At 45.3% G+C, this 72,089-nt stretch overlaps 1 pseudogene across 1 annotated transcript; it reads right to left on the bottom strand.

Moving 5' to 3' along the window:
• Positions 1–43,815: 43,815 nt before the first annotated feature.
• On the bottom strand, positions 43,816–71,486 carry LOC146194783 (uncharacterized; annotated as a pseudogene). The gene is made up of 7 exons (XR_014705690.1): positions 71,267–71,486; positions 66,535–66,709; positions 65,312–65,502; positions 60,223–60,439; positions 55,400–55,520; positions 47,513–47,940; positions 43,816–44,293 (listed from the first exon to the last, which is right to left on the bottom strand). The product of XR_014705690.1 is annotated as an uncharacterized LOC146194783 (transcript).
• Positions 71,487–72,089: the final 603 nt, after the last annotated feature.

Below are 72,089 nucleotides of genomic sequence, written 5' to 3'. Positions count from 1 at the left end.
CCATAGTTAGTTCTGCACTTTGGTAATGCAAACCTACTCTGCAGTCTGATGTCGTATGATGAGTGGCGACATGTAATAGGAACAATTTCAGAAAAAAAATGAATCACCCTTTTTTATCGTTGATTTATAGAGACATGTAAATCTGTAGTCAAATAATTTGTTGAAAGGTACAATATTATAATGTAGGTAAATGTGTTTAGTAGGCGAATCATACGTCCCGTTGACAATTGCGCGAAGCATTTTCTTTTGTAATGTTTGCAGTTTAATGACATTGGATACCGTTGTATGGCCCCAGACAAGGAGGCAATAGCTAAGGTGCGAATAAAAAAATGCATAATATAAAGTAATTTTAGTTTTGATAGGTAGAATATGCCTGTTACGTGAAGTAATTCCGACAAGTCTAGAAAGCGTTAACACAATATTATTAACATGGGCATCCCATGTCATCGTACTGCTAAACGTTACACCTAATGATTTGAATGTGTCCATGTACTCGATTTCACTGCCATTGAGGTATAACGAGGGGTGGTAAAGTACTTGTTTTCCTTTAGGAAGGAAGAGTACTGCTTTAGTTTTTTCTTTGTTTATCTTTAATGAGTTGGCTGATGACCATGTGGCAAGCAATAAGAGCGTGCGATTCGCGATGTCTGCTAAGCTTTGCACGTCTTTGGAAGAAAAAAATAGGCTGGTGTCATCTGCATATATAATGTATTTTGCGTGGTTACTGATATTAGGGATGTCATTTATATATATATTAAACAGGAGTGGCCCTATAATGCTGCCTTGAGGGACGCCATTCGAAATTCCTAGAATCTGTGAAGAAGAATGATTAATCACCACATACTGAGACCGTGAATTCAGATAAGATTTGATTAGGCTGAGAGCATGTCCGCGTATGCCATAGTTCTCTAGTTTTGCAAAAAGAATATCGTGATTTCGGCAATCGAAGGCTTTACTGAAATCAACGAAAACACCGAGAGTTAGAAGCTGTGACTCAAAATTATTTAAAATGTATCCTTTTGGACGAGTAGCGCATGCTCCGTGGACCTATTTTGTGTAAAGCCATACTGACAGTCGGTTATTACGGAATGTTTCTGCAGACAATGTTGCAAACGGATGCGAATCATTTGTTCTAAACCCTTAGAAAAGTACGGAAGTACAAACACTGGCCTATAGTTTCCCAACTTGTTCGCATCGCCTTTTTTATATATCACGGCTACCCTGGCTAGCTGCATGTCAGTAGGGAAATGAGCTGTAATAAGTGCGATGTTGTATATATAGGTTAGGCATGGCGTAATTATGTCAAGAATGTACTTAACCGGTCGGCTCTGTATATTATGTGCATCAAGACTGCAAGTGTCTTTTAATTTTCGGCATATTGCAAAAACTTCACTTTCGTCCGTTGGTCTTAAGAAGAGAGATGCCTCTATCTTGTCACTCAAGAAATTCGCGATTCCGGCATTGAATTGGCTATAACCTACTTCGGAAAAGAATTTATTAAATGCATTTGCAAAGCATGAACCTGAGGTCTCTTTACCATCGATTATTAAGCTCGTTATGTTCCTGCTGTTTGTGTTTCTATTTAAAACTAAGTTTAAGCGCCTCCATTTTTCTTTGGGATTTCTAGAAAGCTGGATATCAAACAAGTTGTTATAGTAAGGGGCTCTAGCTATCCTAATTTCTTTATTCAGCTGATTGCGCAATGATTTAAATCTCGCTAGTACGTCCGCATCTCTCGTTTTAATGAACTGTGCAAACATCTTGTGTTTCTTTTTCACGAGTCGCGTGAGGCGATGGTTCATCCACGGCTTACGAGCATTTTTACATGGCGTTATGTCAACAACAGGGAAGCAGTCATTGTACAATAAGAGAAAAATTTGCACAAATTTGCGGTAAGCGCCCTCGGCTGTATTTTCTCGGTATACGGGATCCCAGTTCACTAAAGCAATGCGTCTCCTAAATTGCTCAAGCCTTTCTTGAGAAATAAGTTGCCGTCGAGCCTGTGAGTTTGCCTTCGTACGGATTTGTTTGTCTAGGCGCAAGAAAATAGGTAAATGATCACTGATATCTATTGCGATCCGATCCGGCCCGAAAAGAGTGTACTGGGTTTGTTACTATAAGGTCTAGCGCCGAAGAACAGGTAGCAGTGATGCGTGTGGGACTACTGATAGCGTTGTGGAATCCAGTCGCGCCGAGAAGCGCAGAAAGCTTTTGCTGTGCAGGACTTACTCTGTTAATATCTATGCTGAAGTCTCCCGCTATACAGGAAATAAAGGTTTCTGTGTTAAAAAAGAATAATTCGCGCTCAAAGCGGTCAAAAAACGTGGCTAAGTTTCCCTGGGGGGGCCGGTAAAGAACAGAAAACGTTTGGCGGGCGGACTTATCATACAGTGGCTGCACAGCAACCATAGTTTTGCATGAAGAAAGTAACAAAATTCCCATAAAGAAAGGTGTTAGGCAAGGAGACACAATCTCCCCAGTACTATTCATACCTTGCTTAGAGGAGGTATTCAGAGACTTGGAATGAGAGCAGTTAGGGATAAGGGTAGATGGAGAATACCTCAGTAATCTGCGATTTGCTGATGACATTGCCTTGCTAAGCAACTCGGGAGATGAACTACAAATAATAATTGATGACCTAGACAGGTAAAGTAGAAAGGTGGGCTTGAAAATCAATATGCAGAGCACTAAGGTAATGTTCAACAGCCTCGGGAAGGAAGAGCAGTTTACATTAGGTAGCGAAGTACTGGAAGTAGTAGGCGAATATGTCTACTTAGGACAGGTAGTAACCGCAGATCCGGACCATGAAAAGGAAATAACAAGAAGAATAAGATTGAGATGGAGCGCATTTGGCAAGCACTCGCAGATTATGTCTAGCAGCTTACCGGTATCGTTAAAGAGGAAAATATATAACAGTTGCATCTTGCCTGTACTCACCTATGGCGCTGAAACGTGGAGGCTAACCAAGAGAGTTCTACTTAAGTTGAGGACAACCCAGAGGTCTATGGAACGAAAAATGGTAGGGGTAACATTAAGATATAGGAAGCGTGCAGAGTGGGTCAGAGAAATAACTCAAGTTACCGATATTCTAGTGGAAATTAAGAAGAAATGGACATGGGCAGGACATGTAGTGCGAAGAGAGGATAACCGATGGTCGCTTAGGGTAACAAACTGGATTCCAAGGGAAGGAAAGCGTAGCAGGGGGCGGAAGAAAGTTAGGTGGGCGGATGAGAATAAGAAGTTCGCAGGGGTCAAGAACCGGGTTAAGTGGAGAAATATGGGAGAGGCCTTCGCCCTGCAGTGGGTATAGTCAGGCTGATGCTGATGATTAAATTGTGCGTGGATGACTCTCTGAGACGCCTTATAACGTATTTCTTTTAATTCCTAATACCTTCCATATCAGCAAATAAACTTCGAGTTTACGGATTAATCAGGCCATTACTCACCCACGGTTTCTGCGCGATTTTGTGCACGGTATAGCCGGGGTTTGGTTTCAGGTCCCGAGCTGGTACCAACGGATTAATCAAGGTAGATATAAGGTTATTCAGAAACACTTAAATAACAGGCGGGTCACAGATACTATTTGGATATTAATAATATAAATTTATTTTGGAAATCCATCGTTACATGAACATTACATGAACAGATAAACGAGTAAACGGACACTGAACAAAATTATTACCACAAAATAAAAGGTGACAGTAATCAAAGTGAAATTGTCTCGTACAGTTTTTGAGCGATAAAAATCTCGGGAAAGATCGACTCAAGACAGCTTTCTCTACCCCCTTCTTAGTCTTGAATTTCCGCATCTCGCTGGGAGTTTGTTATATATCGCGGGGCCTAAAAACAGCTCTCGGTTAAGCCTTACTTTGTTCTGAGCATAGGTAGTGCATAAAGGCTGGAGGTACGTAATGATGGAAGGAAGTTTATTTACCTTCAACTTGTAGGTCCAAATATTTCTGACAACAGCATATTGTTAAAAGACTGCGTCAAATTTTGGAAATCAGAAATACTGGAGCAAGTCACCTCCTTTTACCAAGGAAGTATTGTACGCTGCACTATTTGAGGTGCTCTTTGACAGATTATTAGGGCTCGATTTTCTAAATTCAGTACAATTGAATAAATAGCATATGCCGCTCTGCCGCATAAAAAAGCATAAAAATGAAGCAGCGTCCTTTTAACAGATACAGGCTTATATTATTTACATTAAAAATACACACCATACACTTCTCAGCTGTTCACATTTATAAAAAAAGATGAGATCCCCAATTGAGATCCCGGTACAGACATAATGACGATATATTTAATCATACAACACAGCGAAGATGCGAGGAATTACAAGAAATGCAATTTCATTATCCAGATTTGAATTAGCATCAATTCTTAAGAACTTACGTTGTTTTCTTAAATATAGTGATCAAATTTGAATCATATCCGTCTGTTGATGCAGTGGCCCCTTTTGAAAGTGTATCTACAAAACACAATACTACATGGCGGGAGGTGAAAAGTGCATCATCAGCCTATTGGTACAGTTTACTGGAGGTAATGCTGGACGACAAGCCATTGACAAAACACTTCAACAACAAGGCTAATGTAATAGATTGCTACGGAACACCATAATTTGATGCAGGGGCAAGCAATAAATCTATACGGTCAGTAGTATTTACGCAAGGTTTGCCGCAGCTAACCCGCTCGGTGCTTGTGGGTGGGCCGGCAGAAGCAGTAGCCACCATGCACCGGAACACGCAACGTCCACAGATAATACAAGTTTGGTGCTAAATAAACTCTATCGAGTAAAAAAGAAACGAGACACAAAAAACTAGCATAGTCATCTCAAAAAGTGATCGCAGATTTATGTTACGCATATTCTGCTGTTGATATTCCGATGCTCTAGAGATAAGGTCTAAACAACTTTGGCACATACAACTTTCAAGTTATCTTCCTGTAATTGGTATAAACTTGTTGCATCACAAATCTTCGCTATGGTCTAAGTGTACTTCCTTTGTTGATGGGTTCTTTAAAACTTGTGTCAAACTAATTGTTTTGCAAAATAACTTACTGATAAGATATCTTAACTCTCGTAAAAATTATCTTCTGGTTGTGCGTCAGTCAGCTGCGTACCATACGCAATTTTTTTGGACAGTTTGCTGGGCAATTTATTACCATATTTTGCCTACTAACAGAGCAGCTGCCGTAGATAGTTTTTTCTTTATTTCTTTTTTTTTTCTACAGAAAGGGGCAGCCGAGGCAAAAGGTTGAAAAACCTGACGAAGCCTCGGCCCCCAAGCAAAGTTTGACAGGCCAGTGAAATAATACATTATCAAACTAGGCATATACAACCTATCACAATTATTAAACGCATATGCCACAAAAAGATAGTTTCACACGTGAAACCACAGCCGCAAAAAAAGAGCACAACAAAAACAAAATAAACCGTGTTACAGATATACACATTATAACCATAATTGGACATTGAGTCATAAGCTGCTAACTAGTAGGCGATTGATTCATATGCTCCAACTAAGAAAATTAAAGCAAAGTGTTAGCATGAACGTACAGATATCTTGAAATGTTAGATTGGAGAAAATTCTATATTGTTTGCAATTAGGTATGCTTTAATGTTACGGTGAAGTGTGATGATGTTAACAAAAAAGCCACCATTAAGATTGGGCCTCTTAAGAACAGTGGGAACTTGATAGATTAGTGTTTGTTTGCCGTAGTTTGTTCGAACTTTAGAGGTAAGTTTCTTGTGGGTTCGAAGTTCATATCTCACTGGGCTATGATCTGGCATTGATGCATGTAGCCTGTGCAGATGGATATGTTCTGTCAAATGAAAATAATAAATCTGATTGGCTTTTAGCATATCATGTTAGAGGAATAACGGTTTAGTAGGCAAATGGCAAATGTTGCGGTCTACCATAATACCCTTCAATCGCTCTTAGAACCCTCATTTGAACGGCGATGTAGGATGCTTTTGCCTAAAACAAACTATAACGCGGTTTTATAACGGTTCCCTCCGTTGACTTCTATATATATTGCCACAGCTTGCCTTAACCTTTTTGAAATGTTAATAATATTATAAAGAGCTTTATTTTAGGGCAAGCTCGCTTGCTAGGGCTAGTTACAGGTAGGCGCTTCTAGATCCCGGCTCGAAAAGATGATGCTCGCGCCTCAGGTCGGAGCGCTGACGCCACGTCAGCTTCTTTACAATCACCCCCCCCCCCCCCCCCCCCCCAGAAAAAGAGGGAGCTATCCTGGCGACTTAATGGGAAAACAACGCGCCTGGGTCGTAGTAGGGCTTTAATTTAGAGACATGGGTGGTCTCACGCCCGCGTGGTCGAAGGGATGGCGAAGGCTTGACGGGCTCAACAATGTAGTTAACGGGTGAGGTGCGCTCAAGGACTGGGTATGGTCCTTGGTATTTCGGCAGTAGTTAGGAGGAGAGGCCAGGTGATGTACAAGGCACACGTAGGCAAACATGGGCTTGCGAAAGAAACCTGTCGGCTACGTGAGCGACGTCATAACGATTTTTTGTCGGCCCTGGTCCGAAGACATTAACGAACGGGTGAGCTTCCAGCCCTCCTGCGTATCTACAGGCTTCGCACACGGTGGTGGCTTCAGAAGAATCGGGCCGGTACGAAAGTATGATGTCGATTAGTGAAGATGGCTCACGTCCATATAATAGGAAAAATAACAAGAATCCTGTAGTGGTCTGCGTAGAGGTGGTGTATGCATACGTGACGAAAGGTAGCAACGTGTCCCAGATGAAATTGTCGGCAGCCACGTACATTGATGACATGTCGCCTAGGGTTTGGCTGAATCTTTCAGTCGGACAATAATTATGTGGGTTGTAGGCCGTAATAGTGCGATGATTGATCATACATTTCTGAAGAGGAATGAAACCACTTCAGATAAAAATACACGACTACGGTCGCTCAGCAGTTCCCGTGGTGCTCCGTGACGAAGGCTGAAGAGGTGTGAGATGAAGGCAGCGCCTGCATCGACTTTAGGATGGATTCTATTCTATTCGAGTATAATGTCTGTTGCTGTTGTCTGTTTTCGGAGCCAACGCCCAGTCAAGCTTGTCGCTTTTTGCCTGGGCCTCCCCTTTCTTGTAGAAAGAAATAAACTCCAACTCCAATATGGCTAATTGTTTCTGTGGATCTACCACATACTGCACATGTGTCATCTTCACGGTTAAAGTTTTTTATGTAGCTGCGTTTTCTAAGGCACATTGATCTATCTTCAAAACGTAGGCCACTGCCTCTTGAGTTATCGAAGAAAGCTACTCTCCTGATCTGCCTTTTCCACTTTCGGTATAGTTCCACACTCTGTTTCTTCTCTATCGAATTCGTCCAATTTTAACCATCTGTGTTTTTCACCTGTTGCTTAACGCTCTTTATTTCTCCGTCCTTGTCACCAGCATACTTACTGGTTAGTCTCCTAGTTCATTTCCTTCCTTGTGAGTCAACGCTTTTTAGCTACACTGTATTTAAATATTTTAGCTGCCCATCTGTTACTGTCCGATTTCCTCAGGCGTTCATCAAATATTTTACTATGAGCTTCCCGTACTTCGAAAAATGCCCAGCCCATATCTCCCTGTAACGCCTCATTTGTGGTTTTGCCGTGGGCACCCAGTGCTAACCGTGCGACGACTCTGATGTATTTCTAAAGTTGACTGTACCTCTGATTTTAGGCACAAAACCGCATTTCCGAAAGTAAGTCCGGGCACCACAATTCCTTTCCAAATACCCCTCAAAACCTCATGCCTGTTGTATCCCCACAATTCCTTATGATTCATTATGCCGGAATTTCTTCGCTCTTTTGCCTAAAGTGATTGCTTATGCTATTCAATGTATGCCAATACTTCGTTTACCTATACCCCCAGATATTTATATTCTGCTCCTCTGGGTATTTCGTGGCCTTGTATTTTAAGACCCTGATCAGTTGAGCCGTTGAAAATCATCAGACCCGACTTAACTGCGCTAAAACTGAAGCTTAGAGCATCCCTTTCATCTCCGCAATACTTAGCTAGAGTTTGCAATCCTTCCTGACTATATGTCAGCAGCACAATCTGCGTATCTGCCAGCAGCACCGGAGAGGTGCTGCTCTACCGCCTTTCCAACTAATCTATATGCCATGTTAAAAACTAGGTTGCTTTCTTGTATCCTGCGTTTCATATTTATCCTGTAAAGCATCAAGAGCAGCGGTGATAGAGGAAAACCTTGTTGTAATCCTTTTCATACCTTGACAGTTTCCGTACTTCTTATCGCTTTCCATGTATTTTCTACTTTATCATCCCAGTATATTTCCTGTAGGAAATCTCTTATCTCGTGACCGATACCTTCTACTTTTATTATGTTTTTTTTTTTTTTAATGTACTCAACGTAGCGCCCTCTCTCGGCTTGCTGGCAAGTTCGTTCTAATGTTCTCCGCGGCGGCTGGATGGCGGGGGCGCGCCGTCGTATCACCTAAGCTACTTTTAACACCGTGCTCCTTACTGACCCTCCATATCAAGAAGCAAGATACGTCCCACCGCAGTCAATGCAGAGTGCGAATGGGTTTGTTTACTTTGTTATTATATGCTAAAGGCATTACTGCTTTTTGACCCCGAACCATTAAAGCATTTTAGGTTCAGATATTTTGAGCAGTGGTCTACACGTACCAGAATCTCGATGGTTGATTTCTTGCTTTACGATAATGGTAAACCATGCTACCAAAGATATTGGTCCTAACAACTGTTCATGAAAATAACGTGATAAAATGACGCAGTCTTCATAAAGACAAACGTATGTTTATACTAATTAGTGCCTTTTTACATTACATCCGACCCATTGTTGTTCGTTGCACAATAAAGAAAGATAAGCTTATGTCGAACTTCCTGTATCCCCGTAGTCCGCTTTTGATTGCATGCCTGCATCCACACTACTTCTTCTGTGCCTGACCACGCATGCCAATATTTCCGATACTACAAAATGCAAAGTTAAAATCGAAAAGGACACTAGGTACAATGAAATAAAATGAAGCAGCCTAGAATGGCTGCGCACCACTTATAAAATTGACCCAGTATTTTGGCGTCAATGTTTATTTATTTCGTAGTCAAATAAAAAAGGTATTAAAAAAATCAATGAAGAATCAGGGAAGTAGAAGCAGTGTCGCGTACCGTACCAAACGTTTGTTGAAATTACTCCCGATATAAACCTACTGATATTAGATGCTGCTACCGCGAAGCAAACGCAATCTCCAAGGGCGTATATAGACAGCAGCTCTACATGGTTCCCGTTGCCAAAAATAAAAATAATTCTTCGGTGCACTTCATTTTATTGCTCTTACCATTATTATCGCGAAGCTCCGCATTGTATTATTGTGCACTGTCAAACACTCTACAAAAAAGTCATTCTTCGGAGCACTTCATTTTATTGCTGTTAGCGTTATTACCGCGAAGCTCCGCATTGTATTATTGTGCACTGTCAAACACTCTACAAAAAAAGTCATTCTTCGGATCACTTCATTTTATTGCTCTTAGCATTATTACCGCGAAGCTCCGCATTGTATTATTGTGCACTGTCAAACACTCTACAAAAAAAGTCATTCTTCGGAGCACTTCATTTTATTGCTCTTAGCATTATTACCGCGAAGCTGCGCATTGTAATATTGTGCACTGTCGAACACTTTACAAAGCGACCAGATACTTTGACAGAAAACATTCCAACAAATCGGTGGTGTTGTTCGGGTCGATTCTGCATGCATAGTGAGAGATCCAGGTATGCAAGCTCTGCAGGCTTCTTTGGATTACTATGAAGGAGTTACGTTCTTATAGCTACTGCGGCCGCAATCATAGCGCGGTAGGGTCGCTTAAAGAGGCGTCTTAGACGTGTGCCTTTTAAGTGATGTTCAACTACCAGATTGCCATTGTTTCCCTCACATTTACTGTCTTCTTCACCACCGCCAAGCATCGGCCTACGCTTTTGTCTGCAGTAGAGGACGCCGTTTTTGCTCGGCGCGTAGAAGTTCAGTTCGTGTGCGTCAATTCGGAGGTGATCCAGAAAATTCTTCATTTGGAGGCTCGTCGAGTATCTGCAGCATTATCGTGGTGTTCTTCGTGGAACCAGTACGCGGAACTTCTCGACCGGAATTTTCGCCGCCATGTCGAGACCGTAGCGATAATTCCTAGCAACATTTGGAAGCGGGAAATCTCAAAGCTGGCGACAGTCTGGGCAGAAAAATGGGGAAGTATGGTCACGTGGATTATAGTAGACGACGACACCGAGAAACGCAGCAGTAATGAGATTGTTATGAACAGTCCTAATCTAAGTTACTTGATTGCTTCGCTCGCAATGTCGTCCGTTGAGGTACTGCAAATTAGCGAGAGCGCTGCGCGCTTCTTCGAACAGCGTGCATACAAGAGACCATCTCTTTCTACTATCACAGATATTAGTCTGAATATAGGGTGCATAAAGTTTAATGCCACTCTACCTGCATTTGAACGATGTATGTGCTTAGATCGGAACAGCCTGGCACATGCACTTAATGTTTTAAACACAAGTTTCTCTCTGATCGGTTTGCCTTTGAGTAAATGGCAAGGTCACCTACGCAACCATAAAATAGATATCATCGCCAGCGCCTTTGGTCTCACCGAGAGTCGTTACCAGGAGCTATACTTCATAGTCAACAAATTTGGAGAAGCTTCGTATTACGTGCAAAGAAGAAGGCGCACGATCTCCGACTCCTTACTCAGCGTTAAACCCTGGGCATCGCTGCTGCTCTTTTCCCTAGTTACCTGTGTCATTGTGATTGTATTTTCAAGCAGACGCAGTGAATGGCATGACGTTTTGGAGGATGTGCAGGTAACCGTCCTTGGCCTTGTAGCCTGCGCATTTCTCTTCAGTTCGCCACTAGTAACCGAGCGCACCGGCGGTCGACTTGTGCTGGCTGCGTGGATGGCAGCTTGCTTCTCACTCGCAGTTTACACGCAGAGTCTTCTAACTGCGAGCGTCGCAACCGGAGTCGCTTGGGATGCAGACGACACCCTAGACAAGCTCTACCCTAAGCTTAACGCGGGAACCCTCCTGCCTTGCGTAGTGGCCGGGACGTACTTCGACCTTCTACTTCGCGAAGCTGGTCGCAAGGGTCGTCCGTGCAACAGTGCCATAGACGCCATGGCCGCAGCAGCAATGCGCCACCCAGGAAAGCCGTGGGAGAAAGACGTTGCTGCCAGTCACCACGCCATATGCCTTCAAAGGGCTTCTAAGGGGACGCACGTGTACCTCACCCTAGGAACTGATCAATGTCTTTATCGAGGCGACGCCGACCATGTCGCAGAAGGAGAGGAAGTCTTGTGCACCCTGGTCGGAGGTTTCCCCATGAGAAGCGATCATCACCTTAAACGAGAGATTGCGCTGCTAGTACGCATATTGTTTGAGACTGGCTGGGACTCTCGGTTTTGGGAACGCTTACTTTGGAACTGCCCGGGACACTACTCTGGAACACGGGATGCAGAATCTGCTAATCCTTTGGATGTGCGACAGTTTGTGGGCGTCTATTTAGTCTGCTGCTTTATCAGCCTTTTGGCACTGGTGGCGGAAATTCTTTGCAGCTGGATTCCTTGCCCAATGCACAGAGGAATGATTGAACAACGTAGTTAATAAGACTTTCACTAAGGCTAGCAACACTACGCCAGAAAGAGTATTGGCTGTAGATATGTGGCAGGTAAAGTTTAAGGCTAGGCTATCTCCAGGATTACTGAAAAGTGTCTCTGTTCACTTCATTCAGCATCGTTAGTTTCTGAGTGAGTTGGTTGCTCACAGTGTAAGGAAATTCCCGCACGCACGTCAGACAAGAAATTCTCGCACACACGTCAGACAGCGCAACGAAAACGCGGACACACAAACAGCGCCTCTGTGTGTTCACTTTCTTGTCCTGTTTCCTATGGGCGCGAAAATCTATATTCTATTCATTGGGCCCCACCGAGGTAGCGCAGTGGTTACGGCGCTCGACTACTGTGCCCAAGGAAGCGGGATCGACGCCCGACCTCGGCGGCTGCATTTCGATGGAGACGAAACGGAGTAGCGGCCGTGTGCTGTGCGATGTCAGTGCACGTTAAAGAACCGCAAGTTGTCGATATTTCCGGAGTCCTCTACTACTGCGTCTCTCATAGCCTGAGTCGCTTTGGGATGTTAAACCCTACAAATTAAACTAATCTATTCATTGGCTTTCTTATTTTCTGCTACCTGGACTTGTTACGAGCTCTGTGACATAAAATACAATGTGTAAAATGAGGTTAGAAACAGTGTATTTAGCTGCCCATTTTAGCTAATTGAGAATGCACTATCATAAATCTTGTACACAATGCCGGTTCTGTGAGGTTGCATTATGCACCCTCAGTTGCTAATTGTGAGCACATGCCTCTCATCTGCCCGAAAACTTGATTTATCCGAAGTGCGCTTTGACGTCTGACAATGTGATGTCTTAGACTGCTGTTGTTTTTTACTTTATACGGTATTTATAGTTGCGTAAACATATTGTCATTTCCATAAGCGAACAGGATCAAGTTTCCTGAATGCACAACGTAATATCAACCCTGTGGTCAATGCTAGTCAATAATCAAGAGATTTGAAGGATCAGATGCGCATGAACTGCCAACAGTCGGTAAGTGGTGGGTGTAAACATCAACATACAAAAAAAAACTGCAAACCTTACCATACTACCACGACCACGCAAACGTTACCACGACGAAGATGGAATTAAACCAACGGAAATCACTCAGCCAAAATTAAAGTGGGCTGAATCTAGTGAAAAATAGAGAAAGAACAATATTTAAGAACGACTAGATTGTTTGGCTGCTTTCATCGCACCGGGTCTGTTATGGTAACGTTTGTAGCTGCTTTGTATGCTCATGTTTATTCCCGCCAATTTAGTGATTGTTGGCAGTTGACGATAGTCAGATCTATAAAAGTCAATTGTGTTTTCAATGAGTGTTATTTATCAGTGCCGCCCTGTGTTGTCTCCTTTACTCCATCCTGTGGTTTCCGCGGTCACAACTTCACGAGATCCCACCAACTAGCTTAACGCCATGTTATTTTATATTATTTTTCATGTAATGTTAACAAAATATTAGGACTCGCTAAACGAGGTACTAAACAATTGTTTCATAAAAAACTACCTTTTATCTGCCCTCCGCTTATCTTAAATTACATAAAATTCCTTACAGATCGCTCAGTTTCTCACCATTCGCAACAAAATCCCGCTTTTATTTTTCATTAACTTCAATGATCTTATTTTACTTATATTTTTTTATTATTATTTTTACTTCATAGTAACGGCCCAGCCGCGGAGGTGCAGTGGTTAGGGCGCTTGACTGCTGCAACCAAGGATGCGGGATAGAATCCTGGCCGCGGCAGCGTTTAACTTCGAAAAGCGGCCCAGGGTTCGAGAGACGCCGTAGTGGAGAGATCGGGAAACTTCAAAAACCTTCAGTTCATAACGTGTCCTGGCATCCTACAGCACAAGGGCGCCTTGCTTTTCGCCTGCATCGATATGCGGCCGCCGCGGGCACATATCGATGTAGGCAAAAAGCAAGGCGCCCTTCTCCTGTACGATGCCAGGGCACGTTATGAACTGAAGGTTTTTGAAGTTTCCCGATCTCTCCACTACGGCGTCTCTCGCAACCAAAGCCTCCTTTGGAAGTTAAACCTTATTACCAAACCAAACCGAACTTCATAGTAACAGCTCCGCTTCGTTAAAGTGGATGCTGCTTCTTTTTTGCAATTGTTTGACACGTTAATGTTATGTCAATGTTGGCTATGTTTTTTTCTCGCTGCTACCATGTCATCTGCGTCGTCACTTTTATGGTGACGTGTGCAGTAGCTTTATATGCTGTTGTTTGCACCCGCCCACGTATTGACTGTTAACAGCTAACGCGCATGAGATCCATACTGGACAAGTGTGTTTTGAATAAATTTTAATTATCAGTACCGTCCTGTGTTGTCTTCATGCCTCTGTCCTGTCGCTTCTACGGTTTCAGTTTTACCATGTCTCACCAACTGGCCTACAGCCAGGCTTCGTTAAAAAAAATTTCATGTTCGTTGATAATATATTTGGAAGCCTTACAGAGGTACCACATATATATTTGGTCCCAACAAAAGCTTGCTTTTGACTTGCCCTCCGCTTATCTAAAATTGATAAGATTCTTAACAATCGCTCAGTGTCTCGCAGTTAGCAACAACCGTCAGTTTTTGCTTCTCAGTGACTTCAAAACCCTGCTCAGCCCGGTTTGTTTTTATTTCATTGTAAACGTCCCACTTCCTTTCTTAATTTATTTTAAGGCCCTACCGAACAATACTCAAATATTCGCAGTTTCATCGATACCTGTAGTGTTGGTAGCTCACTGACTAACCTTTCGGAGCGCAATTTCTTTGAGGGCGCTAATATTACCATTTAAGAATGTTGCGCAACTTGAATAATGGAAAATAAATCTTCATATATGTAAGCACTTTGTCTTCCATTGCCGCCGGAACCCGATGCATTTCTTAATCGTTCTCGCTAACGAACCTGCACAGTTCTTTCTATCATACATTTACTTGGGCATCACCTTATGTAAGGTGCCGTTGGGCAGTACACACATTCAGCCCCATCTCCTTTGCTAACAAAGCGCTTTACTTTTACACAACCCCTCCTGCCATGCCTCTGAACATGAAAAGTTATTTGTATGCAGACATCGTGTCTGTTAAAAATTAGAATAGGCAGCGCTGATTCCAAGCTGGCAGTGCGTTTACATTATCAGTGCGTTTGAATGGATGCAAAACAGAGAATCTAGATGAATCTTTTTATATGACTACAATATCAGTATATCGGCATTGGAAGCTCCGCTTTATCACACCTGCCAGTTCCACGCTATAGTGCAAGCCCTGCTCGTTTTACAGTAAAGGGTAAATGCATCTTTAATGCTACTTAATGCATCTTTAATATGCAAAATTGTTGTTTGAACCTTGTGTACTGCATCCTATACACTTGTCTCTTGTTGTAGTGGGAGCAAAAAGGGGACAACAATTTAGCTAATTGAATTTGAAATTTTGCCTCTGTCTGGTGTTTGACGAGTGACCGAGGCTACTTGCTTGAGTTGGGTGTTGCCTGTTGTCGGTCGGTTTTGCAAGCAGAAGAAAAGTCTACCATTACCAGTGGCGAGCGGCAAGGGCATCGGAGCGACCCGAGCGAAGTTGATCGGCGTGCCCCGGCAACAAGGCTGTTGGCAGAGATCCTGACCTGGCGAGTGGAACCCGAGGCACGTGAGGCTACCTGGCGCCCGAAAACTGGACGTGAGCTTGGAGGAACCTGGCGAACGAGCGCGCCCGGCATCCGAGCCACATGCGAGCAGCTCGTCTTCCCGGCGCATTGTCTGATGGCGGGGGGGCTGTAGTGCCTGGCCAAAGCCGCCCAGAAATTCAGCCGGACGCCGAACTTCTTCGGCGAACGCCTTCTTCACAAACTCTGGACACTTCTTTGCAAAGCACCAGTGCACTGGAGGCGAGCCGTGCCAAAGGGAGAGAAGCGACGTGTTTCAACCAGAGCTGAGCGTCCAGACAGCACGGCGCCGTGGCCCTGACTGTGAACCCCTTCTCGCCCCGCGGCATATTTGAAGCGAGAGCGCAGCAAGCTCTCCCATTCGCCCTGCGAAAGTGCTGCCGTCGGATTGGACCATTTTGAGCGTCAACGGTTCTCGGCGACGGAGTCTCAGGTGCTTCCGTTCGAGACTCCTAGTGTGAGTTCGTCACTAGCGTCCATCGGGAGCAGTTCGCCCCCTGACAGTGCGGACGCGGCGGAATCTCCCCGGCCGTCGCTGCGCGAGAACAGTCGCGTACGGCGATGTTAGCTTTCGGCCCCAGAGCCGAACTGGTTGCTTAAATGCCTGTAAATAGTGTATAAAGCTTTTCCTTCATCTCACCAACGCCGACTCGGATTCATCGCTATCGCCCAGGGAGCTGACATCCCTCGTTCACGAAACGGGTGACGAGCGCTGCGTTACCAACTCATTGGCACAACCCTGTTGACGGTGGGCTACTGTGTGATAACCCCACTGGCACAACAGACCACAATACCATAAAGCGTTAATTCAAAAGTTATTCGCAGCACGTCTACATCGCCCCCCCCCCCCCCCCCCTGTAGCATAAGCTGCACGTGTTCTTGTAGGAATGTTTTCTTCTTATCAGTTATTACTTTGGTTTCCTTTTGAATCCTTTTATTTATAACATGATGGGCAGGTACGGTTCGCTCTCATTTCTATTATTCCATTTTCTTTTCAATTGTCCATCTCTACTCCTTCTGAAAGCTCTTGTTAACTATTCCGCTACAGCAGTATTGCTTATCAGGTGTATTAGGAATGCCTGGCCCCTTTCAGATCACGGGGGATCGCCGGTTCCAAACGCATAGACACACATTGCGAAGAAAATACTCTCTCAGTTCGGGCCCTATTTCTTTGTGCCCCATTTCTGGCTATTCTTCTGATGAATCGAAAGCGTATCTCAACCCCGCCAGTGATGGTCGCGCTGTCCAGCAGAAGACAATTTCTATTTGTCGAAACGTCGGCTCAGCTTGCGAAGTGGGGCTCTGCGCATCAACACTTGTTCTGTTCTCTTTCATATTTTGTAGGCATATTTCTTCTATCGTTCTACCCGTAATTAACTTAGCACCATCCTAGCGCAGAGAGCATGGTCAAAGGAATTACGGGAGGGTTATTGCGTTCCATCCGCAAAAAAGATAATCTCCGGAAAAAACTTAGAAAGCAGCCGTTTAACGTCACACTTCTTAACCGCTTCAAAAAGTACTGTCGCACTCTAACAGCTGTGCATAAGACTGCCAAACGAAGTTATTACAATAACAAAATTAGGTATAATGGAAACAATACTCATAAAAACTAATTAAAGAATTCTTAAATATGGCTGCCCGCGAACCTACCATGACTAATTTTAGCGATAGCACCGACATATTCGCAAATGCTACAGATATCGCCAACGCTTTTAATCAAATTTTCAGAGCTGACACAGAAATCGTTAATTCACAGTCATTTGTACACGCACCCCTCATTCCTTTTTCCTATACCCAACTTCTGCTAACGAAGTTCTTCAAACCATTAGGCAAATAAAAAATACTGGTCCCGGGCTAGATGGAATTGCTTCAGCTAAAATGAAACTTGTTGCAGAGGATTTTTCACCTGTTCTGGCTCACTTAACGATATATGTTTAAAGTGGCAGTTTTCCTAATCAGTTGAAACGTGGAAAAGTGGCACCGCTTTTCAAAAAAGGCGACCGCAGTATAATAACCAATTACCGTCCCATTACTATACTGCCATTTTTCAGTAAACTGATATAAAAATTATATGTCATTCGTCTAATAAATTATCTTCTTAAATTCCATCTCTTAACTCCCCACCAGCCCCGCCGGGGTGGTACAGTGGTAAAACGCCCGACTACTGTCCGGAATACCCGGGCTGGAACCCGATCTCGTTGGCTGCGTTTCGATGGAGGCGAAACGGAGAGGCGTCCGTGTGCTGTGCGATGTCAGCGCACGTTAAAGATCCCCAGATGGTCGAAATTACTCCGTAGCCCTCCTATACGGCTTCTCTTTCTCTCTTTCCACTTTCACTCCCACCTTCCTCCCTTCCCTCATGGTGCGGTTCAGATGCCCACAGAACAAATGTGACAGATACTGCGCCTTTTCCTTCCTATAAACCAATTAATATTATTATTAACTCCCCACCAATTTCGATTCAGGTCGAATTACTCCACCGAACTTGCAAGAATAGAATTCACTGACCAAATTAAGCATTTCCTTGATCGTGGTTTCTTTGTTGGCGCACTTTTAATTGATTTACCAAAAGCGTGTGACACATTTACCCCATAACATTATCTTTCAAAAATTGAAATGCCTTGGTGTTTGTGGTCCTGCACTTAGCCTAATTCGTACTTATCTCACTGACAGACTTCAAGTTGTTGAATTTGGTGGCATATTTTCGAACCCAAAGCTAATAACATGCGGTGTCCCACAGGGATCCATTTTAGGCCCTCTCCTGTTCCTTATCTGTATCAACTTGCCAAAATGCCTCAACTACTCTAGTTCAGTTCTTTACGCTGACGATGCTACCATTTTTTTCCACGCTAGTGATATTTCTATACTAACCGCCAATTTGTACACTGACCTTCTGAGTATTCATACCTGGTGCTATAATAATCATCTACAAATTAATCCAAAAAAGACAACCTTTATGGTTTTTCATTCATGCAACAAGGAGGTAGTTCCTACTCCTCAGGTGCATTTAGCCATGGAAGTAATTTACCCGTCAGAATCCACTATATTTTTTCATGTAGTTTTAGATAACCAATTAAAGTTTCATCGGCATACAAAATTCATTAAATCTAAAACAGTATTTGGTATTCACGTCATCATTAAAGCCCGGCATTACCTACACTTCGCATGTTATATTTCTCCTTCGTACATAGCCACCTCTCGTATTGCATATCATCTTGGGGTAACACATACAACACTCACCTTTCATGCGTTCGCCACCTTCAAAATCAAGCACTCCGAATGACTACCTTCAGCCCTTACCGCGCATCCGTTGTCAATTTTAATCGCACACTTAACATACCGCCATTGTCGCTACAGCTTAATTCTAGGTTGGCACCAATTATCTTTAAAACGCGTAATAATCATGTCGTTCTTAGTGGATTTGAGTCCTCCAAGCTCTTTAACAATAATAATACCAGATTTGCTGAACATCATAATCTACTATTACCCAAACTCAGGACCAATTATGGCAAACAAACTGTATACTTCTCAGGCATATCTGTGTGGAATTCACTGCCTTCCGAAATCAAATCACAGCGTACTCTTCATTCATTTCATCATTCTTTAAGGACTTACTTATTTTCTACCTTGTTTTGTTCCTCCGACTAAATATGTTTCCTGGATCATAGGTTACTGTGTTCATATTATTTCATTATTTTTTCAGCAAATTGAATTCTCAGATTTCAGCAGTTAGTGCACTTTTGTTTCCAGTTATTGATTATTTAGAATTTTCTATACTGTTTGTAGTTTGCATTGTATTATTTATTATTGTTAGTATGCTCTCACAAAAGCGGGAATACAGAGGGCACCCCACAGATATCACGGGGTGGCGCGAGCCACAGACGAAACGGCGCAGAGCTGCCGCCGAGGCAGAGTAACAAAGACCAAGCCATTTTGCTCTTCTGTGCCTTATACAGTCCTAATTCATGTGCCAGAACTCTAGAGTGTAAGCTCTGCTCCTCGGGTCCAAATTCCGATTCCGCTTCGCTGCGTCTGAATGACATTGACCTTGCCTCGCTGGGTCCGAAGGATCGAGCTTCACCTAAGAGTAGCTGCCCACCGAAAAGTAAGACATACTGCGTCTTATTTTACCCAAATTCTAATATAAACAAAATGTATGAAAAATTGCGGAATGGGAGGCGCTGCTAAAAAGCCCTTAGAATGCTATTTGCAGCAAATAATGCAAGATATCCATTAAGGTTTTCTTTATGAGTGTTAGAGTTAAATTATAAAGCTTTTAGTGCAGCCAATAATTTTGAAATAATATTTAAGAAGTGCACCTGCGACCGCTCGCAACCTATTTGAGCGACGCATTTCCACGCGCTAACCTCCCATATGACACCAGTGGGGCTGTTGGGCGCGCTCGTTCATTGGCCGCTGCGGAGTTACGCTAGCGGTCCTTCTCCCCTTCTGGAATATTTTAGAACGCAGCTCTTTGGCGTCCGTTCCTGGATTTCGCGTCGTCGTCGTCGTCGGCCTCGTAACCAGCTCCGCCCCCCTTTCTTCCCCCCAGCGCTAGCAGTGACCCACTGATACCGCTGGATGCCGCTGACGCCGCTAGAGAGTCAAGATAACGTGACTGCATGGAACACCGTCGCCGCCATGCAGAAAGAGGAGGGGAGGGTCCCCCCCGCCCCCCTGTTCCTGTGTGGCGGATAGGGTGCTCTTCAGTTGCCGACGCGCCGGTTATTTCACGTAGGCCCCGGCACGTCGACGAATACGTGACCACCTTCCCACGGCTAGACCTGGTTCTTGGCGCTGCGGAAGCGAGGGTATCATATTGTTTGCGTCGACATCGGCGGCGTTGTCCCTGAAACCAACTCCGCAGCTGGGGTTGACTCACTATCGGCGTCAGCAGCATCAGTCAGTCGCTGCTATCTCTTCCCTCCTCCCTTTATCGCTTTGCCCGCTTGCTGCGCGCGCTTCTGCCCCCATCATTTGCCGCTGGGTGTACACGCCGCCCCCCTCCCCCCTCTTCCTGCGAGTCTCCGGTTGTCAAAGCGCCGGCTCGAACTTAATTCCTTTCTTCGCTCCTCCTGCAATGCAACTCTGTGCGGTGGCAATCAGAGAGCCAGATCGGTGGCGGCGGATCTGTATATGTGCACCGCCCGAGCCGAATCTGCCGCTGCCGTTCGCCACTGCGAAATTATCTGCCAGTTCTTTCTGAGTCATGAGCGAGACGACCGGTGGAAGTCCTCCGTCTGCTGCTGCTGCTGCTGCTTCTGCTGCTAAACGAGCTGCCAGAGCAGAGCCCCAGCGCCGTAGCCGCCAGAATCCAGAGCAGTAAGCGAGGCTGAAGCAGAAGCTCATCGCCGCCGTCGAGAAGACCCTGCCGTTCGCACCGCCGAAGCGGAGGCTCATCGCCACCGTCGAGAGCAACCAGGTGTAAGCGAGGCTGAAGCAGAAGCGAGAAGGGAGTCTTTGTTAAAGGAATACGTGTGAAAAATAAAAAAAAAATTCTGTGATAGCGCATACATGTGTTGCTCGATTTCTTTGCCTCAATCTATCGAAAAGGTGAAACAGCTTATTTGCTGCGCTCAAATTTCGCATTAGGAAGTAACGTAACGTAACGATAAATGTTCCCCTACCGCTGTATTCTTTATCAGGACACCTTTGGAATGCCTGCCCCCTTTCACTAAAGGCTTATCAGCATCGAATCTGCTTTAGGCCCTGACTGAATGTTCACATTGCATTGTAGATTTCCTGCTGATCCGCTGTTTATTTTCTTTTTGAGGCCACGCGATCACAGGTTCTAGGCTCAGAAATTCATACCGAAGAAATATTCTTTCACTCCTTGCCCTACCTGTTCCTCTGCAATCCTCCGCCATGATTTTTTTCTTCTAATGAAAATGCGCATATAAACCTCCGCCAGCGATTATCACACTGCTCAGACGAGGACAAGTCTACTTGTCGAAACGTTGGCTCGGATTGCGAACTGAGTCTACTACTAAACCCTCCTTCAATGCTCTTTAATATCATCGTCATCTTCGTCATCATCATCGTTTATTATTTCCCTAAACATCCCTATCAGGGACATTCCATAAAAAGGGGGGGGGGGAGGGGGGAGACAACGGTGAGAAAGGGCCTTACATAAAAACAAAGGAACAGAATATTCAACATTGACAAATTAGGTAGAAAAAAACGTTAAGGGAAAAATAAAGTAAGGCAATCGAGAAAGTGCGCACTAAATACGAATAATCCCGTAGCAAAACATAACAAAATAACGATATGCGGTAAAATGAACTATAGTAAGCAAAGATGGCAAAAAGATACTATGCAGAAAAATAGACGTTGGACACGTAGAAACGTGATCCAGTAGCATAAGTGACCTGTGCACTGCAGCAATAGGCGCCTCCATACAAGCAAGTGGGCGTGTCCGAATCAGACAGACTGAAAGCAAGAGAACCTCCTCTGTACCTCCTCCTCCGAACCTCCTCCTCTGCAGGCGTCGGCAGGATACTCCGAGGAGTACCTCATCACCAGACTCAAGTAAAGGTCTAACGGAAATCCACTGGTGTTTGCAAATGCAAGGATGGGCTGTTGGCTACAGCAGCGTGCACGCCACAACAATAAACAGGTCAAAGATACACCCAAGTAATAATGCAGCCAGAAAAATAAAGAGAGAAATAAAGGAGAGAAGAGAAGAAAAAGCTGAGAAGAAAAACAATGGATTCAAGGAAAATATTAGAGAGAAAAGGAAAGGAAATCAACTAAAATGATTACGTACATAATTGGAACGCATATTTTGAAAAACAAATATGTAAAATGGATTAGGACAGAAATAAAGAGAAAATAAAACAACATAGGTAACCTTTCAGAGGCGATATGGAGAAAAATAAAACCTTCGGCATATAATTTAAGCAACGCGAAATAGCAAGCAAATTGTTCACATAGGAAAAGAATGTCAGCGACAATGGTGAGGTATAGTGCTGCTTATTTGTTGAACCATTTGAATAAAAATTGAGCAAGCAACAGGATTCCGAAGCAGCGTCGGATATTGAGACGTGTTAATATCTGATGAGCAAAAATACTTTAGGCGAGAAACAAAAGGAGCAGTAAGGGAGCAGTATTGGAAGTAGTGACGGACGTCATTACATATCTTGCCACAGGAACAAAGTGAAGAGGAGGATAGACTACTTTTTTAAAATAAAAAGGAAATCTGCCATGCCCTGTAATTAGAGTAGTAATCGCATTACGGGGCGGAAAAATGCGTGGTATATGGAGGGTATCAGGTATCGAATTAAATAATTCTGTGCCGCCATTGTTTTCGTACCAATATGCGCTCACAAAAACAAAGGAAGAACAATGTAAGCGTGAACGGACATAACATCTTGAAAGGGTAGAAGGATGTAAACGGCCGTACTGACCAGCCGTACCAGCTGCTTGGTCGGCCAACTCATTGCCGTCAATGCCGGAGTGGCCCCGGATATGCAATAACATGAATGGAGCGAGAGACGATAAGCGCGGGAGGTTCTTTTTAATGGTAAGAATTCGGGGGTTAAGCGAATTTACTGAAGAGATGGTAGAAAGCAGAGACAGAGAATCTGTATAGAACTGAATAGGAGTAGTGGGACGGTTGTTGAGTGTGTAATCAAATGCGACATTAAAGGCTACAAGTTCCGCTTCATACGTACTGGTGGCTGCAAAGAAAGACGATGAACAAATAATATATATTGGGTTGAGTTAAGCACTACAAAAGCTGCGCCCGCGGAGTGAAGTGTAAAGGACCCATCAGTATAGATACCACCATGCAGGGACAGCATATGTATTCGAGGGGGGAATGACTTGGTGAGAGAGAGAGAGAGAGAGAAAACTTTATATAATGCAAAAAAGCTAAATAATCTAGAGCTCCCGTGGTTGGGTCCTCAGTCCAGGACTCCCGCGGCCTTTGCTGGCCCGTTCAATCAGCCAAAGCTGGTCTTTCGACTCCGAACTGGACAGCGCAGCCTCCCACTGCTCCGGCGTTGCGTTGTGAGTTATCTGTACTGCATCTATTTTCTGGCAGGCACATGTGATATGATAAATTGTCGGTTTCTGTTCACACCAGGGAGACGTGTCCCTCTATACGGTCGTATGTATCTTGCTGTATAAAGACAGGCATGGATAAGAATTTGTTTGTAGCTGCCGCCAAGACACTGACTGCTCCCTCTTTAACAACTTGTGGGGCAGAGGATACCGTCTTCTGGTCCGCCGGTAGTACACCAAAATGTCTGCGTAGGTACGAGTCACTGCCCCGGTCTCTTCGGCCTCTGACCTATCTCGGTTTGCATAACCTCGAGCTATGAGATCAGCCTGGATGCTCCCGGGAATGTCACCGTGCCCCGGAGCTCAAAGTACGAATTGTTTTGTGTCGCTTATCCCGCCGGCCTTCAAGATGGCGGCCGCCTTTTTGCCAATTCTGCCGTTGGTGAATCCTCGGCAAGCGGCTTGCGAATCGGTTATTACTACCAGCGAACGCCCGGACCTATTGCCCTCAGCGACCGCTAGAGAAATAGCGGCCTCCTCGGCGTCAGACACGGTGCAGTTCCGTAGCGAGGCGCTCATTTTCTCCTTTAGCTGAAAACCTACAACCGTCACCACCGCATCGCTTTCGTTAGAATACATCGCCGCGTCTACATAGACTGTGTTCTTGTTCTGATAGGTCTTGGCTAAGGCTTCCGTCCTGGCGCCTACCCTGATGAACGACAGAATGCATGTTCTTCGGAATTGGCGCTACTACAAACGTAGACCGTATCGCGTCCGATATGTCTATCGTCCGTTCAATCTCCAGCATGTGATCATGAATGCCTAGTCTTCGGAGGAGAGCTCGTCCCGTCGTAGTTCATTGTAGCCTCATCTTCTGAGAAACCAGCTTCGCTTCCCTGTGCTCTTCGTTTGTGTTTGTTAAGCCAAGGGCCATCAAATTCGCGTTTGCCGTTCATATTGGCAGCCCCAGCGCTGTCTTGTACGCCTTCCTGAGGATCGATACCACCTGCTCTTTCTCCATTTGGCTCAGGTGTTGATAGGGAAGACTGTACGTGGCTCTGCTTACCACAAGCGCCCACACTAACTTGAGCGTGTCTTCCTCCTTCATCCCCTTTCTTTTATAGGTCACTCGCCTAATCATTCTCGTTATCTGGGCCAGATCCAGACAGCAATCTGATTGTGATAAATTTTACGGAAATGAGAAAGTGAAACGCGAGAGTGTAAATTAAACCAATTACGGAGCTAAGTGGTAGAGGCAAAAATTTTAGTTTGCAAGTGCTTTACATGGGGAATAAAGGCAAGGTACAAATCAAAACAGCGCCTAATAATTTGATAGTTGGCTCGCACTTAAGACTGTGAGATGCAAGACGGATGGTGGGTTTACTCTTATGTAATGCTGGTACTCCATTATGAAATAAAACATAAGAGCATTTTGTGCGTTTAACTGAACACGAATTTCCGTGCACCATTGCTGAACTAAATTTAGAACGCTGGTTGCCCATGTAGATAACTCGCTACTTGTCTTACCAGGTACAAGGATAATGGTGTCGTCGGTATATGCCGGAATGTGAATTGAGGAAGGGAGAGATATATTTAGGAGGTCATAAAGGACAATGTTCCAAAGTAATGGGGAAAGAGGTGAACTTTGTGGACTACCAAGGGAAGAAGGAGCCGAAATAGAACAAGAAGGATATTGATGTGTTAAATGCGGGTCATCTAAGAAGGAAGCTAAAAGGAAAGATATACTTTTCGGGCATCGATGCTGCCTTAGAAAATGCAAAATTAAAGGGCGCCAAACACTATCAAATGCACCTTTAAAGTCCAGAGAAATCAAAACCACAGGGTGCCTTGTAATAATTCATGTAAGTTATATTGGGCCTGGACAGAATCCCGGCCGGGAGTGAAACCATACTGATTCCTGTGATGCAAGTTATTTTTTGATAAAAAGTAGTACAGTCGACCATAAAGCAAGCGCTCGAGTACTTTACCAAATGAAAAATTATTACAAATCGGGCAGTATGAACTCGGAAGGTTCGGTGGTCTGTTGGGCTTATGAATAAAAATAACTCGGCCTATTTTCCATCGTTGAGGAAAGTGACCCACAAACTGAGAAGAGTTGAAAAAGAGGAAAAGAAGAAGGGATGAGCATTAAACAAGGAAACGACAAAACGAGGAGAGATAAGATCAGGGCCAGCACAAGACGTTAAATCCGTTGAATTTATAACAACCTCAATTTCTTCAAAAAGTGAAAGTTGGTCCTGGATTGAGGTATTATAAGACTACTTAATAATATCCCTAAAGGGAGTATGTAAAGGTAGATCTAAAGAAGAATCGTCCACAGCGACATGTGTATTCGGCAGAAGCTTTATAGTGTCTTGAAACGTCTCTGTATGCTGAGATACCGTCAGGGTATCTCAGCATAGGAATTATTGAGGGAGTCCTGAGCTTTCCAAAAGCATACTTATATGGCTTGCCAAAAAGTAATTTTATTTTAGCATTTGAGCAAAGTTCTTTTACATAATTGTCATGTGTGCACCTGATGTTAGCTCTATAGACCGCGAGAGCTTTATAATAAATGGAGCGGTAGTAAATGCTCTGTGTAGGATCAGAAATACGTTGAAAACGACGTTGTAGAGCCCGCACACGTGAGTGCTCCATGCGCTGATCAACCGACCATCATATAGACCCTTCAGAAAATGTAGATTTAACAGAACGTAAGTTTTCGTTGTAGAGTTTGATAAAAAACTGATTAAATTTTGAAAAGACGCTATCAAGGGCAGGCGCTGAATAGATCCGCTGATTGTAAAAATGCTGAAACCAATTCTGAGACTCTAACTGGGAAATTAGGCGACATGAACTGGCTCTAGTAAGCCTCTCAAACAGTGATGAAGGTTGAGAAATTAAAGAAAAAGATATAAATCAGTGCTCAGAAGGGGATGAATCCGGCATAACTTCCCAAAAATAAGCCTCGTTAAGTAAGTTTGGGGAAGCGAATGTGATGTAAATCCAACTTGAAGCGTACGGAGTTTCATATGTTGGCAAGGACTTTGTATTATTAATAACAACCAAGGTATTGGATGCGGCAAATGCTTGAACGTGAGTTCCTCTTAGGTCCGTAACACTTCCACCCCAAAGAATGTTTTTTGCGTTTATGTCGCCACAAATTATATTATCTGTAGGTGAAGTCTCTACACAAGCTGCCAGCAAAGCAATAAATCTTTCGATATCTGCGCGAGGTGGTATATATACTGCTATGAAAAAAAAAACTGATAAGTCAATGTCGAACACAAAATGGCAACAAGCTCAGGAGAAATGAAAGTAGGAAAGACATCAAAATTAGGATTATTGAGCAATACCACGGAGCGGGGATTTTCAGTGCACTAAATTTTATGAAATGAAAGGGGAATTCCTACAAATTCTTTTTTATAGATGATGTGTGGATCTGTGACAGCAGCTGCATTGATGTCATTATCTTGAATGCATTTAAAAACGGAGCAGTCGCACAACGTGTGTGATCCAAATTTACATGTAAGAATTTAACATTGAGCTTGGGAGAAGGGGTTCCCGTGGTCCTAAAAGCCATAGTTGGTTCTTGCCTGTATTCGACCCACTCGATCCTGTAAGATAGTGCAGGAGAGGTCACCAGCAGGATGGGCACAAGGACGGCCTGTTGCACTTTTGGCGCATTTTACGTTTGGGTCCTTGATCGGTCTGGAACACTGCGCAAGGGGGTGCGAACCGGCGCACCGAGTGAAACACGCCTTATCCGTGAACGTTCCTTGTGTACAAGCTCGAAGGGCATGACCATACTGTGCACAAAAGGTACATAAATGCACATGTAGATCCTCCTGGACTTCAACTGAAGTCTAACCGATCGTGATCGTACGTGCGGCGCAAACTCAGGAGAAGGCGGGAGGGTCGACCTCAGTGATGTGCGCCCGCTGCCCGGATCACTGAGTAAAAGGAAGTCTGACCTTGCAAGTTTCGGGATCGAGGCATAATCCAGGGTTTCTACGGTCGACGACCACCACCAAATCATCCTGAAGGATGTCCGGGTCAACAACTGACATGAACGTGCGGGTTCCTCCTCGAGAGAACCCGGACCTTAATTGAGGCGTTGGTGGCCTTAATGCGGGTGATGGCTGCCCTCAAACGCTCATGATTTCCTGAGTCCTTGGAAGTTACTACCAAGGCACGACGCGTGTGCCGGAGGTTCAGAGCGCCAATTGATGCCTTGAGCAGAGTTTCAACTTTCTGTCCCATATGATTTGTAGCGGCCGCAAACGTTAAGACCATCTGGTGAGGATCAACAGTATGATGCTCGTGAGGCTTTATAAAGTCCTGAATATCATCCATGAACCTGGGAACTGCTTCGCGAGGTGCCATGGAATCTGGAGCGGCCCGCAAAGTTGCTGCGAAGGTCCGAGATACATTACGCCCAGTCCTCAGCAGATTAACTTCGCAAGCAGATGTCCTACAAGAAAGCTCCGCGTTATAGACCTTAAGAGCTTCTATTTCCCTGTCGCGAGAAGAAATTTGGTCGCGTAAAGAACGGATACGCTTTCTGACCCGAACCGCACAACCAAAAAAGTGCATTGCCTGTCCATTCAGCGACGAAGCCAGGGAGTCGAGGAAAGCGCGAACTCCAGGGCCAATCTTGCTTTTGCTGGCGTTGATTGTAGATATCAGCTGCTCGTGTGCCCTCAAAATGGCAGCGTCTGAACACAGCGGAAGTTGATCAATATCTGTGGGCGGCTCAATGGCCGCAGGATGCGGGGGAGGCCCGGTAAGCTAGTCAGATGAGTCAAATTCGCCTCTGAAGGCGAATGCGAATCGGAATAAACATTCTCTTCTGGGGTAGAATTCTACAAGAAAGGAGTAACGTCCAGGAGGTCAGCCTCACTGTCCGAAGAGACCGCTGTGGCTGAAGGGTGCGCGGTAGAATCAGCAGGGAGGTGAGCGTTGCCAGCCACAGCAACCGTGTCAGCCATGGTCGTTCGAGAGGATGTGCCGATTGCCTAGAACGTTCTTCAGGTTGAGTGGACCAACAATGTCGATCGTCACCCTCTGAAAAGGGTCCTCAATGAAGGGCACTCGTACCAAAGGCGCTTGTGTGGTGTGAACCTTAGGCGTTGTGCGTTTACATAGATCGCAAGAGGCAACAAATCGCTTAGCGTCAGCCTGCATTGCGGGCGAGAAGAATTCTGTCTGAAGCTTCAGTAGAATGTTCTTCGCGCCTTGGTGGCCTCCCATCAACCCATCATGTGCCAGCTTGAGAATAGCTATCGGTACCTTTGGGGCACAACAACTCGAGTCTACTCCCCGTCGGACTCGGCGACGCATTTCCTTTGAGAACGCCGTTAGCAATGAAAAAATGGTGGCTACCCTTTCCTTTCTTTGCTTGTAGCGGGCCTACGCGATTGAATCACGAGCGTAAGGTCGCGTTATTCGCTTGCTTTTGAACCAACTCTTCGCGGCATCACTAGAGAGGCCTTGCAGGACTTTTAGCTTTTTCAGCGTTTTATCCTTGCCTGCACACTAGTCATTACCGGACAAGCTTCAGTAGTATCTGATATGGGTGCGGTGCTCTCGGTGTCAGGCGCCAACTCTTCAAATTTTACTTCAGTGGACTGCGTAGTCTCGCTTTCTGTTCTTTTGTGCCAGTTTAGATTGGGGTCGTCTGCTGGTCTAACACCTTCCATATTTCCCAGCACCAAATCGTACAAGGGATTCTCCGTACACTTAGCGAGAAGTCGTCCCTTAAAGCACGGGGGTCGACATCGGCGCAAGCTTCTGGGAGCATTAGGGCTGAGCGGTCAAGTAGGTAAACTGGAGACTTCGTATCGGTGATATCTTCCTTTCTTATTAAGTGCTTTCTTACCACCACCGTATTGCAGCATGTGTCTCTCAAGACTCGAACTGTCCGGCCTCCAATCATGCTGGCTACGACAGTTAAGCATTCTCTGACTGCGTATTCTTTACTGGTGAAACCAGCGTTAATGACGTGGATATCTCGCTCCGTCCTTACGTTCTAGGTATCCGTTCTTAATGCTTACTGCAGCGGACACTCAATTTTCTTATCTCTGTTTAGGGGTCCCATTTGCCCAGCATCTCTAGCTCGGATAACCTGGCTTGCCGCATTTGTGGCATTTCTTGGGCGGTCCCGATCCGTCGGTGGTGGCGGCCCGGCAAAGTTCGAGGCGGTGCCCCCATGCGGGAAGAAATAAATCATTTTTGAAATCGCGACTCATCTCGTCCGGCGATTGAAGCAGCGTTCTCGTTCTCTCGGTTGCCTTGGAGATGGTATTTTCTGCCTTATTCTTCGGGGTGCTTCGCGTTCCGAAGTACGACGAGCCGTGGGCCTCCACATACTTTTCGCCTTTGCTACTGTTTCCGCGAAGGATGTATCCTTCGTTTCTTTCAAAAGCATTTGTAGCGGAGGGGCACAGTTAGAAAGGAACTGTTCCTTTAGAATCAGGTCAAAGAGATCTGCGTACTCTTTCTTTGTGTCCGACAGCTCCGTCCATCTGTCTAGGAAGTTCTGTAGACGCGTCACGAATTGATAGCACGTTTCCTCGTTCCGGGATCTAGCAGACCTGAATGTTTCTCTGAAGCCTTCCTCTTCCATACGGAAGCGAATCGTGAGTGCGTGCCGGAGCTTGTCGTAGTACAAGCACTCGGACGCAGACATGCGACTAAAAACGCTGAGCGCTTCGCCACTTGAAGAAGGGCTGTAGCCCACTAATCTCGAGGCCAATTCTGACTCTCAGCGACACACTCAAAACGTATGAGGTAAGCATCAAGATCGTCCCTGCCTTCATTAAAAACCGGCATCAATTTGTGCGGGCCTATGCGTTCGGGCCGAAAAACGATCCTCCCCCGTTTCTGACCTTGTCTCTCTGGTGCTTTTAGCGTCAATTGCCGGATTATTCGGTAGGTCTGGTCGGAACATCCATCTTCGCCATCCGTAACTACATTTCTTTCTCAATCTCCGCTATCCAAAGTTCAGACAGTTCGCGGGCCTACTGCGACTTTAGTTCTGCCACCTCTTTCCGTTGGGCACGTTCATCATTGCATTCCTCTCTGCGACGATCTAGCTCCTGGTCAGCGCATTTTTGCAGCTCTTGACCCTCAAAGCCAAAAGTTCGGCCATACTCAAGTCGTTCTAATTATGCATCAGCTATCTTAGAGGTGAAGCGTTTTTCAGTGCAAGGACACAACATTAAAAAAAAAGTGCGCCTACTCCTCTCTCTTTCTCACCGACACTTGGTTGATCAGTCCTGTTCGCGGACGCCAATTATGTCCCAAACACCCGCCTTTACGGTCAAAAGTGGCGCGGGATCCCCTTTACGGTTACTTGTCGTCCCTCTATGAGGTTTGAGAACATATTTAAAACTTAGGCTGGTCAACCCGTGAAGGTTAACAAAAGCGAAAATAGTGTTCGATTGGGCAACAGTCTGTGGTGAAATGGAATTCTCACGGTTTTCTTGTTAGTTGAGGCATCGAAGGCTCTGTTGCTCGGTAGCGGCGGCCGTACAGGTGAGGAGAACGATGCCACTCTCGCGGCCGTTCCGCCAAAGCGTATTGTGTTTCCTCGGGCCCGCGACCGATGCATCGTTCTTCCTCAACTGTACGGCCGCCGCTACCGATCAACTCAGCCTTCGACGCCTCAACTAAAAGGAAAGCCGTGAGAATTACATTTCGCCGCAGACTGTTGGACGGAGTTTTCGGAAACGGTACTCTACTATCGATCATATCCATACCATCAATCAGGTGATAGAAAAATGCTCCGAATATAACCAGCCCTTATACATAGCATTCATTGATTACGAAAAAGCATTTGACTCAGTTGAAACCTCGGCGGTGATGCAGGCATTGCGAAATCAGGGGGTAGACGAGCCGTACGTGAAAGTGCTGGAAGATATATATAGTGGCTGCACAGCGACCATAGTTCTACATAAAGAAAGCAACAAAATTCCCATAAAGAAAGGTGTTAGGCAAGGAGACACAATCTCCCCAGTACTATTCACAGCTTGCTTAGGGAAGTATTCAGAGACTTGGAATGGGAGCAGTTACGGATAAGGGTAGATGGAGAATACTTCAGTAATCTGCGATTTGCTAATGACATTGCCTTGCTAAGCAACTCAGGGGTTGAACTGCAAATAATGGTTGGTGACCTCGACAGGAAAAGTAGAAAGGTAGGCTTGAAAATCAATATGCAGAGGACTAAGGTAATGTTCAACAGCCTCGGAAGGGAACAGCAGTTTACATTAGGTAGCGAAGTACTGGAAGTAGTAGGCGAATATATCTACTTAGGACAGGTAGTAACCGCCGATCCGGACCATGAGAAGGAAATAACAAGAAGAATAAGATTGGAATGGAGCGCATTTGGCAAGCACTCACAGATTATGACTAGCAGCTTACCGGTATCGCTAAAGAGGAAAGTGTATAACAGTTGTATCTTACCTGTACTCACCTATGGGGCTGAAACATGGAGGTTAACCAAGAGAGTTCTACTTAAGTTGAGGACAACCCAGAGGGCTATGGAATGAAAAATGGTAGGGGTAAAATTAATAGATAGGAAACGTGCAGAGTGGGTCAGAGAAATAACTCAGGTTACCGACATTCTAGTGCAAATTAAGAAGAAGAAATGGGCATGGGCAGGACATGTAGTGCGAAGAGAGGATAATCGATGGTCGCTTAGGGTAACAAACTGGATTCCAAGGGAAGGAAAGCGTAGCAGGGGGCGGCAGAAAGTTAGGTGGGCGGATGAGGTTAAGAAGTTCGCAGGGGTGAAGTGGATGCAGCTAGCACAGAACCGGGTAAAGTGGAGAAATATGGGAGAGGCCTTCGCCCTGCAGTGGGTATAGTGAGGCTGATGATGATGATGAACTGTTTTACTTGGCTTTTGCGCTGTGAAGCGTTTGAATTTGAATTCCATTCTTCGAGACCATTTCAGCGGTATATGGCCTGACGTTCTAGCATAATGTTCAATTTTAATTATGATTGCTAATAAGCAGAAGTTAAGATGATGGTGCAGTGCTGATCAATTTCAAAGGTTAGTACAATCATATTCGACGTAAGCTACACTACGACATAAGACTTGAAAGTACAACATACATTTCAATTCTTAACCAAAATTCACTAAAAAACGGTAAACAATTATGACGTGGCGTACTCCAGTGTATTTGTATTCGGCATAAGCTAATCAAATATGTACAACTGGTAGCTATAATGTAAATTCAAATTTTGTTCACATGTAGATAATTACTGTAATTAATTAGGGCCTAGAATAATGACGCTATGATGTCGCATAAAGTACAAATTTTATAGTAGTTAATTATATCACCTGGTTTATTTAAGACTTGTAATTAGCCCAGTGCTATTATATTTCATATAAGCTACGCAACTATGCAATACCAGCGTTGCTATGGCTGAATTCAAAGGTTTGACGTTGAGGCAGAGCTGCTACTTTTGTGCTGAGTAGAGCTAAAAACGAATGGCACTCAGATATCACTGAGGTCAATAAAAAGCCAGGTCGATCAAATCGATTTGAGTGCGCCCAGAATGGCTCACCTGATAGCCCATGACATTACATACGAAATTAAATATCACTGAGGCACTTGAACCGCACTGGCAAAACCAGCGAACAGCACTCCCAAGCGCTTGGCAGGCCGCTTTTTGCCCCCCCTCCCCCCTCCCTCAATGTGGCTGCCGCAGGCTTCACCCCCGGCCCATTGGAAGGTATATACGACTTCCACTGCAGCAGTTTTTTATAACCTCCTTGGAAGTGCACATGCACGGCTGGGCTGTTGGTTCGTTTTAAAGCATGGAAGGTGCGTGCATGCGCAGAACAGCTTTGCGAAAAAGACGGATTGGTAAGTGATTGAATTGCAGGAAGGTGCACAGCCTTACAGTAGGTTAACAATACCATACAGCATCGAACTCTATTACCTATCAAGAAATATAATACTGGCTTCGCTTTCTAAAGGTTTTCATTGCTGGGCTTGTCTGATAACATGCTGATTATTAGGAGTTAAATAGTCTCCTGTCTTTTACAGCTGTTGCATTACACTGCGAACTTCAAAATTTTGTGGTTTGTAACCACAAAAATTAAAAAGAAGTGAAAATCAGAGGTGCCGCAGGGTCTTCTAACCTAAGTGTCGAAAGACCCTAAGCTAGTTTTTATTGTTCTCGATATTTTAGCAGTTGTTGCGGATTTCTGGAAATAGCGGTAAATAGTTTTCATAAGCCCAGCGCCTATTTATAGTGCTGAAACCTTTAATTAAGTGCATTGCCTGGTCTCGTCGATTAATTGAAATAAAATATCAGCACTCTATATCCCATGCGTGTACTCAGATTTTCTTTAATGTGAGTCGGCCCACAGAAAAAGCGTTGCTTTTATAATTTACATTTCAGTCAGGGGACCCTGATTGAGGGTTTTGTTTAGCATCATAAAAAAATTTAACGTAGCATCATGAACGAGACACCAATGCAGTCGCCTTCTTGGAAGAGGAGTTCTGCGTAGCTTTCTCATGCATTCCATAACAAAAATTCCGAGCAACCGTTAAGGTACATTGAATAGTTGACCTGACCTGGGGTTTGTTTCGAGTATTTTTATTACGCACTTTCAGTGCTGAAAATGTTTATGCATTTAATAATACTGTTTGCCCTTTTTGGGCCGCTACAGAGTGAGAGTTAACGTTGACTGCATCACGTGAACTCGTTGTATGAACACGTTGTATAAAGGACAACATAGTTCACAGTACAACCTAATACCACACTTACATAAAATTTTCCTCGCGAACGATTTTTTTTTCAAAGCATTTTCATATATGGATTAAAAAAATGGATACACAAGAATTCAAAACGCAAGAGCACAGGAATTAAAACAAGAGCAGCAAACGGTAGTGACAGTGTTCTCGACCATACTGCAAGTCAGAGTACTACGCACTTTGTGAAGTGCTTGGTAAGTAGTAGCAAAGGAAAGAAGAAACACATACCTCACAAACTGCCGTTTTAAATGTATTTATTTAATAGCGCCATAGTGGAGTATAGAGTGAACTAGTCGGGTGAATTAGCTTCTGTTATGTCGCGCCATAGGGTTTTCTGATGTTCAATTGTTCTTGGAAAATAAATTATCTGTTTTTTGACTTGTGGTTAAACCTGAAGTTACGCGAGAGCAATCTGCATGGCTACGCTTAGTTTCAGCTTGAAAGTAAAGTAGCACGCATAGTAGTAGCGCATAGTAGTACGCAAAACGTGCGCACAGAGGTTCGCTTCGTGTTTTCAGCTTTATGACTTGACGTATGAGCACTCCTTGCCTTTCGTCGTTAACTATTCTCAATCGGGTGTAGAAGATTTCTAGTCGTACGACATATCTCTGCGTCGAACTTCGGGGCACACCGTCGTCGCAACGTTCGCAACAAACCTTTTGTCCTAGCAACTCGCTGTTACCGTTCGCCTCTACCGACTACAGACTTATCTGTCTTCTTCTTCTCCTTCTGCTTCTTTTTTCCTTTTCCTTCTTTTTTGTTCTTTTCCTTGATCTCCTTTTTCTTCTTCTTTTCATTCTTCTCTTTTGTTTTCTAATTTTTCTTTTTTTTCATTTTTTCTTTTTTTTCTTTTGCTTCTTCCTCTTTTTCTTATTTTCGTGCTTCTTTTCTTCCGACAGGCACGTGCTCTTCGGAAAGGCACGGACAGACAGGGCGAAATGGCGAGACTGTGGTCAATGTAGCTCTCGTCACCAAAAGAAAACTTAACCGTATCCGTCTTTACCCGTAAAGGAAGTAACTGGGCAGGGCGGATTCGGCCTACAGGACGTGATGACCGTTTTTGAAGGTTATTTGCTGGGTAAAAATTGACATTGCTTTCCTCGTTAAATAAAGATACTTCAACCTGGCTATTTGTCTTCGCTGTGATAGTTGGGGTAAACTCAATTTAGCAAATTCTGGGACTGAGCTTATGGATCTGTATTTCGATAGTACAAATCTTGCGGCACGTCTTTGAGCATTCTGAGTTTTATCTAACTGGCCTTTTTTTGAAAAGATCTCATACAACACTTGCATACTCAAGCTTAGGGCGCACGAGGGTCATATAGGTGTACAGCCTATATGACCTGACAGCCCGACATTTGCAGGCGCAAGTCGAAGTTTACGCTTGAAATACCAAAGTTTTCGCTCCGCTGACGAGCATGCGTTTACATGCCGTTTCCAGTTCAGATCGTCAGATATGATGACATCTATATATTTGAAGTGCCTGAACGTTTACCGTCTAGCTCGTAATTTAACGATAAAATATGTTTAGCGTCTATACTTGCAAAAAATGTTTTAGCATGACTTATAGTCGTTTTTCATCTAGGACCCCCTTCTTGTACAGTGTTACAGCCTTCATTTAACAAGACCTGATCTTGGCGACATGAAACAAATGAGTAATGTAAACATTAGTCTGCAAATAAACGAAGTGCATAATTTGGGTTGAGACTTTGAGAAATGTCACTAATATAATTTAAACATAGTGCTGGGCCCAGTACGGATGCCTCGGGAACTTCAGAAGTTACTGGTAATATTTCAGATTTTTAACCCCGCACATCAATAAACTACATTCTATCTGTAAAGTAAGACTGTATCCATAAAATAATTTTTTTTGTAACCCCAAGATGGGCCAGCTTTGTAAGCAGCTCATAATGCCCAACGCGGTCAAATGCTTTTGAGAAATCTAAGGAGATTGCGTCGATTTGACTTTTATTGTCAATAGCATATGCAAATTCATGTGCTTTTTCAGTCAGTTGTGTTAGGTTTGACAAGCATTGTTGGAAGATTGCTGAATTGTATTTAAAACATCAGAATTCTGAAAGTAACAAAGCATTCTTCTTGACAAGATGTGTTCCATTATTTTACAACATATTCAAGCTATTCAAACTGGTTTCTAATTTCAAACATTGTGTTTGCCCCCCTGATTTATAGATAGGAACCACTCTTGCACTGTTGCCCTTAATGAGTCTTCAAGCAAACTGTGCTGTTCTAGAGACTCGTGCAAGATAATAAGCAGGTAATTCGCAATTCAATAAGTAAAGTGCTTTAGAAATTCATTAGGAGTACTATCTAGACCAGCGGACATTTTGTAGTCTAAATGTAGTATAAAAGAAACAATTCCCTCTTCGAACAGGGTAATGTCTTCTACACATCAAAGCTTTTCAGTGTCGTGGTCATTCAAGTTCACATCCGGGGCATGATGTTGATTGTACTCAGACTGAAAAAAATCATTACACTTGTGAGCTATTTCATGGCGATCACTAAGCGCACATCTGTCATTATTAACCTAATCAATCACTTCATTTGACGGAGCAATGTGATGCCCAACCGCTGCGGTGATCGCTTCATAAAATTTGTTATTGCATTTCGAACTCCGCGCTTCAACAAACTGCATTCTACCTGTTAGCTAAGACTGTATCCACAAGATTATAAGTGTTATTTTACTTGTGGTAAGTCAACCCCAACGTTTTAGCTACGGCGGTTGTGATGTCGGACCCAGAAAAGGTACTTAAGACATCGTCTTAACAAGGACGGAAGTTTGATGGTTGCGGTAACATCGTTACCCGCCGCAAAACCGTCTGCTCGCAGTGACAGAAGTGGCTGGAGTGGCTGTAGAGGCTCACGTCCCATACTCGTACAGTGTAAGGTATGGAAAAATTGAGGACATACCTTTAAATTACCCAATCGAAAACCTGTGTGAACATTCCCGTGAGCAATGGGTTGTCTCAGCAAGGTGACTGACTGCTCACATTCTAGAAGGCGATGGTAACATTAAAACGATAGGTCGCCTGACTGTAATCTTAGAATTATTCAGACTCTCCGCTGCCTAAACGGGTTGCACTTGGAATCTGTAGTTACCCTGTAACTGCATGCTCTGATTCAGCAAAACAATGTTTTAAATGCAAAGACATGGTCACTTCTCAAGATATTGCACCGGCCCCGTTTGTTGCGAAGTGTGCATCGGCCCTCACTCACACAACGATTGTACATCGAGAGTGCAGCCGAAATGCGCAAATTGTGACGGCCCATACCCCGCATTATACGGAGGTTGATAAATGAAAAAGCTGCTACGCTTGCATGTACATTGCAACAGGTACAAGTCAAACCTACCAAACGTCGTGAATCGCCAACTAATCCTAAATTTGTTTATTCAACTAAGTAAGACCATTATCAACAAACTCAACAAAACAAGACATCTCAAAATTCCTACGCTGCTGCTGTAAAGAATAAGCGTGACAATCCCTCGGTCTCTGCTCCTATTCTGGCTTTAACCACATCTTCCTCACAAGATGCGACCAATAACACCTTCTGTTCTAAATTTATGCCATCACAACATGACAAGATAAGCTACCAAAGGCAGCAAATTGGCACAGAACAAGAAGTTGCTTGATTACTGATACCTACGCTTTATACAGCCATCAAAGCTCTTGTGTGGGCAAGCCCTGCATAAAGAAATATCCCTCAGGTAGAAACTGTTTAGGAAATGGAGCCTTTGGGGTTAGCATCTTGCAGCCCACAGAACCGCATGTCAACACAGCAGTAATCATGGCTTCTGTAACAACTGTCTCTCATCTTCTACCCACTCATAACATTTTCCGAACATGCACTATATTTCAGTGGAACGCTTGTGATCTACGGTACAAAATTTCAGACTTTCGACAGCTGGTGCGAGCTTATGACTTTCTTTTTATTGGGATATCAGAATCGCGTGTTGGAGATCACTTCCGATTGAACGGCTAATATCGCCTTCATTCGCAGTGACCAAATGAAGTCAGCAGGTTGATGATATGCTTCCGCAAGGGTATACCGGCGTCCTTGAATGAAATCCCGTCTCACATTGATAACGAGTTTACGTTTGAGTCCTGACAGTAATCGGTACGTCTGTATACACTCTCATTGCTCTAAATTTAGAGGCAGGGAAGTCAATAGACATTTCGAGGCTTGAACGCTTAATATCGACAACGCCTTCACCCCATATCATTTGTGGAGATTTTAACGGTCACAATGAAATCTAGCGCAGCTCCCACACATGTGCGCGAGGTGAGATACTTGGCGATCTTATTGCAAAGTATTCAATTGAGCTCTAAATGACGGCAGCATAAACTACCTCCATGGTGTGACGACTGTCAGATTGATGTGACCTTTGTAACGAGTAGCATTGCTCAAAATTTCTCCTGGTGTAGCGACTTTGAAACACGCGGAAGTGATATTTATCCAGTTCCCATATGCGCTGATAATGAGCTGACATCACCAAGGAGGAAACCTAAAAAGTCTATAAATTGGGATACCTATAAGAATGCAGTGATCAGAACTGCAGCTGCAACCAAGAATGCGGAAGTAATCTCCAGATTACCCCACTACTTGGAATTGAGCCCAGATTTCTCAGTCAAAAGTGACAGAAGCCCGTGAAATGACGAATACGAAAGGCTCTGAGCCGATACGCACGCGCACTGAAAAAAATCTTTACGCACGAAAACCATTGAGAATCTTCGGGCCTGCCGGCGGGCGCAAAAACATATTCGACGATACTTACAGAAGCTAAGTCGACAAGGTGGCGAGACTTTTGCTCAACAGTAAATGTACGAAAATCGGCTATGAGAATTTCGCGGTATGCGTGATGCGCATGCCTCCTCATCAGATTCACCCCTTCACCGCGCTATCTCTGCATGAACGGAAGACTCAGAAGAAAACTATGGAAGAATACTGCAGGCTCCTATCAGCAGGTTTATAGCTTTCACCCCCAAACAAATTGTAAATCGAGCCTCCCACAAGCAGCCATACCTTCGATGAAGCAACCATTCACAATAACTGAACTAAACAGTACTATCGCTGAGTCCAACAAGAGAACGCCTCCGAGAAATGATGAGGTGAGCTATAAAGCTCTTGCAAAGCTACTTCAAAACTGCCGGCTTCGAAGATTCGAATATTACAACTCATCATGGCTTACTGGTGAGGTACTAGCAGAGTGGAAGCTGGCTGAAATTATTCCGATTTTAAAACTCGCACAGCAAGCAACTAGCTATACTTATCTTTCCGTCCCATTGCCCTACTGAGCTGCGTGGGTAAACTGATGGAGCGTATGATCCACAAGCGCATAACATAGTTTCTCGAAAGCCGCAATGAGTATCCCTAATAAATGAACGGGTTTCGTCAGCAGAGGTCTGCAGTTGACAATGTTATCGCCTTCATCACATGACATGAAGAAAACCTACATGCTGGTCGCATCCCAAAAGCGGTTTATCTTTATGTTAAGGCTGCTTTTGTTTCTGTCTTCCGCCATGCCTTGGACAGTATTGCACTCGGGGGCAAGCTGTATACGTCGTTCAAAAATTGTCTAAAGGAGCGAAAAATGTTTGAGTGCCCCAGACGGCTCAACACTGTCTCACGCGGTAGAGAAGGGCGTAGCATATGGTGCTGTGCTCAGCCCCCTGTTGTGCAATATCACCATAATACAATTGACACGAAACCCGCCACAAGGAGTACACGTCACGCTTTATGCAGATATTATATGCATCTGGAGCGAATCCAGATTGCGCCACGTTACACATCGACGTGTTCAAAAAGTATTACTAAACATCTCCACTTACTTGGCTACTCGAGGACTTCATCTTTCTCCGGAAAAAAGTGTTGCCATTGCATTCACCAGGAAAACAATCACCAGATATCTACTCCTATTTGGCGCGAAGCCACTACCTTACGTAAGTACACAACGATTCCTCGGTTTTGCCATCGACCGTAACCTTTCTTTGTCACCCCATGTTAAAAACCGCCGTACGAGAATAGCAGTAACATGACAAATATTCAAATTTATGGGTGGAACACGCTGGGGCTGCAATTTTAGCTGTATGGTTTTCCTGCACAGGGTCTACGTTGATAGTCCTTTGCGGAACAGCTTACCAATTTTGCAAAAAATGTTCCCAACAAATAAAAGGATGCTGGAGGCAGCGCGGAACACCTTCCTGCGAATAAGCTTTGGCCTCCAAAATAGCTCATCCCCGTTGAAAACAGTTACGGAAACAGCGTTTTTACCGCTCGAAGTCATCGCCACACAAGAAATTACTTGGATTTATCTACGCCATGTACTTCAAGGAAAGAAGCACTTCCTACATCGAGTGCATATAGCCTACAGCAATTCCGGCTTTGGTCAAGCTGTTCACCTATTGCACCTTCCTACCCTTAGTCAACCACGTAAATTATGGCTCCAACATTTCCTCCTTGGATACGTTCACCTCTTAAAGGGCAACTGTCCACCCTCCGGTCGAAAATATTTTCTTCTCCAGTGACTGTGAGGCTTCGCCCCCAGAACGCAAGGCCGAAAAAATGTTTTTGAAAACAATAATTATTAACGCAGTTACAGCCCGACCACCGCATTCTGTCGTATTTCTCTCCACCCGTTCCCTCGCAAAGCTTTTTCACTCTCCTGCCCTGTCATCTAGCCTCCGCAAACCAAATGCCTATTCCTTCTCCGCGTTTGGCGGGAGGTGGCGCGTGGCACTTCGCGTGCGCGGAAATGAAACGGGTGAGGGAGCGCGTGCCGCTGCATTCCTTGCATTCAGTTCGGGCGTGGCGAGAGAAAAGCACGCACCGAGCGGCGCACATTAGTCGTGTACGTCCATCCTTCACCCGTCAGTCAGCGAGACGGACCAATGAATGTCGCCGCTACTCCGACGTCAGTCTAGCAGCTCGTAGAGAACGGGGAAGCTGGTTTCGCGATGGGGGGGATGAAATGGATTTGATTTGTATTTTTGCTTCTTTGCGGCGCGCATATCACTGTGGCATTTTGCACAGACTATCTCCAGTACCTGATCGAAGCATTGGCCTGCTTTGCCTAAAAAGTCATACCCTGGGCAGTGACCCTTTAAAATCAAAAAGCTCATACCGGGTGTCAATGCAAAGAATGACATGCCGCAGGCTGTGCTTCTAAAAGGTGCTATAACATACTTAGCTGAGAAATATTCCGATGATACACATATTTTCACTGATGGCTCAACTTCTCATGAATCTTCATCATGAGGACTTTATGTGCCCTGCTTAGGTCAAATGCTGTGGTGGCGTCTACAGCGTAGAACATCCTCCATCACAGCAGAGCTATACGGAATAAAAGAAGCTCTCTCCTGATAATATTTTGCGGCATAACTTGGGGCGATGGGTAATTTTCACGGACTCGCAAGGTGCGCTACAAACCATGTCAACCTTATTGAAGAGAACAAATCAATAGTCGATTTTTTATGACATTAGATACCTGCACCACTTGGCTGTTACGGAAGGTCACATTATAATTTTTCAATGGATTCAGTCTCACTGCGCCAGCCTGGCCAACCAGAAAGCAGACGAAGCGGCCCGCAATGGTCAACTACATCACACCTATAACCGTATCTACTTCACAAAATAAGATGCTTCTTAATTGACCAAGCGATATACCAAGGAGGAGAAGAACCGCCTCTGAAACTTTCCAAGTCATCATTATCTCTTTCTCCATTCCATTGACCCACATCTCCGAACAAGACTACCACTCGGATTTTTATAATCTATAATCTATAATTTATAATCGTCTTCGTCTCAGTGCTGCCTTTACGAGTAGTCTACGACACCAATTCAAGCAAGCAGATAGTCAGTTTTGTGACAACTGCGGCTCAATTGTGACTGTAGTCCATATTCTCCAGCTATGTCCAGCGTACGCCAATGAACGTGCGCACTATGAACAATGCATGCAGGCTTTCACCCAAGTGCCGCTCACAGTGGACTCTATATTAGGTCCTTTATGCTGCTACAGATTGCAGCGCCGTGCTATAGCATATTTATTTGCCTATTTAGATGGTATCCGTAGGTTAAACAAACTCTAAATTACCCACCAACTTGATCATCCAGCTACGCAAGCAGACTACATGGATTTCAGTCTTATCCAAAAAGCCATCGACCCACTTTCAAAGATTGCACTCTTTCCTAACCCTTCTTGTATCTTTATTCCCTAATCTCCCTACGCCATGCAGATTAGCTTGTCAGTGAACATTATCGCCTGCTAAATTCTGTTTTCATTAAAGAACCTTCTCTCCCTCCCTATCTTTAGTGCATTACCATAGTAGTTTTCTTTGGAACTGTTTAGTTTCTCCTTCGAATCCCAAACAAGGCCCCTGAGGTTTTATTTTATTTCTCCTCCTACCTACTAATATTCTCTTCGGCTGAATGCCTTCTCTATTTACCCAAGGGTTCCTTCTCCTGTCTTAATTTTCCTTAGGACGAAGTTTTGTACGCTAGAAATAACTATACTCTTCAAATCTGCCCACATAGCCTTGATGTCTACCGCTCCGTCAAAACGATACGCGACATTTCTAAATCATCAAGAAGGCTGACTTTATCAGCCTTTAAGAAATTTTTGACATACACAATTTATCTTTTCGCATCCTTGTGTGATAGGGATTTTGTTTTCAAAGTGATACAAGTTTGTGATCGGACAGTCCTTCAGATACACACAAACGTCATAATTAGGAATCCTACTATCTAAAAATATAAGGTCAAGGAAAGACTGTGCTTGATCCAATTCGAATGGTTTCAATTAGTACTTGGTTTAGATCCCGATTAAATGCAATGCCCAACAATACATCAGCATGCTTAGCATCTCTAGAACCCACATCGTTAATCAACGCAACGAATACTTGGAATATTAAAATCACCTGCGATAATCATATGGATGTTTCGTGAGACTTTGTCGCGAAGAAAAACTTTAATTGTAGGAGCTTCAGCGGGAAAATGGAAGACCTGCACACTGCTCGAAATAAAGGCAACTAAAATAATTATTTGCATTATATGCTTTTATTATGAAGGCTTCATTCCATGACTAAAAGTTATATTTCATCCTTGAAAATAACAGCAACGCCCTTATCGCAGGAGTCACGATGTTATCGTATTACTTTGTAAGTGGGGGAAATTATTTGCAAAACTTGTTTTCCGGGCGCAACCAGGCTTCTGTCACGACCACTATATCGGGATCGTACTGGATCCACAAATGTTCAAGCTTTGTTATTTTGTTTACGAGACTTCGCGCATTGCCTTTGATCACAGTAAATTCCATAGTTTTGTTTTAATTTGTCATACATATCCTTGTCATCTCCAGTTGCTTTTTCCCCAATTTGACGCCACATGCTCTTTCGTCCTTCCAGTAAAATGCTTCGTCACCAATTTTGATCTTATACACCAGCCGCATCTTCATATACCCATCATTTTTTTTATAAGGCAGTGTACGTTCAGAAGGCACGCTTTTCTCTCCTGTTCATTGAAGAATATATGATTTCAACCGTGAAGATTCGGTGGGGAATTAAATCGTACCAGAAATTCCTATGTTGTTTAAAAGTGACAAGATCAGCTCATAAAGAAAAAAAAATACAGAAAGCATCAGTATTGAATTTCGGCGAAAATAAGTTTATCAATCGACATATGTGCCAATTTTCGCACTTAAACATCGAATATTACAAAGCTGTTTTTGAAATATCGTTAATAGCGCCTGCCGCGCATAGGCATAGAAGAAGTGGTGGTTAGCATTGTCGACGGCTCGTTCATACCGTAATCGGGTGACATATCGCCAGACCGCGGATATACAATTCCTGCATCTGAGGAGGACCGAGTATTCGTGAACGGGCCGGCGGCGTAGGGCGCTGGTTCTTCGTAACGCTCTCCATCGTCAGCTCCCAGCGGCGGCAGACGCAGTCCCATAGTCTCGTCGGCATCAGCGTGATAGTAGCTAGGATAAAGCGTCTGCTGCTCTCCCCGTAACTGGTTTTGCGCCCCATCCGCCGGCTGCCCAGGATTGGTGAAGACTTCGCTGAAAGTCCGCCCTTGCCTGCTCCCGCGGCCCTGACTTCTCTGGCTCGTAGTATCGTGCTCGGTTGACATGGTCTTCAGGGAGTCGAAGAAGGCACGCATCTCATCCTTTTCTTGCTGGACCTTTTTGGACTGCGGTTCTGCCAAGGAAAATAAGGCATGTCTCAAGGTGAGAACTTGGAGACCATTCGCGTCTTGTCAACTGTTCGCAGTCAAGCCTTGACGAACGAGGCGACAGAGAAATCTCCAACGCACGGCTTCCAAAAGCACTTGATCGTGACATTAAAGTAAAGCTTCCAAGTTACACAGCATCTCACATTCCAAAACTGTTAATAACAGTCACCTCCATGGGTACTTTCTACAAAGCAAAGTATTTCGTGCAGTTGTGCCTACATGATTTTGTATTGATAGCCCTCCCGCTTTCACCAGGAGTGGCAGATGAGCCGCACGAACGTATTTCGCTCTTTTGAAGGCCACTCTCAAGCAAAACGCCCTTTCAGACGTTCTATACCAGTTCCAGTATATATGCTTTTTATGTGCTTATAATATACCTCTCATGAACTTATGTACTTAGCGTGCTCTTAGTATGTGATACGTTCTGCAATGCACTTATCACTGTACGTAGACAGTGAGGACCAGTGTAGCGATCCCTGAATCTCTAGTTTTACTAATAACTACTTCAACGCTAAAGGCGAGCTTTCTATAAAAAATGTTGATAGTGGACACATTTTTTTCGCCATTATCAATCGGCTTCGTGAGGAAACCATAGTGCGTTGGGAACTCTTTATCGCCTATTGCTTGCATAAGGCTGCACCGTTAAGTATTTGGCAGATGCGCATGGCGGAATCATTTGTGTTCTTTACCTCCCAAATTTGTAATTTGCTGCAGAAAATGAAATGTTCAGTTTGTAAATGGAGCTTTCTCATCAAGAAAATATGTGTTTCTGCCGGAGAACCTCCAACATAGATGAGCAATTGCGTAAGAAACATTTAGACGGGGACAAGGTCCGCCCGCGATGATAACACGATATAGCTATAATGCGGCTTTCAGCGACCTGGGCTATTTAAATGTCAGTTCGCGTACACGACGTTGATATTTATTTCTTGTTTTTAACAACAAAAAAAAATTTAATTCCAAAAGAATAAGTCAACTGAACAGGCTTTACTAAACATTAAAAACGAAATAATACGCAATATTGACTCTACACAGTAGGTATATTTCTGGATCTTCAGAAGGCTTTCGATTCGGTGGACCATGAAATATTATTAATGAAGCTTTACGACTACGGTATACGAGGTGTCGCATTAGATCTAATAAGAAATTATTTGACTAATCGTTCCCAATATGTTACAATAAATAATGCGCATTCATCATTATTAAATGTACTGTACGGCGTACCGCAAGGATCAATTCTAGGACTGATATTGTTCAATTTATACATTAATGACATCTGCAATATACCAAGTTCGCCAAAATTAATTATGTACGCAGATGACACTAATCTTTTCTTCGCAGGCAGATGGCTCATTTCGCTCCAGGACACAGTGAATAACTACCTCAACTCACTATCCCTCTAGCTCGATGTTAATGAATTAAGGTTAAACATACACAAAACCAAATATATAATCTTTGCACCAATAAATAAGCCTCTATGTTGCAAAATCGCCATCAATTTCCGTAATAAGCTGCTAGATCAGGTATCGACACAAAAATTTTTGGGTGTGTGGTTTCAGAATAACTTATCTTGGAATACGCATGTTAGTCGTCTAGCAGGGTACTTAAGTCGAGCTGTTGGGTGTCTGTATAAGATTAAGAACCTCGTTCTACTTTGGCTGAAAAAAATGTTGTATTATACCCTCTTCTACACTCGACTGTCTTACTGCGCACTCGTCTGGGGAACTACGACAGCCAAAAATTATAAGAACTTAATTTTATTGCAGAAGAAAATGCTGAGAATATTAGAAAACTTTTATGGTAAGCCCCATCTTCTCCCAACGCATCCGCTTTTTTCACAACATTTAATAATCAAAGCAAACCAGGTGTACTACTACAAGCTCGTACAGTACATTAACAACAATAAGTTATATAAAGCTTCTGATTCAAACCCAAGTTCACAGTATTCTTTTCGCCGAGTACTCAGAAGGACACCTGCCACAAGAACAAACTACGGCCGGCAACACACAGACTACCAGATACCGCTTCTGTTGAATCGTGTAGATACACTCGTAAACTTGAACAAACCTGTCACCAAAAAGTTTCTTAAAGCCCTATTACTCAAGCATGACATCGCAATTGCATAGTTTAATTTTTTATTTTGTGTTTTTTGTATCAGATGTTACATGTGCTTTTCTTTATTATTTTGCAAGTGTTCTATACTGTATCACTAAGTTCAACAAACGGTTTTATTGATATCGTCTACAGCGGTATGTTTCATCTGTTTCATTAATTGCAGTTGGTTTATTACATAGCAATCCACAATAAAATGCCAATCTTTTGTATTTCTTTTTTCCTATCCATAGTTATTTGGAGTGACTCAGTTTCATGCAATCAAATTACTGTATTTGCGCGTTGTGTTTATGATTCGAAGTGCTCTTTTGTATGTTTTGTATACGTTTTTTTTTTTTCAAACTGCACGCTGAACGTCATCCGGAGCGGAAGCCTCTGTCAGGCTCTGTAGCCTTTAGCTTTCGCTCCGGCTTTCTGTAATAGAAAGAAAGAAAGAAAGAAAGAAATAAAGAAAGAAAGAAAGAAAGACAGAAAGAAAGAAAGGAAGAAAGAAAGAAAGAAAGGAAGAAAGAAAGAGAGAAAGAAAGAAAGAAAGAAAGAAAGAAAGAAAGAAAGAAAGAAAGAAAGAAAGAAAGAAAGAAAGAATGCCTCTCTTTAACCAAATCAAATGCCTAGGGGAGGAGGAGGAGGAGGGGTACTGCGCGTTCTTGCCATCTATGGTCAAAACGTTCGATTCTCATGTAATTGCCGCAATCTTCATTTCAGTGTAGTAAATATACTTTACACTTTTTTATGTCATAATGACAGCCAAGCCTAGCTACGAATTTATAATCACAAATTTTTACCACGTTACGTTCAGTTTCGGTTTATGGTTTACGGGGTTTGACGTCCTGAAGTGACTCTGGATATGAGAGATGCATTTTATACTGATTTTAATTCTCTTTGATGTCACTATCCTCGCGATCAATGCTGACTTCGTCGACGCGGAATACATAACACCGTGTGCTGCGCTTAATGGGACCCTTCACTCTATCTTCTCAAAATAATTGGAATCAGTTGTCCCGTGCCCCTGTTCCAGAGGAGCATTTTCTACAGTTTCAACTAAATCTCAGTGATCCTGTACTGGCACGTACGTTTTTTGCCCTTTGCAGTGGGCTTTTTCGGGGAAGGGCTGGGCTCCTCCTCCTCAAGGGGTTCCAGATCGTCGTAGGGAGTTGTCGTCATGGTGGTTTCGTCGAACAACCCTTCCTCCGAGCCCCGTCGAACTGGATGGACGTGGTGCATGCCGTCCTCCTCGTAGCAGTTCCCCTCGCTGTTCTCGGACTGCTCGGATGGGAAAAGCGGCTCGTGGCCGAACATCCCGCTGGCCGTGTGCGCCGCGCTCTGTTCGCGCACGTTCTCGTTCGCTGCCTTCCGGTCTAGCGTGGGCAGGGGAACACCCCGCTCGTCCACAAGGGGAGCCGCGCGAGACAAAGACGCCTGCTGCAGCTGTTGGTTGTTGAAGAAGACGGGGCCGTTCGTCTGGGGACCATTCCCACGTGTGCTTACCTCTCGAGTCAACCTGCGAAAGGAGAGATACCTTGAAGTTTTTCAGGAAGCTTATCTATCTGTAAGCAATCTTAGGGAGACACCACTTCGACAGAGTACTGCCTGTTGTGCCTCTAGCAATATATATATATATATATATATATATATATATATATATATATATATATATATATATATATATATATATATATATATATATATATATATATATATGTGAAGGAAAGAAGCCAACAGTCGGCGAGGCCAAGGAAAGCGTTGGGTATGGTACTTTTATGTCTTTTTTTTAATGTTTGCTTAGATAATCACAGAAATTAGTAATGTAATCTGTTTAGGGGAAAGATAATTGAACACAAAGTAGCAGAAAAAACAACGTGCCGATGGTGGGATCCGAACCCACGACCTCCGAATATCGCGTCCGGTGCTCTTCCAACTGAGCTACATCGGCCGCTGTCCCCCCTGCTACTTGCTTGGGTATTTATGTTGTCTGTATACGAACCTTGAGAGTGTTCACCAGCGCCACCCTCAGCCATAGCGGCGGACGTAGAACGTCCTTTGTTACCGCCAGCGTCACGTAGAACGTGATCAAGAGCGAGGGCGAAAGCTGTGCTAGAACCCTCTTACGCTACCTATGGCCTCAAGACTGCCAGAACCGAGACCCCCGTAAGATACAAGCAGATCAATTAAGGGGAAATGAGGGTGCTCGTTATAATACATGAAGGAAAGAAGCCAACAGTCGGCGAGGCCAAGGAAAGCGTTGGGTATGGTACTTTTATGTCTTTTTTTTAATGTTTGCTTAGATAATCACAGAAATTAGTAATGTAATCTGTTTAGGGGAAAGATAATTAAACACAAAGTAGCAGAAAAAACAACGTGCCGACGGTGGGATCCGAACCCACGACTTCCGAATATCGCGTCCGGTGCTCTTCCAACTGAGCTACATCGGCCGCTGTCCCCCCTGCTACTTGCTTGGGTATTTATGTTGTCTGTATACGAACCTTGAGAGTGTTCACCAGCGCCACCCTCAGCCATAGCGGCGGATGTAGAACGTCCTTTGTTACCGCCAGCGTCACGTAGAACGTGATCAAAAGCGAGGGCGAAAGCTGTGCTAGAACCCTCTTACGCTACCTATGGCCTCAAGACTGCCAGAACCGAGACCCCCGTAAGATACAAGCAGATCAATTAAGGGGAAATGAGGGTGCTCGTTATAATAAATGAAGGAAAGAAGCCAACAGTTATATATATATATATATATATATATATATATATATATATATATATATATATATATATATATATATATATATATATATATATATATATTGAAATGTGGATTTAATGGTTGGCTGGAACGTCTAGCACTGGCAGTACTTCGGGCACAGCAGGGTCGAATTACCAGCCGCAGGGCACAGCTTCAGCGCGAGCGAGATGGGCGCCGAAGACAAGCGATGGTGATGGCGATGCCGCAGCGTTTTTCTGTTCTTTGTCTTCTTTACATTTCCCCCGCGTGAAGAAGTCGCCATCCTGGCGACTCAGGGAGAAGAGACGACCAGAGGGTTGTAATATGGCTTGAGGCGGCTAACGTGGACAACCTCGCCGCCGCGACGGCGGTGGTCGGAAGAAGGGGTGACTGGCTCGATGACGTAGTTCACAGGGGATGTGCGTTCCAAGACGCGATAAGGTCCGTGGTATTTGTTGTCTAGTTTGTTGGTGGCAGGAACGCATAGCCAAACGAAGCTGTCGGCCAGGAACGTGGGAGCAGGGGTATCGGTATCATGCTGATCTTTGCGATAGCCTTGAGTGTTGGAGGTAAACGTGCGAGCTAGCTGACGGCATTCCTCGGCCTTCTGTGCAATATCTGACAAAGCACTGTACTCAGAGGCATCTGGATGGTATGGCAAAATTGTGTCCAGAGTACAAGATGGTTCACGGCCATATAAGAGAAAGAAGGGCGAAAACCCAGTTGTTGCTTGGTTGGCAGTGTTGTACGCGAACGTTACGAATGGCAGTACCTGGTCCCAGTTGGAGCTTCCCGATTCAGATGTAACATACATTGCGAGCATGTCCCCAAGCGTACGGTTGAAGCGCTCCGTGAGGCCGTTTGTTTGCGGGTGATACGCGGTTGTAGCCCGATGTATCGATTTGCAAGACGACAAGAGCTCTTGAACTACTTCGGAAAGAAAGACACGACCTCTGTCACTCAGTAGCTCGCGAGGGGCGCCGTGTCGAAGAATGAAGTGGTGCAGAAGAAAATGGGCTACCTCTCGGGCTGTCGCCGCGGAAAGTGCAGCAGTCTCGGCGTAACGGGTCAGGTGATCGACTGCGACGATGACCCATCGATTACCAGCGGCAGTGCATGGTAGCGGACCATAAAGGTCGATTCCCACGCGATCAAACGGGCGAGCTGGACAAGGTAAAGGCTGGAGAGGGCCAGCGGGGTGGCGAGGAATCTTGCGTTGTTGACAGGCGGTACAAGAGCGAATGTAGCGCCGTACGAAATTGTACATTTCCCGCCAGTAGTATCTCTGACAAATTCGATCATAGGTTTTGAGGACGCCGGCGTGAGCGCTTTGAGGGTCATTGTGATGGTGGGCACAAACCTCGGAGCGGAGGTGGCGCGGAATGACAAGAAGCCACGTTCTGCCGTCTGAGTTGTAGTTCCTGCGATAGAGAAGGCCGTCCCGAATGGCGAAATGGGAGGCCTGTCGGCGGAGTGCCCGAGGATGCGTAGCCGCGGAAGTAGTGCCAAGGATATCCAGCAGGTTAGGAACCCAAGGATCTTGTCGTTTCTCGAAAGGCATATCCTCAATGGTGAGTGCTGACAAGAATGCTTGAGGAGGGGACGATGAGTTAGGCGAGCGCACCGGTGACCGAGAAAGAGCGTCGGCGTCAGAGTGCTTGCGGCCAGAGCGGTACACTACACGGATGTCGTATTCCTGAAGCCTGAGAGCCCAGCGCCCGAGACGGCCAGACGGATCCTTGAGAGACGCGAGCCAGCAGAGAGCGTGATGATCTGTAACTACCTCGAAGGAGTGGCCGTATAAGTAAGGGCGGAACTTCGTTACAGCCCACACGATTGCTAAGCACTCCTTTTCGGTAACGGAGTAGTTGGACTCGGCTTTGGTGAGAGCACGGCTTGCGTAGGCGACAACGTATTCGGAGAAGCCAGGCTTGCGCTGGGCAAGGACGGCGCCGAGGCCGAAACCACTGGCATCGGTGTGAAGTTCTGTAGGTGCAGTAGGACCGTAATGGCGAAGGATTGGTGGTGACGTCAGAACATTGCGCAGTGTCGCGAATGCATCATCGCAGGCTGGCGATCAAGAGGAGAGGTTAGGGGTGCCTTTCAAGAGCTGTGTAAGGGGGGCTATGATGGTTGCGAAATTCCGAACAAAACGACGAAAGTACGAGCAGAGGCCCACGAAGCTTCGCAGTTGTTTCAAAGTGGTCGGTTTCGGAAAGTCAGCGACGGCGCGCAGCTTCTCAGGATCAGGCAGAACTCCATCTTTACACACAACATGTCCGAGTATTGTGAGCTGGCGGGCACCAAAGCGGCACTTTTTGAGGTTCAGTTGAAGACCGGCGCGGGTTAGGCAGGTGAAGACCTGGCGAAGTCGAGTCAGGTGGGTCGGGAAGTCGGTTGAAAAGACGACGATATCATCGAGGTAGCATAAACAGATGTTCCATTTCAGGCCGCGCAGTACAGTGTCCATCATTCTTTCAAATGTGGCTGGGGCGTTACAGAGTCCGAATGGCATAACATTAAATTCGTATAGCCCGTCTGGAGTAATAAAGGCGGTCTTAGGACGATCCGCCTCTGCCATGGGCACCTGCCAATACCCGGAGCGTAAATCGAGTGAGGAAAAGAATTCTGCGCCTTGCAAACAGTCTAGGGCATCGTCGATTCGTGAGAGGGGGTACACATCACGACGAGTGATTTTGTTGAGGCGGCGATAATCAACACAAAATCGTATGGAGCCATCCTTCTTTTTAACTAGGACCACAGGAGACGACCATGGGCTACAGGATTCTCTAATTACTCCGCGTTGCAGCATGTCATCGACTTGTTGGGCAATAACACGGCGCTCAGTCGGGGACACCCGATACGGCCGCTGATGGAGAGGTGGTTGACGCGCCAGTGTCGATGAGGTGGGAAACGGTCGTCGTGCGGCCCAAGGAAGATTGCGGAATGTCGAAGGAGGCGCGGAATTGGTGTAGAAGGTCAAGAAGTTGCTCGCGGTGGCGCAGTTCTGGAGCGCTGTCCACGGAATGGTCAAAAAGGTCCTTCTGTAGCGGATTTGAAGCCACACGAGTTGGAGTCAAGGCGTCAACTTGGAAAACAGAGAATGACACATCATCAAAGGTGAACAGAAGGTCCACGGGCTCGATGCGGCCGAGGCACTCCCCTTCGATCAACATTGCGGGAGACGGAAGAGGGTTGGCTACCAGAAGTGTGCTAGCGCCGTTTTTCATGTCAAGGACGGCAAACGGCAGCGGTAAGTGGCGGCGGCGGCAGACAACGTTAGAGGGCACAAAGAGGACTGTCGCAGCGGTGGTAAAAGAGGCAGTGAGGGGAACCAGAACAGCGCTAACGGGTGGGATGGCTGTGTCATGTGCTACGAGGAGTTTGGTCGCAAAACGAGGACACGGCTCGTGGAGCAGGGCATCAGACGGTGCATCACTCGATTCAATGAGCTCTACTTGAGGACTGGCGCAGTCAATGATAGCATGATGCTGGGACAGGAAATCCCAGCCGAGAATGACGTCATGAGAACATGTGGGAAGAACGACGAATTCGATGATGTACAAGGCTGCAGCAATGACGACGCGAGCAGTGCAGATAGCTGTCGGCTGTATACTGTGAGCGGATGCGGTACGAAGCGATAGTCCCTCGAGAGGCGTAGTCACCTTTCGGATGGAGCGGCAGAGTTTTTGGCTGATAACTGATACAGCGGCACCGGTGTCGACGAGCGCAAGAGTATGAACACCTTCAACGATGACAGGAATAACATTCGCGGGATTAAGACGAGGACTTTGAAATTCGGTCGGATACGCAGTTCGTGCCTCGCGAACTGCGGCGGTTAGTTTTCCGGCTGGGTAGCGGGTCGTCGGCGCATTGGCGAAATGGAGCGGCGACATGGTGATGGCGAACGACGAGGGCGGAAGTCCGGAGGTTCAGGGGGTGCTGTTGGAGGTCCCGATGGGACTGGGAACTGGGGGGCCAAATAAGGTGGCGCAGGCCGTGCAGCAAAGGCCATATTTATTCGGCGCCTGCAGTAGCGTGTAGTGTGCCCATTGATGCCGCAGTGGTAGCAAATAGGCCTGTTGTCTGATGTGCGCCATGGAGATCGTGTCGGAAGCAAGGTGGGAGCAAAAGCTGTTGGTGCCGACCGCATGGGGGGCGAAGCATAGGCATATGCTGGCTCAGGCGGTGGACTTGAAGTGACATCGGCATACGTGCGACGCAATACTTGAGGAGGAGCCGGCGCGAATGCTGCAGCGTAGCTCAGTGGCGCAACGCCGGACGATGAAACTGTGGGCGTGAGTAACGGCTTTGAAGGTGCGACCGGAGCTGGTTGAGGAACAGGATTAGGGAGGACTTCAGATATATGCTTTTGGATTGCATGGCGAAGCTCCGGAACAAGGCCAGTTGTTGACGACTCCTTAACATAGGGCTGCAGGGACAGTTGTCGCGCGACTTCCTGGCGTACAAAAGCCTTGATGTCTTCAGAGAGGCTAGATGACTCCCTCTCCGCGGCTAGTCCAGCAAGTGATGTATGAGGCTGGCGAATCAAAGCACGCTCCCTCCGGAGCTCGTCGTAGCTTTGACAGAGGTCATATATTTCCTTGACCGTAGTGGGGCCTTTCGCATTGAGCATGTGAAAAGCGCCGTCATCAATTCCTGTGAGGACATGACGTATTTTAGCGGCCTCGGTCATGGTCGGGTCAACGCGACGACACATATCAACAATGTCCTCAATGTAACTGGTGAACGTTTCACCGGGCAGCTGCAGTCGCGACCGAAGACGCTGTTCCGCGCGGAGTTTTCGGACGGCGGGGCGGCCAAAGACATCAGAAAATTTCGTCTTGAAATTCGCCCAGGTGCCAAAGTCCGACTAGTGGTTTCGAAACCACAGATTAGCGACGTCGCTCAAGTAAAAGATGACATTGTTGAGCTTGCGGTTGTCGTCCTAGTTATTGTGACGGCTGACGCGTTCAAAAGTGGTCAGCCAATCGTCGACGTCGTCATCGCTGCTTCCACTGAAGGTAGCTGGGTCCCGTTGACGAACGGCACCTGTGCAGGTGACTGGCGGAGGTAGGTGCAATGAAGTCGGCTCCGTCATTGGGGTAGTCAATGTTCTGCTGTGAAGTTCCAGGGCGAGATTGGTACAGGGAACCTCAGATTGACCTCCACCAAGTGAAATGTGGATTTAATGGTTGGCTGGAACGTCTAGCACTGGCAGTACTTCGGGCACAGCAGGGTCGAATTACCAGCCGCAGGGCACAGCTTCAGCGCGAGCGAGATGGGCGCCGGAGACAAGCGATGGTGATGGCGATGCCGCAGCGTTTTTCTGTTCTTTGTCTTCTTTACAATATATATATATATATATATATATATATATATATCTATATATATGAGTCAACCTGCGAAAGGAGAGATACCTTGAAGTTTTTCAGGAAGCTTATCTATCTGTAAGCAATCTTAGGGAGACACCACTTCGACAGAGTACTGCCTGTTGTGCCTCTAGCAATATATATATATATATATTATATATATATATATATATATATATATATATATATATATATATATATATATATATATATATATATATATATATATATATATATATATATATATAGTGAAAAATGAAGACCAACGTGTGAAACAATTTATTGACGTTTCGGAACAGCCTTCGTCATAATGTCGGCAGCATTCTAATGAAGGCTGTTCCACAGCCGAAACGTCAACAGTTTTTTTCACACGTTGGTCTTCATTTTTCACTACTATTGACCGTGGCCAAGATTTCATTTTGGTGCATATATATACCTATATAGGTATATATATATATATATTGTTACGTGCTTTTATGCACGAGGGGGTTTATATTCAGGGACCGGTCCAAACAGGACAGCGGTGAAGCGTACAGACGTCCCTCTGCCCTTGCTCTTCTTTTTCTTTACCTATCCACCCGACCGTTCTTCATCTTTCGTCGACGTTCTGCGAAGGCGCGTGACATTTCCCTCCTTGCAGACGAAGCCCTTCGGGCGAGTTACGTAAAACCCCTGGAATGAAATCGCTTGAGGCGGGCTACATGCACCATCTGAGACTGCCGTGACCATCGACCATTCGCAGTCATGCGTGTTTTAACGTAGTTGAGATCACTGATGCGCTCTAACACAACACACGTTCCGGTGTAGTGGGACAGCAGTTTTTGACAAACACCACGCTTACGGAGGGATGTCCACAACCACACATAGTCGCCAGGAACACAAGGTACTTGTTGGTGTCGGGCGTCGTAGCGGTTCTTAGAACGTTCATGTGGAGATAAAATTCAAACTGGTGAGCTGGTGGCCAGCTGGTGAGCTTCTTCAGTTCTGCAGAGTGTGGTAGCAAAAGAAAGTTCATCATGAATGAAAAATGGCAGTATGGTGTCGAGGCCAAAGCGAGGCGTCCGAACATAGAGAAGGTAGAAGGAGCTGTAGCCTGTTGTCTTATGTTGCGCTGTATTGTATGCATAAGTAATGAACGGTAGAACGCCATCCCAGTTCTTATGATCTGCAGCGACGTACATAGCCAACATAGTGGTGAGCCTGCTACTAGTTCGTTCTGCAACACCGTTCGTTTGCGGATGATATGGCGTGGAGTGGCGAAAACTGCAGGCACTGAGGCGAAGAAGTTCTTCGACAATGTCCGCTGTGAATTGACGTCTACGGTCACTAATGATGACTGCATGCAGGAGGGCCGTGCCGAAGAATGATGAATCGAAGTAAGAAATTCAATACTTCCGACGCAGTAGCGAATGGTATCGCGGCTGCCTCACAATACCGGGTTAAATAATCCCCGCACACAAGAATTCCTCGATTTCCTTTAGAGGGCCGTGGGAAAGGGCCAAGAAGATCAATGCCAATTTGCTCAAATGGGGTTGTTGGAGGTATGATTGACGGCAGTTTTCCATGTGGACTTGAAGTCGCACAGCTTAAAGCGCTGGCCAAGCACACAGCTGGCTACATATCGCTCGATCGTTGAAAGGATCTTCTGCCAGTAAAATCGCTACTGTGTGCGGAGGAGTGTTCGGGCCACTCCCAGGTGACCAGACGTGGCGTCATCATGCATCATTTCTAGAACTGTGATGCGTAGGCTTTCCTGAATGGCGTGCTCCCCCACAGGCGAAATTCTTCTCGTAAAGCACTACTTCGCGAATGCTAAATGTATTCTTCAAATGATCGTTAGCGGAATCAGAGAGTTTATTGTTTTGTCTTTGCGTTGCTCGGTTCGAAAACCTCGGAGATCGTGGAAGGTTTGTGAATTTGGAGCCAAATATTCATCGAAGTTGTCTGCGTCGTCATCAGTCGCTTGAAGCGGCAAACGCGAAAAACAATCAGCATCTCAAAGTTTATGGTCGCTTTCATGCAGAACAGTAAGAGTAAACTCTTGTAGGCGTAAAGCCCATTGAGCGAGCGGTCCACAGTGGTCACGAAGACTCACGTGCCAGCAAAGGGAATGGTGGTCAGTGACGACGGTGTAAGCATTCCCGTACAGATAGGAACGAAAGCGCTGTACAGCGAAAACAACGGCTAGCCATTCTTGCTCCGTAACCGTGTAATTTATTTCACATTTACTCAATGAGCGGCTGGCATACGCTATCACGTGCTGATCGCGTCCATGGCGTTGTATAAGTACAGCGCCGATACCGATACCACTTGCGCCAGTGTGTACTTCAATTGGAGCTGATGGGCAGAAGTGGCGGAGGATTGGGCCCGAGGTCAAAAGAAACTTCAGATGACGGAGAGCTGAGTCACATTCGCTGGTCCAATTGAATGGTGTATCTTTGTGCAGTAGACTCGTAAGTGGGTAAGCGATGTCTGCAAACCGTGGTATAAAGCGTCGAAAGTACGAGCATAGCCCCAAAAAGTTCTGCAGCTCTTTTACTGATTAGAGCACCTTAAAAGTTTTGACGGCTTCAATTTTCTTGGGATCTGTTCGAACACCTCCTTTTTCAACTAAGCGACCGAGGACAATTGTTTCACAATCGCCAAAATGACATTTCTTAGCATTCAGTACAAGACCAGCTCGTTCCATGCAATTAAGTAAGATATCTAGACGGCTGTTGTGCTCACTAAATGTTTTGCCAAAAATTACAACGTCGTCCAAATAACATAAACAAATTTGCCACTTTAGTCCACGCAGAATTGTATCCATTAACCGCTCGAATGTGGCAGGTGCATTACATAACCCAAAAGGCATAAAGTTAAATTCATAAAGTCCGTCTGGTGTTACGAATGCCGTTTTTTCGTTATCTGCAATGTGCATAGGAAAAAACGGAATTCTTTGGGCTTGGTTGAGAACATTTTTCGAAAAAAAGTCAGACGTGGTGAAGGAAAAGTGCATGTATTTGACATTTCGGTCGCGGGATCTGCCTTCGTCGGAAGAAACTAGGTTACAAGCAGTGCCCTATGTTTAAAAGCTAGGTCTATTAGTATCACTACTCATGACAGTGACCATGTGTAAATAACCAAAACTACAATATGTAACACTCATGCAGTGACACATGTGTCACGATAGATTATAACTGGTTTAAAAAAACAAGAAGATATTAAGTTGTGGCGCGACAATATCGAGACTCCTACGGAGCCCACGCCAATCATCGAAATATAAGCAAACCAAAATAGGTGGCTAAACTGCGGAGAATGAAGTGGACACAATATTACGCACGCAGTAAACGAGAGAGAGAGAGAACGGAGTACTCAGGATGCCAGACATCTCCCAGCCGGTCTTTGGAGGTTACAGAAATAGTTTTATTTAGATATACAGCTTAGCTTTCCTACGCTTTGTTGAAGACCTGACAGCACAGCCTTAAGCTGGTGAATTAAAAATGATTCTCTTAATTTACGGTCGGAGTGTGAATAAAATCCAGATTCCAAAATAGTGATCTTTAATTTATCAAATGAATCACCTATGCACACATTTACTTCTGCGAACTTCTTAACCTCATCTGCCTATCCCCTCTGGTCAAAATGTAAAACTGCTATATTTGGAGAGCGCAATGCACAGCAACACGAACCCTGTTTCTCTGCAACAGTAGTTGGCCATCTGAACCAGTGCACCATTGCGGCGGTGCGTGCGCCCAGTAAACACTGGCCGGTGGCGCCGTGCGTGACGTGATTACTTCGCTATGCGCCTCGCTGAGCATGCGCCGAGTCCCGCCGCGCCGCGCAGCTGGGATATAAGCCGGCGTGATGCGTCCGCTCCTCAGACGCGCACAATGGAATAAAGAAAGGGCAGTACAGACGGCAAAAAATTGAGCCTCCCGGTCCAGAAGTTGTCGCATGGGACAGGCCGGCCGACAGCTTGAAAACGAGGCGAGAAAGGCTAAGCGTGTGGCCGAGAAGCCCTACAAACGAGAGGAACGTCTCGCTAAGAGACGGCGTTAAGCCGTAGAACGACAACGATGGCGGGGAGTTATCGAAAAGTCAGTGGCGAAACTGTATAGGTTGAAGACACTGATGCCCGGCGGTTAACCGACCGCACCATCCGTGCGTCTGTCAGTGCCTCTGCTACGCTTGTTTTTGAATCGGAAATTGTGGACCGCTAGCTTCGTTACGTGTGTATGTGTGCGATAGACTATACGAAGGACTTCCCACCGGTGAGTACGGCCATGTACGTAACTTTAATGATCACTGAGTCATCTGAACGAGCACAAAGCGTAATTTTGAAGAATGGCGCCTTACTCACGTCAAACGGTGTCTCTTACTAATATCACCGCACACATACACAAGCAAAACCAGGTTAAACCTAGCTTTCGCACAGATGTAGCTTAGCTGAGCTGAGCCGTCAAAATGTTTTTCTGGTTCGAAATATGGAGATGGCCAATTCGAATTAGTTGCCAAAAACTGTATACTTAAATTTGTTCGTGCTATCGACTGGGATGCGGTACCTATGAATGCAAAAGAAAAAATTATTGTCTAAGCTCTTCATCATTAACACCAAGACCGACTGAAATACAGACCTGCACAGATAGCACTCCTGCAGCGCGCACCTTCTAGTTCATAGTCTTCGCCGCTAGGGAACGAACACTACGGTTAACCTGGCGCTACTGTAAATCTGTTAATAAGAAGGGTCTATTAGGTCTGTCATTTTTCTTCGTCGTTATAGTTTATTTATCTGTCCACGCTGTAATGCACAAGCACCTGTTCTGCGCATGTGCAGCGACTAACTGCAGTGCCGTCGCACAAAGCGGAATCGCGGTATGTCTTCTAGCGAGAGAAAAACATTATAAAAATAAACACAGTCCGCTAAAATACAAAAAGGCAAAATTTTAGAAGTATAACTTGGTGCAAATATTTTTTTTTAATCTGGGTACAGTTTGTTTATATTAATTTGTGATTTGATGATGATGAAAATGACAGACGAACAGGTCAACCGGGCGCCCTCAACGACGAGTAAGGTAACGAAAGTTGGCGCACGAGGTCCCATAGGACCCTGTTTTTTGTGCAGGTCTGTATTTCAGTCGGTCTTGATTAACACTACTTAGAATCAATGCCACATACCATTCGACACTAGACAATCTCTCAAATATATACATCCGCTCCTTTCGAAAACTCGTCTGTATATAGCGACAACCCCGAACTTCACTTCAATGAGATAAAAGCACCTGTATCGGCGCGGAATCGTGTGATCTTTTTTTCTGCAAGACCTTTACCGAGCCTTTGTTCTCGGCAAGATGGGATTGCATCGGGTCCAGTACAATTAGAGAAATTTGGGAAGTTAATATTTTTCTGATGTTTTAAAGGTGTATATGCGAGATTATTCCGAAAAGCGACAATCTCTTTCCATAGCCCTCCCCACTCCCCAGCCTCTTTGCCATCGTCCGCCACCACCCACTGCATTCTTTGATAAATGGTAAAAAACGTTGTGTAGTAGCAAAATTTTATCAAAGTTTCTTTTTTCTTCTGACCCCTACTCAGGCCTACATTTTTAAACTAGAATTTGTGAGTCCCGGTGCGGCAAATTCTTAAATATTGGCAAAGCGATTGCCTAAAGTCAATTTTCACCGTCTCAGTGCATCCCAAATTTTACCAGATATTTTAACGCTCTCTACGGATTCCAATAGGACTGGAACTCACGTGTGCGTCGGATCCGGGAAAAGCAAGAGCCAGGGATGCTTGACCACAACGCCCATCGTTGCTCGAAGTGTGCTCACCGGCTCCAACAGCAGGCGGATCAGGTTCCGGCACTGATGCGTGCACTCAAGGTATCGTGGGAAACGAACGACGCGGTTCATCTGTAGGCGAACCTGCAATCAGAGGGTCGCCCTAAAAAGTTTCCAGGTTCGGCGTGTGCAACATTAAACATGCTTCCTCGACTTTCAAAAAAGGACGATGAGCAAAAGTGACCAACCACGAAGAAAGAGTGAAGAGAAATGCTCTCCTTATTCTGTGTTGCGAGCATTTCGGCAAGATCTCTTTATTTCTTTTTTGAAACCGTGCACCAACTACACCCCCCACCCCTCCCCCATGCACAGTGATTTCTAGGTTTCCTAGGCTGAGGACGATATATCAGCTTTCACTAGACGACGTCATTCCTCTTCTATGAGGGCGGACTTCTCGTTCCATTGCTGTCATATACGTATAGTTTTATGCGTATCTCATTGGATGATGAGGCATTCAACTTTATAAGGGATAAGGTACTTAAGTTGGTCTTGAAAACATTAGTGGCAAAATACTTTCGACATGGCAGAGGACATGTTAAGCTTAGCGTCAAGTTAAGTCAAATAAAAATGGTTCAGAATCGCGAGAATCAGAGCGCTCTGACCGCAGTCCTTCGAATAAGTCCACATGTTCTTGAGGTATTACAAATTATGAGCGCAAACGAATTTTAGTAGATAAATGGGTCAAGTGACTGAACAGAGGATTGAACGAACTGTACACTCAGGACACAGGTTTGAACTTATGAACTGTAACAACCAGTTTGCTCAAACAGGCTTTTTTTTTTTTTTCTTTTTGTCTGATGCAATTTTCAGTCAAACTTTCTAATTATGAGTTTAGATGAAAACTAATTAGAACATGCTTGCGTACATGGTAATGCAGTAAGCATTAATTCATACTCTGCGGCAGCGAAGTCAGCGTAGATGCGACATTAGAGACTTTTAGTATAGCGTATGGACTCTTTCGTACGATAAACGCCAGCAAATTACGGGACGTTACTCCGTGTGTTACATCGGCGCTTTTAGTTGGCCGTACGAAAGCGCGAACGCAAACTATGGTGGCGACATCTAGATTAAAAATAAAAAAAAAACACATTCAGCCTTTTTTTCACTCGCAAGCCAAAACTAGCCACGTCGCACCGGGACTTTACCTCGTTTCTTTGCTGCGGCAGTTTCATCGTACTCCCCAACGTTGGTATTCCCGTGTTCAATACTTTTACCCTGTATTGCAGCCATGGTGCGTACCGGCCGCCTTTCCGCCCCATACTGCCTAACATATTTTTACGGATACACGCGTGTAAGCATTCAAGCCAAGGCGATCCACTTCGCCACTTCCGCACCAGGAGCAGACCAAATTTCTAATAAGGCCCTCCGTAACCTGGACACATCATCCCTAGAGGCCATTACGGACCTCTTTAACAAACATTGGCACGAAGGCACCCTGCCTTCTGAGTGGACCCACGCTAAGGTGACCTTCATCCCCAAGCCCGGCAAACCCACAGACATTCAAAATCTCCGTCCTATTTCCCTCACCTCTTGTCTCGGTAAGCTCTTTGAGCACGTCGTTCTAGACCGCTTACAGAGCTTCCTCGAGGACAACCATCTCTTCCCCGATTCGATGTTCGGCTTTCGCCCATCCCTCTCTACACAGGATGTCATGCTCCAGCTCTCCGAAGAGGTCCTTCACCCTCTTCACGCCAAGCGCACTCGCGCGATCATGGCACTGGACTTGACAAAAGCATTTGATAATGTCTTCCATACTGCCATCCTAGACGCCCTTTCTACCCTTAACGTGGGCTCCCGAATCCATAGTTACATCAAGGCTTTTCTTGCCCATCGCACGGCTGAGATCTCATTCGGCACCCTCTCCTCTCCTACTTTCCCTCTTGGAAATCGAGGTACCCCCCAGGGTTCTGTTCTCTCTCCCCTTCTCTTCAACATCACCCTTTTTCCGATGGCACGTGCTCTAGCTAGCATTCCTAACCTCTCCCATGCTTTCTACGCTGATGATATCACCCTCTGGGTGACTACCGGCAATCTTGGTGAGATGGAAGCCGCTCTCCAGGCAGGCGCTAAAACGGTCGCCGATTATGCTCGCACGGTCGGGCTAGCTTGTTCCCCGTCCAAGTCGGAGCTCCTGCTCCTCCTGGCTCGAGGCATAGCTCCAACCTCATCTCCTAACCTTAACGTCACTATCGATGGACATCCCATCCCTTCTGTCTCTTGCATCCGTATTCTCGGTCTCTTTCTGCAATCCAATGGCAAACACACTACTGTCATTTCCCGCCTTACTACCACCGTCCAGCAGACGGTACGGCTGATCCGACGGGTCGCTAACCGACACTACGGCATGCGCGAGCACGACCTCCGTCGTCTTGTTCAGGCCTTTGTGCTAAGCCGCCTTGTCTACTCCCTCCCCTACCTCTTTCTGTCTCGTACCGAGGAAGACAAGGTCAACTGTCTCATCCGCCAAACTTATAAGTCGGCTCTCGGGCTTCCCACTTCCACCCCCACTTCTCGTCTACTGGCGATGGGCGTCCACAATACTCTTTCAGAACTTGTGGATGCCCATCGCGTGGCACAACTCGATCGTTTATCTCGCACCACCCCTGGTAGAGCCCTTCTTACTTCCCTTCGCTTGACCCCTGTCTCCCCTATCTCTGTCACCCATCCCTTGCCCAGCTCCCTCTTCTCCATGCTCACTGTCAAGCCCCTTCCCAAGAACATGCACCCTGAGCATCATGCCGCTCGCCGATCTGCCCGCGCCTCCGCCCTCTGGTGCCAGTACGGTACACGGTCTGACGCCGTGTATGTTGATGCGGCACCCTACCTCTCGCATCCCGCCTATGCCCTGGCCACTGTCTCTAATACACGAGCCCCCCTCTCCGTCGCCACTATCCATGCTCTCACTTCCACTGCCGCAGAGGAAGCAGCCATCGCCCTCGCCATTGCCAGCACACCAGCCCTTTTCATATTTAGCGACTCTAAGACCGCAGTCCGCAACTTTGCAAAGGGTAGAATCTCTTCCTCTGCGCTCAATATCCTTAAGCACTCCTCCCCCCCTTCCCGATCTATCCAACTATTTTGGGTTCCGGCTCACGCGGGGCACCCTGGAAATGAGGCGGCAAATTCTATCGCTCGCGAAATGACCGACCGAGCTGGCCCCCTCCACCCCGGGATGGACACGCGTGACTCCCTCCTCACCTTCCATGACATCACCCTCCACTACCGCAACTCCCGATTATCCCTCCCTCCCCCTCACAAGTCCCTATCTAAAATCGAACAGAATACGTGGCGCCATTTACAGGCCCACACTTTCCTCTCCCCTGCACGCCTTGCCCTTATTCACCCTGGTGCCTTCTCGCCCCAATGCACGCTTTGCAGCTCTCCCCGAGCAGACTATGCTCACATTCTTTACTCTTGTCCGGCGCACTTTCCCCCCGTCTCCTGGCAAATAAACAGCCCGCAGCTGTGGGAGGCTGCTTTGGCCAGCTCGGAGCCGCATATTCAACAGCGGCTTACGACCTGGGCAGCGGAAGTCGCCGCCAGGCGTGACCTGGAGGCCACGACCAGCAGCCGGAAGGCCACCCACGGAACGGCGGCAACATAATTTTACTTTTTTTAATTTTTTGGCCTTCAATGAATAAAGTTTGTACCACCACCACCATCCACTTCGTGGCGTTACCATGCCTACAAAACAACGTTACTCGTCAGGCTTAGGGACTGCGCTGCCGCCGTGCAAAATAAAATAAAAGTTAAATTGGTTCACAGGAAGGGAAAGGCGCAGTAACTGTCACACTTGCTCTGTGGACACCCGAACCGCGCCGTAAGGGAAGGGAGGAAGGTGGGAGTTAAAGTGGAAAGAGAGAAAGTGGAGCCGTAGTGGAGGGCTACGGAGTAATTTCGACCGCCTGGGGATCTTTAACGTGCGCTGACATCGCACAGCACACGACGCCTCTTCGTTTCGCCTCCATCGAAACGCAGCCGCCGAGGTCAAAATAAGAAACAAAGCAAATTATTCAATATTTACTTGAGTTGAATGCTACATGAGGCAAAGCAAATACCCCATGCGCCATTTATAGGCGGCAGCACGCACAAAAGCGCTGTAACGAAGAGAAACTCACTCTGAAGCGGCCGCCCGTGACGCCGCCATCTTGTCAACGCTGATCTACATCGTACGTGAGGGCCGCGGGCACGATAAACTCAAGTTTCGACGTACGCTGGCCGATCGTACGAAAGAGCTCGGTCTCGGGTATCGTTTAGCCTATGCGCAGAGCGCGCACAATAGTTTTTTGCGTGCGCTATTCCTCTGCGTGTTTCTGTGTACGCTATACTAAATGTCTCTATTACCCGCAAGAGCAAAAATAGCGCAATATCTGTTTGAACATTATACTTCATTTCTTGCGCTGTTAAGGTCCTAAATGCCAGATATTGAGGTGAAATTAATCCCAACGTGTCAGATTTCTTGAAAAGATTAGCCTGCCGTCAGTAGTATTTTCTACGGTTTCTCTAGGTATGATCCACCTCTTCTCGTTTGCTAATGATAGAAAGTCTTGTCTCCCCAAATAACACCAAGTGAATAAAACATTTAAAATCCAGTTTTGTAAGCAATAAATGCGACATTTGCTGCCAAACCTTATTAAAATGGGCAGAAGAATCTTCTTCCACTTAGAGCGAAAGTTGAGGAGTTGCAAACGAAGAGGCGCCCGTGTGGTGTACGATGTCAGTGCACAATAAAGATCCCCAGGTGGTCAAAATTGCACTGTAGCCCTCCACCACGGCTCCTCTTTCTCTCTTTCTTCTTTCAATCCCCCCTTGCTCTATTCTCTTACACCGCAGATCAGGTGTCCACCGATCAAATTTGACAAATACTGCACCTTTTCATTCCTGCGAACCAATTATCATTATTATTATCCGCTGTAACTAGTTATCTCCATGACTGATACCCGAGGCACACTGCACCTGGCGCACGATGTTCCCATCATCGAAGGGCAGCGCCCCAGTAACCATGACGTAGAGGATTACTCCCAGGCTCCACATGTCAGCCTTCTTTGGATAGTAGGGTATGCCCTGCAGGACCTCGGGCGGGGCGTACGCCTCGCTGCCGCAGTAAGTCTCGCTGAGCACCTTCTTCTTGCGCTCCACGGGATCGTCTGCAAAGCACAAAGGCAGCGATCAAGCTCAACTTAAGGTGACTGACGTAGGCACAGAGCAGTTACTGAAATGAAGCAGAGATTAATAAAAGTGCGTCGCGCTTTTAATTTAGTCGTTCAAAGAATACAGGCAGCTACTGACCTGACGTAAATATACAGCAGCGAGACATTTGACATACGGATTTACAAGATAAGCTTAGATCATGCAACAGCTTTTTTTTTTTTTGATAACTACGGCACCATAGTTACATTAATTCAAATTGTTATGCGGTTGTCGTAAATGAAGGAAGACATCTGTTATGCAGGGGAAGCCCACTGGTGTCATTTTCGTCTACCGCGGCCAAAAGCTTTCTGCAAAGAGTGAATTTCCAACTCTTCTAACAGAGGAACATGATTTAAGAACACCGCATAGGCTAATGGCCGAATTTAAGCAAGTGATACCAAGCAATGGAGGGGTTGCCTGCGACAGATCACAATTAAAGGTCTCACCTTGCAATTTCATAACGGGTGTTGAGGTTCGATTTATTTCAGGGGCTAAATGTCCCAAAGCGCCTAAGGCTATCAGAGACGCCGTAGTGGAGGGATCCGGAAATTTCGACCAACTGGAGTTCTTAACGTGAGGTGATATTGCCCAGCACATGGGCGCTTGCCATTCACATCCACCGAAAAGCGACCGCCCCGTCTAGGATTTGATACCGATCCATGGGTACAGCAGTTGAGCGCCCTAGCCACAGTACCACTGCGGTTCGGTGAACAGCGCAAGTGTTATTACGGAAAGCTAGCAATGCATTTAAATGTTAAAGCGCGTGCATGCTTTAAAATTTCGTGCAAGCACATCAATTACAAAAATCCCTTAATCGCAATAAGCTCACGAATATCGCCTAATTGACGCATTTCTTTTCTAAACTCTGTAAAGAAAACTTTGATATTGGGGAATAAGTAGAATAAGTTATAAAGTGCGTGACGTTGTTACTACGCAAAAAAGGATAGTGTATAGGTGGAGATAGAAGAAAATCGAATAGCCAAACGTACTGCAGTAGCGACTGAAGCTGAAGTCGGCGAGCTTAACCACGAGCTGGGTGGTAAGCAGCACGTTCTCGCATTTAAGGTCACGGTGTGCTATGTTGTGGCGGTGCAGATAAGCCACAGCGGACGCAAGCTGGACGAATAGGTGATGAGCCGTCCTTTCATGCAGATGTCCAGCGCTCTGGAAAAGAAATTTCTTAAATAATAATTTTGCCGACGTTCTCATAACATTGATCCATATAAACGTGAAATCAGTGTCTTTATGAATTTGGAACCATGCGTCGCAGTATTCTATTGTTCGATGACAGACATTGGTAATGAGATCTTGTGGAGAATCGAAACCAAACACTGACTGCGCGCTAATCAAAGAGCATCTTCGCATTCAAAGCTTTCTCGTTTAGTCACACTGCAAACGACACCTGCCTTCATTCCTTAATAAAGTTTAGAATTGGCTTGCGCATCACTTAGTGACGAAGAATTCCGAGTACCTTTCTTTGTGCGCTTAAAGGGCTGCCATATGAACATTAAACATTTTTACTATTTTTTTTCTACTCCAAGTAACAGGATGTAAATAGCTTATGCGCTTACCGTTTGTGTTACCTTGGAGATACTTGTGAATTAAAGAACATTTAATTGTTTTAATCACGAAAGCAATAACGTACCAAAGAGGTAACTCGTATCGGCGGTTGTCATCTACGCAGATTGTTCCGCACATGCTCAAAGGAAAACAAAATTATGAGAACTGTCTTTGCGCGCTCAGAAATAAAGAAAGCGATACTATTCCGGAAACTGGCCCGAGATATTTGGGAGCAGCCGAAAACGTTTCGATGCGCAAGGTAACGTGTTAAAACCGGCTATAACACTTGAATTTGAATTGAGGACAAATTGTAACCTGTTACAACCGGCTATAATACTTGAATTTGAATTGAGGTCAAATTTACATATTCAGAGCTAGATAAATATCATAAGTCAAGGTCCACAGTAGACAAACATTTCTGGTGATGCCAAATGTATTTTTTGCCTAGAATATAAACAAACTCTGTGAAATTACATTTATGCTTTACTTCTTTTATTTACGTCCAGAAGCGCAGTTGAAGCGAAAGGCTGGAAAACTTGACAAGAGCTGAGCGCCCAATCACAGGTCGACCAAAGCAGTAAACACATAACTTACATTTGTATTTTTGAGACAATGCGACACATTTTTGTGCTTTACAGTGTTCATTATTTTTAGGTAGTGGCATACTCAATCTCTGCGGAAGACACTTTTGTTTTTATGAATGAAACTTGCAGGCACTTTATTTAAGAAGCGTAATTTTCTAATGCAGTATATTCGACTGAATGAGAGAGTTTGTTTACAATACTTTGGGAAGTCAATGAATAATTCTTGCCTGAAAACAATGTAATCAAAATTAAAACGCCAGCAATAACGGTTTAAAAAAAAAAACAGAATTAAGAAAGAAAAGCAACAGTGCAGCAACCTTCACTTAATAGCGCTACACCAAGTGAAATGTTTTATGCTTCGGCGTGGTGGAAGTGAAATCTGCGTTAATTGCCCCGATTTATTCATACAATTTATGCCACGTGTGTTTTTCTTGTGGCACGTACATCCATTACTTTGGGCATATTTTCAAGCCTACAAAGCTTACTTTTCTTGTCTGTACCTCATTGGGAACATGGCTTCCGTGCGGGAGCCGAAATGTCAGTATATTCCTTTTCTTGGTCGGTGTTTTTCACCTCTTTTTCACGTATATCCCCGAACAAACGGGTTTCCGTCAAACTCTCGACATCACAATCTAATGATATCGCTCTCGCATTATCTTATGATTAGATATTTCTTGTGCATCGCAAGACACTTAGAGTACATCACAATTGCTTACAGATATTCTCAAAATCATGTGATTCCTAAAAAGCTCGCTAACGTTTTCAGAAGGGCAGCTTTAAATATAATGTTTGTCTAAACTGAGTCGCTCAATAAACGAAACTGCTTGGGACAACGAATTAAAATAAGGGCGATACGCACTGCTATACCAATTTATACCTGCTGTGTATGACCAATTTTGTAGTAGTTACTCATGGAGGTAAGAACTAAATGCGACCTCCGAGTAATCTCCTGACAAAAGGTACCGGATTTTTCACCCAACATGTCTTTTATGCTGTCGCATTCAAAGGTTCAATTAAATTTAGGGGCAATTTCCACTGGGAAAATTGTGAAAGCCTCTTGTTTTCTTAAATTATTCAAGGACTTAAAATATCTTTAACTGTAACTTCAGTACACATCCCAAACACAAGTCAGCAAATCACGCGCATAAGGGCGCATTCAAAATGTGCCGCTCTAACACGTTTGGCATGCCAAGGACCATTTGTATTGTATCTGTTGCGTTACCATCTGACATGGGAAGTCTGGGGTGCGATCCCCAATCGCGACAGTTAATTTTATTGAGGTACGCGTGCCTCCTAAAATACCATCAATAAAGGAGCAATTCGCGCATTATCTAGACCGCGAAAGGTACGACGCGACAGCATGAAATGCTACCCCCTGCCAGCCCTTTGCGGCCCTTCGTTCACGGAAATGAACTTTGCCACTTACTTGATCCCTTAATTTGCGCCTCTACCATGTCACACGTATTAATTAGCATACAAGTGTGCAGATTCTCCGGAACTTTAGATCTAGAGTCAGACACGCAACAGCTACTGCACGCTAAAACATTCTCACTGCCTTGGTAGGCGGTCTTTCACATAAATTGGTAGGGTAAAGTGAGCATCTATACGATCGACTTAAAATATTGTTTTAGCCTATGGGTTTAACGTCCAAAAGTGGCTCAGGCTATGAAGGAAGCCTTCTTGCAGGGCTCCGGAAATGTCAACCACCTGGGGCTCTTTTCAGCGTGCAATGACATCGCACAGCTCTCGGATGCCTGGCTTTTCGCCTCCATCAAAAAGTGGCCGCGGCGGCCGTTTTTCGATGGAGGCGAAAAGCAAGGTGTCCGTGTGCTGTGCGATCCCGCATCCCTGGACAGGGTAGTCAAACGCCCTAACCACTGGACCACCATGGAGGGTTAGATTTAACAGTATTTGTGATTATTGAAGCAGCAAAAATAAGCAGGCGGTTAAACTATGTTTAAACCTAGAGGGAAGTAGTCAAACGCCCTACCCACCGCACCACCATGCAGGGTTTAGATTTAACAATATTAGCGATTAAGAAGTAGCAGAAAATGATCCGGCCTGGAGGGAAGCCAAAGCATCATGGGCCGAGAGGTCCGGAAAGGAAGGGCTGAGCGAGAAGCGGCCACATGGCGTCAAATATTCCTCGCTGAGCAGAGACTGGCGGCCAAGAGCAAGTTCTCTTCGGTTAACGCAAACTGTCTCACGCCCGATCACGCGCTCCCTCAATCTGCGTCTTTCAGGTTTCGCGCGTTACCGAACACGCGCTGGTGCGACGCTTGCACGAGGATCGCATCTCTCGTGCGACGCGGTTGTCAACAATCGCAGTCGTGCGCCTGGAATAGAAGTCGGCTCCAGTTACGTGCGTCTTTTTGCGTGTTGTGTGTGCATCACAAACGCGACGCAGTGCTCCGAGTAGCACTGACTGCAGTCGCTGTTGTGGCGGCCTGCGGGAGGCCTGAAGGGGGGATCGATTTCAACGGACGTATATGACGAGTTCGCTTCCCACCAAGGCAGCGTAAACACGCTGTTGTGCCTGCGGAGACACCTTTCAGCGGTCTCAAGTGATGTTTAGCGTGCTATACAAGCTGCCTTTACGTGATCACAGGCAAGCCTCAGCGCAGTCGATAGGACGGATATGTTTATAGCTTGCTTTAAGGACTCCCATTTATACAGGTATCGCCGCTCTAGCGTCTTCTACTTCACGTCACCATGACGTCGCCTCACGTGACTTTGACCTTGTTCACGGGCCACTTGGTGGCCTACGTGAATATGCCCCAAAATCAAAGGGCGACCACTAGGCGTAACACAGAAGTTTGACCTCTAAAGCTCCTTCAAGGTGAAAACCGTGCATACGCGACGGCTCGAACTACCTGCGCCAGTGAAGCTTTCGCTTCACATGTACGTTCGTGACCGAGGATACGGGAGGGGAGCTGCAAACGAACGCCTTTAAAGCAACCTCATAATACCATTAAAGATACGGGTTCAGTGTCCCACTAATCCTTCATGCGGCCACAGTGTACAACATGTTACCGGTAGTTGCTGCTATACGTGGTGAAAGTGTTCAAGCACATGGTACAATTATTTCTATTACAACAGATGCTTTGTTTAAACGCCAAAAACTGTCGTCTTTGGTTAACGTTTCACTGTCAGCCTATGCTAATGCAGCAGAGAGCGAAAATGCGGCGGAATAGTTATATTGACACAGATTGCAAATTAAATTTGGATGTCGTGTGTTCAGATCTCATCGGCCACATTTCATTATTTTCTTCCAGTTTAAAAGCGATCAAAACTAGAATATCAAGCTAATAATGGGACACTGACATAGGCGACAAAAATATAAACATTCCATATTTATTTCTGCTATAGGGACTGCAGCCTTCATTTTTATGATGAGGTGAGTAGCCCCTAACGTCCAGAAACTTGCATTGCCAATTATTCGCTACCATTTCTCCAGTCAGCTAAACACCGAGACCATATGAAACAGTTTGTAAAACATGAATGCTAGGTGTGGAGAGCCGGCGAGTTATCTTGTGATCGGACGATACGTTACACATGCAATTCGCGATGGGCACACCTGTATCTTGAAGAGCAGATCGCCTCCGGTGGCAAGCTCCATAATGAAGAAGACTTTCCTTGCTTCGCATATGATTTGGAAGACTCGCGCAATGTTGGGATGACGGAGGCGCGCCAGGATGTTTATCTCTCGCGGAAGGAACCTTGTCCGGTACTCTCGCGAGGTCTCGGCCATGTTCACAATCTTGCAGGCGTACGCGAGGTTGTCTTTTGCGACCATCCTGCATGAAAGAAGAGGCAGCTTCGTATTACTGCTTAGCAGTGTATAACTTCCCCATCCAGATATGCGAAGAATCGATTTTTGCGGGGAACTGTGGTCGCCTCTGAACAAAGGGAAACTAGAGTTTTACCTTCCCTAAATATCACAAGATGACGGCAAAAATTAACACTAAGGTTGTCATTAACAACCCCATACGACGTTGAGATTCTTTTTGCTTGAAGCCGTTTCAGACGTAGATTTTATACCATTTTTTTTATAGAGGATTGCGGTGACAGGGAAATCGCACACGTCTTTTCAGCACCTTTACATAAGCTACTTCCACACCCTTGTTAAGCGAGGCCGGCAGGACTGGGAAAGTTTCAACTAAACCTAATGCTTTTGAGTTATTTACGAAGGCCCCATATATAGACGTCATTTTCTCGGGTCCTTTGCGGTCACCTGACAGTGATGAAAGTATAGCGAAACCATGCTCGACACTACATGGCCAATGATGGGCAGAGCCTGATATATACGTGATGCTATTTATTGTCATGTGCACTGAACTTAAAAATGATTTCGTCTTCGTATTGTTATAATGTTGTTGTGATGACTGAAGATGTTGAAG

Source organism: Amblyomma maculatum, chromosome 3 (genome assembly GCF_055883805.1).
Source record: "Amblyomma maculatum isolate TAMU_Amacu chromosome 3, ASM5588380v1, whole genome shotgun sequence".
Taxonomy (NCBI): domain Eukaryota; kingdom Metazoa; phylum Arthropoda; class Arachnida; order Ixodida; family Ixodidae; genus Amblyomma; species Amblyomma maculatum.
The sequence above is the reverse complement of the archived record's forward strand: the minus strand, read 5'-3'. Positions and strand labels throughout refer to the sequence as shown.